The 72089-nt window shown below is 35.3% G+C and overlaps 1 protein-coding gene and 1 non-coding gene across 2 annotated transcripts; one reads left to right on the top strand and one right to left on the bottom strand.

The window, feature by feature from the left end:
• The first annotated feature begins 48366 nt into the window (after positions 1–48366).
• Positions 48367–48473, top strand: LOC141699474 (small nucleolar RNA R71). The gene has a single exon (XR_012565937.1). It is a non-coding gene; the product is annotated as a small nucleolar RNA R71 (small nucleolar RNA).
• Positions 48474–69644: 21171 nt separating this feature from the next.
• On the bottom strand, positions 69645–70169 carry LOC141696127 (dirigent protein 22-like). Its single transcript, XM_074500313.1, has one exon. It carries the CDS (start codon positions 70167–70169, stop codon positions 69645–69647), a length of 525 nt encoding a protein of 174 aa, XP_074356414.1.
• Positions 70170–72089: the final 1920 nt, after the last annotated feature.

The following is a 72089-nucleotide window of genomic DNA, read 5'->3' as shown; positions in this document are numbered from 1 at the left end:
ACTGTTCATAGCATCTTGGTATGTGAGAGGCTCATCTTCATCTATGAGCATCAAATCACCACACTTAGTCATGAGAAATCCATATCTCTCTGGCTCATGGAGAATTCTACCAGATCTGCGAACAACTTGTGTTTGTTGAACATTATTATTATTCTGCTCTTGTTCCACTTCAGGTTCAATGTTATTTTGTGGTTCTCGATCTTTATCGAGATCTATAGTTCTCCCACTGTTTCTTTTGGAAAGAAAATCTCTTCCCATGAAGACAGCATCTCGAGCAATAAACACTTTCTGTTCAGAAGGACTATAAAAATAATACGCCTTTATTTCATTAGGGTATCCCACAAAAATGCACTCTTCGGATTTAGGTCCAAGCTTGTCAGATTCTTGAAGTTTCATAAACGCCTTACATCCCCAAACTTTCATAAAGTTCATGCCTGACCGTTTCTCCTTCCATATCTCATATGGAGTCTTTTGAACCTTCTTAGTAGGAACACGGTTAAGTGTAAAAGCCGCTGTTTCTAGAGCGTAACCCCAAAAACTAATTAGAAGATCTGCATGACTCATCATCGATCGCACCATGTCCAACAAGGTGCGATTTCTCCTCTCTGAAACTCCATTCCATTGAGGTGTTCCTGGAGGAGTGAGTTGTGATACAATACCACACTCTTTCAAATACTCTCTAAATTCGGTGCTTAAGTATTCACCCCCACGATCGGATCGTAAGATCTTAATACTTGCATCTCCGTTAATTTGCTTCTCTACTTCAACCTTATATTCTTTAAATTTTTCAAAAGAATCGGATTTGTTCTTCATAAGATATACATATCCATATCTACTCAAATCATCAGTAAATGTTATGAAGTAGTAGTAGCCTCCTCTAGCCATTACACGCATTGGGCCACATACATGACTATTAGCTCCAGACGTTTAGTGGCCCTTTGACCCTTACCAGAGAAAGGGGCTTTAGTCATCTTACCAAGAAAACAAGATTCGCATTCTTGGTATGATTCAAAATCAAACTTATCCAAGTATCCATCCTTATGTAATTTGGATATGCGTTTCTCATTTATATGGCCTAGACGACAATGCCAGAGGTATGTTTGATTTGAGTCATTCATTTTAAGTCGTTTGTTTTCTATATTACAGACATGATTATCTAAATCAAGAACATATAAACCATTAAATAAACGCGCAATACCATAGGTTAAATCATTCAAAGCAAAAGAGCAATTGTTATTCTTTATTGTAAACGAAAAACCTTTCTTGTCCAAACAAGAAACAGAAATAATGTTTCTGCGAATCGCAGGCACGTAAAAACAGTCTTCTAGTTCTAAAACAAGCCCAGAGGGCATAGATAAATAATAAGTCCCTACAGCTAAAGCATCAACTTTTGCTCCATTGCCTACTCTTAGGTCCACTTCTCCCTTAGCCAAAGTTCTACTTCTCTGCAGGCCCTGCACATTTATACAAATGTGAGAAGCACATCCAGTATCAAATACCCAAGATGTAGAAATAGACAAATTGACTTCTATAACATAAATACCTGATCCAGAAATCTGAACTGCTTTCTTTTTCTTCAGATCCTCCAAGTAAATTGGACAGTTTCTCTTCCAGTGACCATCTTTCTTACAGTAGTGACATTCACCCTTGACCACACCACCTTTTGGCTTTAAAGCCTGTTTGGGACCTGACTTTGGCTTGGGTGTAGAATCAGATCCAATCTTCTTCTTACCCTTCCACTTGCCCTTCCCTTTGGCCTTACCTTTATTTACCATCAGTATGGAAGCAGGTTCAGCTGTCTTCATGTTGGTCTCATATGTTCTCAACATATGCAACAATTCAGTAGGTGTTTTGTCAAATTCATTCATATTATAGTTCACAACAAACTGAGTGAATTTGTTGTTCAAAGAATTCATGATTAGGTCAATACCAGTTTTCGGACCAGTCGGGAAACCCAAAATTTCAAGGTACTCAATGTAACCAATCATCTTCAGAACATGTGGGCCAACTGGTTCACTTGCCCCTTGTTTGCAATTAAAAAGTGACTTACTCGTGTTGAACCTTTCTTGATGAGTTTGGCTTACAAACATGCTTTGCAAGTGCTCATTGATAGTATATGCATCCATATGCACATGCTGTCTTTGAAGCTCAGCACTCATAGTTGCCAACATAAGACATGCAACATCATTTGCATCATTCTCATCCCTTGTGCGTGCTGCTCGTTCATCAGCAGTAGCACCCTCAGGAAGGGGGCCTGGAGGAGGAATATCAATGACATGAAGCTTGCGCTCCTGCCTGAGGAAAATCCTCAAATTCCTCTACCATTCTAGGAAGTTGTTTCCTCCTGTCAGCTTGTCCTTCTCAAGGACTGAACGTACAGATAGTATGTTAATTTGGGTTGTTTTCCATTACTCAGTATCTACAATAATAAAAGCGCAAAATAAACATTAGATTGTCTGAGTTAAAATGTTATGTTCATATGATTATGATATATTCATAATATATCTCCCACTATTTTTATCAAATTAATAGCCCTAACTATTAATTCAGAAAGTATATCCCATAAATCTTTCTAGTGATCCAAGATCCATATTTTGTCATGTCCTAAGTTAACCACTGGTATCCTTAAAACATGATTATTTAGGTAGACAACAGTTGTCAATTATATCATATATAATTCTTGGATAATTTGGTGAACAACAATTGATCTTATCTATCTAATAGATTTTTAACCAAACACTATGCTTCTAAGTTCATAATAGTTGAATATAACCGTTTATATTCACCTTATTATGATGACTCAGTTAAGTTAGACCCAATGATACAACGTCCGAATATAACCGTTTATATTCGTCGCATTTCACCACGATAGATAGGAGTCCCCTGCCACTGACAGCCCTTCCCCTTATCGATCTAGGATTCAATGAGTGTTCATTCATTGGAAAGCATCTGATTAAAACTTAATATTTTTACAGATTTTTAATTTAGAACGATCATGATCCCATCATGAAGAGATTCCTAATTTTTCCTTGAATAAAATACTTTAAATCAATACTCGTCAATGATTTGATTTCCAGGTAGTGGAGGAGTCACATCGGTCTCGCTTAAAACCCACAGCCTTACAAGTTCTATGAACCCGTTGTTGACAAAATCGCCCCATGTCAGAAATAAAGAAAATTCGTATTTTATTCCGTGTTTCATAAACACGAGAATCTCATGATCGTTTGTTAATTTTAAATCTTTAGTCGTTACAGATTTTATCTTGTTTAAAGGCATGGCATGAGTGATGTATCTAATAAATACATGCATCATTAATCTAATTAAAACATGCATTTTCTACTCTACACCTACTATTTATACATCATATGAAAAGTGCATAAAGTAAACGTGCAATAGTTATGGCCCAATCCTATGTGATCTTTTCAGGCTAATGAAAAGATCAAGGTCAACATATGGTGTAAAAAAAATAACTATTACATATGTCTTCTCTATTGCTTCCATTGTCTTATTGGCCTCTATAGGATACCTCCTTGTTCCCTTATCCTTCTTGGATGTTACATTAAGAATTATACTAATGAACTTACAAAAGAACTCGAGTTATATTCGAGATAAAACAACTACAAATAGAAAATGACATGCAAGTCGTATTTATTACAAACCAAAAGAATAAATGTTGTGCATATGTTGTGTACTTGATGATTTCACAAACAAAACACCTAAGTAGATTTTACTTAGTGAAATAATGTAGCACTCGACGGATAAGAATTTTAGTCCCGTCGGAAAAATCTTTATAGTCCCGACGGATAATGATTTATTATCCATCGAGTGAGTAGCTTATGTAATAATGAGTCTGTAGCACATTTTTGCATACACCTTTGTATAGATTATGTAGTAACATATAAGTCATGTTGACTTTAACTAGATATGCAGAATAGGTTGATTAATTGTACATAGATCATGTCTTGTAATTCTGCATAAGTGAAATGAAGTCAAGTGCCTGATTTCTACCCGACGGATAATCTACAAAGCACCCAACGGATGATCAACAATCCAACGGATGATCATTAACTCGACGGATGATCATGAACCTAACGGATAAAGAATTCAAACATCAGTTGACAGTGACAACTGGTCACATGCGTCGAGATGTATGCAAACGGAATGAGGAAGCATATTAACTGGGTAATAGAGAACAAAGTAGCAAAGCATAAAAACTGATAGTTTTTATAATGATTCTATCTTTTGACTTTGTAATCTTGGTAATATATATAAACCAAGAAGTAGCAAATAGAAACCAAGATCTGAGATACAAAAAGTGAGAAACTTTTGTAAGCAGAATTATTAGCATTTCTCTGTATTCTCAGTAGTTCAAATTTGTAAGCAGCTATGAGCATTCTTGCACACAGAGTTCTCTCGATATAATATATATCTCTGGTGGAATTGTTTAAATCCACCAGAAAGTTTTTAAAGACTCTTGTTTTTAATTACTTATGTTTTGATTCACTTAAGTTTTTATTCCGCATAGTGCTAATCAAAACACTTATATTTGTATTCGAGTTTGAACATTTTTATTTTAAGAAAAAGGTTCAAGAATTCCATTCAATCCCCCTTCTTTAATTCTTTCTATATTGTTAAGGGACTAACAATTGGTATCAGAGCAATCTCTTAACTTATAAAGAGTTTAAAGATCAAAACAATTCAGCAAGATGAACAAGAAGGATGTTGGAGTCAAGATTCCTTTTCTGGATAAAGATAATTACCATCATTGGAAGGTAAAGATGCATCTTCATATGCTTTCTCAAGATGAGGCCTATGTGGACTGCATAGAAAGAGGCCCTCATGTTCCAATGAGAGCTGCAACAGGAAACGAGCCATCAGTCCCCAAGCCAAGGCATGAATGGTCTGATCCTGACATTGAACAAGTCAGGAAGGATAAAAAGGCCATGAATATTCTGTTTAATGGAGTTGATGCAGACATGTTTGACAACTTTATCAACTGCAAAACTACCAAGGAAGTCTGGGATACTATACAGATAATCTGTGATGGCACTGAGCAAGTTAGAGAAAATAAGATGCAGCTCTTGATTCAGCAATATGAGCATTTTCACAATGAGGAAAGTGAGTCTCTCACTGACATTTTTAGTAGGTTTCAAAAACTACTAAATGCTCTTAAGTTGTATGGAAGAGTTTATCAGACTAAAGACTCTAATCTGAAATTCCTTAGATCTCTTCCAAAGGAATGGAAACCAATGACAGTCTCATTAAGAAACTCACAAGATTATAAGGAGTTTACTTTGGAGAGACTGTATGGCATCCTGAAAATCTGAGCTTGAAATAGAGCAGGATGAAAGGATGGAGAGAAGAAAGAAGAATCCATTGCACTAGTTGCTGAGTTGGAAAAGGAAAAGGAAGTGAAGATGGAAACTGTTGAGTCAACTTCAAAGGTCTGTGAGAACAAGGGCAAGGGGCTTGCAGTAGAAAGTGAAGATTCATTGAGCCAAGATGACATGGAGGACATTGATGAGCACCTAGCATTTCTTTCCAGGAGATTTTCCAAGCTCAAGTTCAAGAAGAACTTTGGAGCAGCCAATCCAAATAGAAACATGGTGGATAAGTCAAAATTCAAATGTTTCAAATGTGGCTTGGCAGGGCATTTTGCCAATGAGTGTAGAAAGTCAGATTCCAGTAAGAAAAAGTTTGAGTTTGTGGATTATAAGCAAAAATACTTTGATCTACTTAAACAAAAGGAAACGACTTTTATTACACAAGAAAATGACTGGGCAGCAGATGGTCTGGATGAAGATGAAGATGTCAGCTATGTCAATCTAGCCCTAATGGCCAAGTCTGATGAGACAGAAACAAGTTCCTCAAGCAATCAGGTAATTACTACAAACCTTGCACATTTATCTAAAGCTGAGTGTAATGATGCAATAAATGACATGTCTACAGAATTATATCATTCGCGTGTTACACTTAAGTCTCTTACTAAAGAAAATGCTAAAATCAAAGAAAATAATTTGTTTTTAAGTGAGAGGAATAATGTGCTTGAGTCTCAGTTTATTGATTTTAAGAAATTAAGAATTGAGTGTAAGATTGCCAAGGAGGAATTAACTGAGTCCTTGAAAAAGGAAGAGATTTTAAATAAGCAGCTCGAGCGTGAACAAGAGGTGATTAAAACATGGAAAACATCCAGGGATGTCCATGCTCAAATCACCAAAGTTCAAGGAATTGAGTCTTTCTATGATGAAGCCTGGAAAAAGAACAAAGAGAAACTAGAACCTAATTTGGTTGATGGACTTCTAACAGATGTAGTCTCGACGGATGATGAGGACTATCCGTCAGATAACAAAAAGTGTTATCCGTCGAATGATGAAAATCCTCATCCGTCGGCTGTGAGCAAGCCCATTAGCAAAGCCAAACTAATTAAGCTGAATGAGAAGTATGGGTATGTTTCCAAGAACTTTGTTTCAGGAGAGTCAAGTCAAGTTAAGAAAGGGAAAAAGGCTAATATTGGTCACATGACTGTCAAACAGTTAAGTGAGAGACTTGAGAAAATTGAGATAAAAACAGAGACTAAAAGGAAAAACAATAGGAATGGTAAAGTAGGGATTTACAAACACAATAACTACATACCTGATAAATATGCTCCTAGAAAAATCTGTGTCAAGTGTGGTAGTGTAAATCATTTATCTGTTAATTGCAAATCTGCCATGCCTACTCCCATGTCTGTTCAGTCTCAATTTCCTAACATGAATGCCATGCCTCCCATGCCTGTTAATGCTATGTCTACACAGAACATGAATGCTCAGTTTGCTAATATGTCATTTGCATCTAATCCTTATTATGCTGCATACAGTATGCCACAAATGCCATTTAGCATGCCTTACTGGAATAACATGTTTACACCAAGCATGCCATTTCTTGTTAGTCATAATATGCATGATAGTTCTGTTGCAATGAATGGTTTCAAAGGTCCAACTCAAATGACTAAGGATGAATCTGAAATTCCTAAGTCAAATGAGATAAGACCTAAGAAACAGAAAAAGAGAGCTAACAAGGCAGGACCCAAGGAAAATTGGGTACCAAAATCAACTTGATTTGATTTTGATGTGTGCAGGGAAACAGAAAGAATCTTTGGTACTTGGATAGTGGTTGTTCATGACACATGACTGGTGATTCTACCCTGCTCACAGAGTTTAAGGAGAGAGTTGGCCCAAGTATTACTTTTGGAGATGACAGCAAGGGTTATACTGTGGGATATGGCTTGATTTCAAAGGACAATGTCATCATTGAGGAGGTTGCCTTAGTGGATGGTCTCAAACACAATTTGTTGAGTATCAGCCATCTTTATGACAAAGGTAATTCAGTAACCTTCAACTCAGAAGCTTGTGTTGTGACTAATAAAAGAAGCAATAAAGTGGTTCTCACTGGTGTGAGAAGAGGAAATGTGTATCTAGCTAATTTCAACTCATCTAATGCAGAATCTGTAACTTGCCTTCTCAGTAAAGCAAGTGATGATGAAAGTTGGCTATGGCACAAGAAGCTATCTCATTTAAACTTCAAGACCATGAATGAGCTGGTAAAGAAAGAACTGGTAAGAGGCATTCCTCTAGTGGAGTTTTCAAAGGATGGACTATGTGATGCCTGCCAAAAAGGGAAGCAGATTAAAGCATCATTCAGGAAGAAACTTGATTCAACAATTGAAGAGCCTTTGCAACTGCTTCACATGGATTTGTTTGGACCAGTCAATGTATTGTCCATCTCAAGGAAAAGATTTTGCCTAGTAATTGTAGATGATTTCTCAAAGTTCTCTTGGACATATTTCCTAAAGTCTAAAGATGAGGCTAGTGAAATCATCATCAATCACATAAGGCAAGTCAACAATCATCCTGATTTCAAAGTTAGAAGAATCAGGAGTGACAATGGAACTGAGTTCAAGAATTCTGTCATGAGAGCATTTTGTGAGGAAAATGGGATTCTGCATGAGTTTTCAGCAGCAAGGACTCCACAATAGAATGGAGTAGTGGAAAGGAAGAACAGATCACTTATTGAAGCTGCAAGGACAATGCTTGAAGAATCTAAACTACCAACATATTTTTGGGTTGAAGCTGTAAATACTGCATACTACACTCAGAACATTTCTCTGGTTAATCAAGCAAGATGCATGACTCCCTATCAATTGTTCAAGAACAAGAAGCCAACTCTAAACTTTCTTCATGTCTTTGGCTGCAAATGCTATATTCTGAGAAATCAAACTGATCAAAATGGGAAGTTTGATGCTAAAGCAGATGAAGGAATTTTTGTTGGATATGTTGTTGGTAAAGCATATAGAGTCTACAATCTAAGAACCAACATTTTCGTGGAATCTATACATGTTGTGGTTGATGATGAAAAGATTGAAGGACTGAAAGATGGAGATTACCATGAGAGCCTCAAATTCGACAATGTGGAGATGGTTAGTGATGACAGTGATGACGAAAGTGATCAAGATACAGTGTCTAAGGATAAAGCAGATAAATCTACTACCAATGAAGCACAAAACTCAACATCTGTTGAGTTGCATAATGCTTCATCTTTCGGGAGGCAATATGCGTTATCCGTCGGAGACAACCTGCCCCATCTGTCGGTACTCAAAATTCACCATCCGTCGGGTTATCAAAAGGAGCAGAAGGTCAAGACAGATCACCTATAGAAAGTTCCCCTTTCTCAAATCAAAGATCCACAAACTCAGGAGGAGTTTCTGACAATCAAAACTCAATCACACATCAAGACAACAATGAGGTTTCTTCATCTAGAGCTAATCTACCTCAACAAAGGAAATGGACAAAAGATCACCCCTTTGAGCTTATCATTGGTGATGTTTCTTCTAGAGTTCAAACAAGAAGAGCAACTCAGGAAGAATGTCTATACAGCATGTAACACCCCCAAATTCGGGGTCGGGGATTCGGGTTGTCATGAGTTCCATTTCCCTTATCAATACTTAATCTTAACAGTCAACCAACTACTGAGTACTGTGACCCCACAATATACACACACACACACCACAAGTTATAGTCTCAGAGATGAATACCAAAAATAACACAAGTCATTTTATTCCACAATTATAAACCGTTACACCTTAAAAGGGTTTCTGAATAATTTACATATTTTCCTTGCCATTATTACAATTCATATTATACATAAGTCTGGTTCATCAATAGTTGAAAACCTTGCCTATTGGTAGCTCCTACCTCACCTACGGCGGCATCAACGCTTCCAGAAAACTGCGGAACGTTTTCTAACCGCTTGCGAATAGGAAGCTTGCTCTTGTTCATCTTTTATATCTGTTGTTGTGTGATGAAAGAAGAAAGCAAGGGTGAGCAACAAGCCCACCAAAATAATATGTATAATGATTGTAACACCCCCAGATCCGGGGTCGGGGATCCGGGTCGTCACGGTCTTTCTTTCCACAATATCACTTCACTTAATTAATAATAATAACCTTATGCTGTGACCCCACACTAACACACACCACAACCCGTTATAGTCTCAGAGATGAAATTGAAATAAGTACAAGTCTTTGAATCCACCATTTAAAAGTTATTACAACCCAAAATGATTACTTGATAAATTTACAGTTAATTGCCATTATCTGCCACAAGTTATAATTATACATAATTTGATTCTCAAAAGTAGAATGCCCGATCTACCAATAGATCTACCTCTGCAGCTATAGCAGCCACAACATCATCGGGAAGACGCGGGACGCTTCCCACGCGCTTGTGCTGGGTTTGCTGGAGTCTGGCCATCTTTCCTAACTGTTGTTGTGTGATGAAGAAATAAAGCAAGGGTGAGCAGCAAGCCCACCAAAATAATATGTATAATGATTTACAATATATGAGCCTTCTCATAGTACTCATGAAAGTCTTGGTCAAAAGAAATGAACCAAGTTTGATATCTTAATGCGATGAAGTCGCAAAATATTCAGTATATATACATATATACTTTTCAAAATCTTGGAAGTCCTCTTCCATGCATAATATACACAGAGTTCCAGTGTATAACTGTATAAAAATATCGTTGCAAGGTGATCTCATATATCTAACCTTGTCTCAACGTTTTTCTGAAAATCTTTGTCATGCATAAGATAATCATTAACTAGATATAAGTTTAAAAGATGAAGTTACAAGATATCCCAAAATACTTATATCTTTCCCAAATACTACTTGAACTACCCCCGTTCAAGTTATAATCAGTTTCAAAGGTTCATCACATAGATGAGACTACAAGACAAGATTTGAATAGATTCAATCTTTGAATATCATTATAAATAATGAAGTTACGAGATACTTCATTAAGACCCGATATATAAATATATTCATATATATCTCCCATACATTTCCTGAAAATCTCTGTCATGTAAAGTATGAACAGAGTTGCAATATCCAATGAATTTGGAAGGAAAAGAATTTTGGCATAAACCAGATATCTTGCTGATCAGGCAAAGATACCAATAAGTAACCTTTTCTACTAGTAGATGGATGAATCCCCCACCGGTCATCACCCTGGCCACATAAGGACCTTGTGCTGGACCGCCACCCGGCCTCTTACGCGTTGATGGACTGCCACCCAGCCACTTACATTTTGATAGACCGTACCCCGGCCTGTCGCTTATGCCGACTCAATTAGATGGGCTTACTTCCCGAACATTGGGCAAGTAATCAATTCATTTATCAAAACAGCAACCTTGTTGCGAATATAAAATACACCATAGAGCCGGATCCCTCAGGTTTTGAGCGAGTATTTAAATCTCCTTAAAAGGAAGATCTTAAATATAAAAATGAGTTTTGGGATCCGCTCTAACTTTAAAAATCATTTTTGAAGACTCGAAAACACTTTAAAGAGTGTTTGGAGTACTGCTGATTTATTAAAATAAATCAGTCCCGATATATTAGAAAATATCTGAATATTATTATTTAAATAATATTCCCATAAAGAATAATCTTTATAAAAATAATTGAAGTAGAAGTTTTAAAACTTATACTTGAAACGAGTATTAAATAACCAAAGATACACTTATATGAAAGTATTATCTTTATTTGAATAATCAAAAATAAGTTTGATTATTAACACCTTATTCTTTAATAAAATAAAGAATATATTTCAGTAATAAGCGGAGTCATAATACCTCGAATCAATATTATAAATAATATTCATTAAATAAAATAAAGGAGTCATACATCCTCAAATGAATATTCAAATAATATTCAATTAATAAAATAAAAGGAGTCATAAGCCCTCGAATGAATATTCAAGATAATATTCATTAATAAAATAAAGTTATCGAATAAACCTTATTCGATTAATAGTTTTGAAAACTATAACCATATATATATAAATATATATATATATATATATATATATAAAATCTACTCGGGATCCTCGACTCCCGGTTTTAGAAAATGTTTTCACCTTTGGGTCCCTATACTAAGGGTATATGCGAATTACTGCTATTCTCTAGCATAGGTATTATCAACTGAACCAACAGATATATATGGCAAGAATACGAAACAGGCATGCATATATATACCATATCAGCATGCTTCAATATATCGCAACATTTGCTAATTAACCAACATGCATCTATCGCAAGATAATGCATATACATATATTCATCACAACAACAGTTATAACGGGTAGAAAACTTGCCTGAGCGACTTGGGGTGATAAAAGGCTCGGGACGAGTCTGGTAACCTATAAACAACAAGTAAGTTGGAATTAAACCAAAATCACTTGTAAATCTATACTTTAACTAACTTAGACTCTAACGCTTGTTTTGCGCTCACTGATTCGCTTAAGTCACTCGGGTACCCTCGGCTCCACCATTTTTAATAATTTAACCTTTACGAGTTTTAAAGCGATTCCTTCGCGAGTGTCTTACCAACTTCCTAACACACTTACCATAAATGTTTCATACATTAATTAACCCTTTTTGGTCTTTAACCTATGTTTCAAAGTAAGGCGAGGGGAAAAGTTTCGTTCACGAAACGCCGTTACTTGAAACGGTCGTTTCTCCTAAACCGTGCATCGGAATCGAACGAACTACATATCAAAACGAAGCTCGTAACATGAGCTATCTAGACATGGCAATGGTCATAATCTAGCAGGGGGTTCTCGGGTCCTAATGTTATGCACAAAAACAGTCTAAAGAAAATCGGACGTTACGACGACTATGTTTACGCGATTTCCAATATTTTAAACCATTCAAAACCATTCCAAATCAACCTCAAATCCAACATACAACCAACATCCATCCTTATCACATCATAACAACCCCAACCAATTCAATTTAATCATTCATACTTATGCCTAAGCTTAACTTTAACCATACTTCAGTTCTTTTAATCAAAACCACAACATTTACCATTCCATTTCACTACCATTTCAAATCCCAAACTCTAATCACAACAACAAGCTACAATATCATCCTACTAATCAAAATCATCTTATAATACATAGGAATATAGGGTTTGGAGATGGTATACCTTCCTTGAAGTGGTGGGAGGAGCTAGGAAGCCTTAAGAAGCTTTGAGAAGTCTTAGGAAAGCTTGGATCTTCAAGGAAAACAAGAAAAACTTCAAGTTAAAAACTTGAAAACACTATTCATAGTCTTCTTCTTTGATTAAATGAAGAAGATGGAGAAGGAATTGATGGCTTAAACTCATGATATAGCCCTAACTAAGCATGAAGATGATTAGGGAATTAACTCACCAATTTAGGAAGCTTGGATCTTTGATTTTGAATTTCTTGCTCTTTTGAATAGTAAAAAGCCGAGAGCAAAGATGAACCATGCCTTGGTTGCTTTTTGATTTTGATGAAAAATGATTTTGCTTGGCTTGGTTGGCTTGTTTTTGTGTTTGATTTAGTTAATTACCTTGTTGCCCTTGAATTTGTGTGGTTCTCATTCAACCACACCTCCTTCCTTCCCATGTCATGCTTGTGTCACCTTGCACATGTCATAATGCTCCCACTTGTCCACACCTTGTGGTTTGATGATGTCACAATCCCTGGCTTCTTGTACAAGCTTGTCTCTTGGTCACTTATTTGTTTTACGGTTCGCTTATCTTTCGTTCTCGTTTATCGTTTGAGGGATCATACCCGGGATCTTATTACTTAGGTTCCCTTAACCTTTCTCAATATATTATATTCCTTTTATGATCCTCTCTTATAATCCTTTAATTTAAATCCTTTTTTATCCTGTTACCTTATACTCAATTCTCTCCGTATCTAGTGGATTTCCGGGAAAAATCAAAGTGTTCGGAATTGGATTCTGACGATCTTTACATACACTTATATACCATATAGAGTACTAATAAAAAATCTCAGAATATCCATAACAGAACCCCTACATAGTGTGGCATGAAAAGTTTTCTCGTTCAGCAAAAACACTATTCATAAGGGTTTCAAAATTTCTCAAAAATTGGGGTTATTATAGTCTCCCCTCCTTAAAAGGATTCCGTCCCGGAATCAGATAGAAATGAATAGGGATACCTTCTTAATATTGCACTTTCTAACTCTCAAGTCAATTTTCCCCCATTGTGGTCCTGCCACCAAACTCTGCCTAGTTTGATAATCCTTCCCCTAAGCACTTGTTCCTTTTCACTCTATAACCCTTCCTGGTTGCTCCATATAGGTTACGTCGGGTTGCATGTCTATGCGCTCATATGCCCCTATTTATCTGGCATCTGAATTACACTTCCTTAACATTGATACGTGAAACACGTTACGAACTTGTTACATATTCGGGGTTAGGGCTAGCTCATATGATAACTTCCCTAATATGTCTTAATATATCCAAGGGTCCAACAATTCATGGACTTAGCTTTCATTTCTTTCCGAACCTCATCCTTCCTTTCCAAGGGAATACCTATAACAACACTAGGTCCCCTACTTCCTATTCTTTATCCTTTCGTGTCAAATCGACATACTTCTTATGTCCTTCCTGGCTACTACCAGTCGTCCTCTGATTAGATCTATTATATCCTTGGTCCTTTGGACTACTGCGGGTCCGAGCATCTTGCGCTCTACAACTTCATCCTAACATAAGGGAGATCGACATTATCTTCCCTCAAGGATCTCATAAGGCGATACCTCAATACTGACATATGATCTACTATCGTAAGATAACTTAATCCGTGTTAAGTGATCATTCCAAATTCTTTCAAGTCTATTGCACAGACTCTCATTATAGCTTTTATCATTAGAACTTTTGCTTCTCAATACCCATTCTTTTCCAGTTCGTAATCGCTACTACCTTCCGTTCCTAATATTATACGGGTTATACTTTTGCTCGCTAGCGTTCTATAACCTTTTAATAACCACGTCAACCTTAGTATCACGAATGTGTTTCCATTCCGCATACTACCACCACTTTATTACTCCTTTTTCAGTTGTTTCTATTTTCCAAAATTTGATCAATCAAATAGAAGTAAAGGAATTTGTTGAGAGATCACTATGATCATGAACACTTGTTATATCGCATAGTTAGTACAGAAGGTGGCCAGCCTTTAGTACTTGACAAGCAATTAAACAATAGCTGGTATCCTACTCGGCTTCTATCACACAGATAGATAGTCATTCGGTAATACCTCCCCTTCTAGAAGGGTTGTTCTTCTCAGCTTACATGAAATGAAAAGAAGAGAAAAGAACGAACTGAAGAGAATTGTATATTCATAAAAAAATTTTATTGCCATAAAATATCTGGCTTGGAATCTACCTCTGAACTATAGAGGTTTGTCATAGAAGAACAAAACATATATGTATTTATATCAACATCAAGTATTAAAGCATCGCATTTCACGTGCCTAAATATTTTCGCTATCCCGTCCATCATTCTATGGACCCATGCTCTTCCTCGAGCTTATACACAATCACCTTTGAAACTCCCTCAACATCGAAAATCGAATCTGGGATCTCATTCTATATATCACCGTTACTAGGATTCTATGCTCGCACCGCAACCTTCCTCGTATAATAATACGACTCTCTATTGATAAGAAAGAATAATTATTCACCAGGTAGATACTCTACTTAATTAGTCTATCAATGATAACTTATACACTACCACGACCCGATTAGTGGTACTCAATCTCAACACCCATTCCAATACAACTCTCATGGTTGTAATCAGCTCACTACTCGCAGAATCATTGCTGCCTTACTATGGTCCACCACTGACCCACTGTAGTCATTCATTTTCCCTGAAGTCTTAATAGCTAACCATACAGAGTCCATACATCTCGTATCAAATCCTTCTAAGGAGGTAACATAATCACCATTCCTGATTCATGAAGAACACTCCTGATCCTGACATACATACATGACATGAAGCAGATAAAAGTGCAGAAGAGTTTCAATCAAAGCAACGATAGCAGGTTAATACCATTCTTAATCATACGCCCTAAATAGAAGAATTAACTCAAGGGTTCATCTAGTCCTTTTTGAAACATGGTCCTGGCTTATCTCAAGATAGGACCTTCTAAGATAGATAGCCCGTTCATGGCGATTACACGAATTAAACCTTTACCAACTACTATTACGGTTGGGTATTGCACAGTCATCAGAAGGAATGTCAATCTTCCAAACCATAATTCAACCTTCACATTTTTAACCATCATCACTGTATTCTTTTGGCACACGCGCCTATAATTATCCACTTACCTTTAAAGTGTCGGCCACCTCTTTGGCCTTTCCTGATAGTAAAATTTCCTTACAGTCAATGTCATTTTAACCACCTCCAAATAAATTTTCTACCTTATTTCCGATCACTGCTTGAGTGAAGATGTTTTCCTTAAAATCAGATGGGAAAAAAAATATCACCATTTTTCCATAAGTTATTGCCTCATTCTTTAGAGGCTAATCACTGTCAATACTGACTCTCAATCATACTTAGAACACATTTTTTTTATCTTAAGTCCTAATTGCCCTGAACAATTTCGACCATTACTGGTTCGATCCATACTTTCTCGTGGTCTAACACGTGCCCCACTTGGCATCATTATAATTACGTCATATTTCCTTTATCCACATTTCTATTCTTGAGAATTTTGAATATTACCTTTTTCCTTATAAAACCTCTAAGGTTATCCTTCAATCGTTCCTCATGTATTCCCTAGATACAGGGCATATCACAATACCATTTACTAATAGTAGAACCATTATCTATATACTTCTGCAAAATTTCTCCACTGATTCTTAAAGGTTGTTGTTACCTTAACCCTTTCCCAATCATACTGTCAAAACTCATACTGTCCCTATCAAGGGTGACATGCCAACCTTTATGCAGTCCCCTAGGATTCATTTTAAGTTACCAATGTTCTATCCTTAATTCCACCTTTAAAAGGTACCTGCATCCTTCCACGAATAAATCAAGTCATATATCCTTGATAGATTATCATATTCATCATTCCCACCTCGATAGTCTATACCTAACTTCATAATAGCATCCTTATTCATATTGAGGTCAATCCATATGGCCTCCAAAAGATAACAATGGTTATCCACTTGTCTTGCCTAATTTGGTAACGATAACAAGGATGTTCTGGAAGATATTGGTCGTGTTCAACGTGAACTTCTTCTTAATAATTCCTTATTTACTTTTGTTGTTTATCTCAACAGTCACCTCAATGTTGGGATATCTTTCATACCTGGCGTCTCCCTTTCTGGGTATCAAGCCACCGGTCTTACATTTCACCTTCTTGAAGGTCACTTCCTTCATCCAATTTTTCCTAATTTCTTACTTCCTTATCCCCTTAGTCTATCCGCGTCTCATTATTTATCCTTCGAATTATCTCAAGGTTTCCTCGAATCCTCCCAACTTACAGGGGATAAACTATATGTATCTCTTATGCCCTCAACCATCAATTTTAACTTATGGTGAATCACCCTCATCCTGACGAATGCATACTTTTCTATTTCTATTGCTACGAGTCGTTAGGGTTTCCTCATACCCAACTCCCTTATCATACCTCAAACTCTATTGCCGTTATATTCCTTTCCACTTCAATTTTTTTTTTCCTTTCTCTTATCATTATTTCATGAACCAACACAACATAAGCATTGATTTCAAACATCCCGTCATTTTGGATTCGTGTCCTTAGAACGAATCTTGACAACTTTTACAACTTAAATTCATAATTCATCATACTCGTCTGCCTTTGTTCTGGCTCTAAAGCTTTTACACTCTCTCCATAACCTTGGGAATTACTTTCCCGAAAACAATTGGCTGAACTTTAATCAGTTTATCATAACCTCTGGCTCCGTGCCTTTCTTGGTCTTTCACCAGCGGGTGGCCTCTCTCTTAGGAGGGTAAGTGACAAAACAGTCCTTTATGGTTCGTCAATCATTTAGAATCTCAAATGATTCCTCTATTTCCTTTAGCCAGGCTCTTGCCTCGGCTGGGTCAGCTTGTTCCATGGAACTCTGAGAGCTTAGCGACTTAAAGGTCCTGAAAGAATTTCTCACCGCACTGTCTCCTCAGGGTGGTGGTTGGGGATAATAGTCTAAGTTCTTTTTAGACAGGTCCATGAATTGTCGTATAGGAGTACCGTCTCGGGTCTCCTTTCCTTACTCGACTTTCTGTTTCCTTAGTATGAAATGTTTCATCCTACTCCCCATAATTGGGGTCATCTTTTAATTTAAAATCCTCATTTTCCACTCCATTATGTCATGGGTTCCTTCTATCTTGATGGCGACCTCCCTGACTATCACGTTCAGGGTTTGCTCTAAATCTTATTCCTCAAACTATGGCTCTCATCTAAGTTCTCATCCTTACGCTCTTGAACTTTCGGAACCCAAATTCTATAGGAATACCTCATTATTCCCTTATCATCTTTCTCGATATTAATCTTTTATCTAATTGTTGGCTCTCTGCCTTCATTCATAACTTTTTCTGGCACAATATGATCTTTTCCAATAATTCGGGCTGTATTGCAATCTCAAACAGCTTTTCGGTACCGGCTCCGGTTACCTTCACTTCTATTTCCATTTTCTCAAAATCTCTTATAAACTCTCCAAAAGACATTATCATCTTGAGTCTCTCCTTTTTACTAAGGGCATCAGCCACCATATTGGCTTTCCCCGAATGATAAAGAATCTCCCAATCATTATTCTTGATTAGCTCTAACTGCCTCCTCTGGCATATATTGAGCTCTTTCTACGTGAAAATGTACTAGAGCACTTATGGCTTAGGTAATTCTCGCACTTCTCTCCATACAAGTAGTGCCCCCAATCCTTAGGGTAAAACTATTGCCACGAGCCTAAGCTCATGAGCGGGGATATCGAATTTCATATTACCTTAATTGTCTTGACATGTACGCGATTACCTTACCGTGCTGCATAAGCACGCACCCTAAGCCCTTGTGCGAAGCGTCACTATACTTCACAAAATCTCTTTTTCCATCCGGCAACGCCAGAATAAGGGCCATCACCAACCTCTGCTTCAGTTCTTGAAAGCTGTTCTCGCATTTCTCTGTCCATTCGAACTTCTCAGTCTTACGAGTAAGCCACGTTAAAGGGGCTACTATCTTTACAACTTGAACGAACCTCCGGTAGTGACCGGCCAATCCTACCTCTGGTAGTCGACCAAGCCATGGTCATCAATTCATCAGTGGTCCTTTATCCAATCCTGTCAGGATCCTCCATGGGATCCTCCTCAACAACTATCCCTTCTAGGACAACATCCTCAACCGCTAAATCCTCAATATCAACATTATCCGGTCCTGCATTAGGACACTCTATCGGATCCACAATCCGATCTCCAATTAGTAATAAAATATCATCGCGATGTTGCTCCTCAACCTCAGGGTTCGGAGTCCCGCTACCATATACGATAACGAACTACGCTCCTATCACGATATTTATAAGGGTTCCCATAAGGGTTTTAACTGTCAGTACTACGTTAGGTAGCCCGACTATGAACTTGGCAAGAGTTCTTATTATCTTAGTGAACTTATTATCTTAACGTCCCATCATCTCTGAGGTTTATAACGCTTAGCTCTGATACCATTTCTGTAACACCCCCAGATCCGGGGTCGGGGATCCGGGTCGTCACGGTCTTTCTTTCCACAATATCACTTCACTTAATTAATAATAATAACCTTATGCTGTGACCCCACTCTAACACACACCACAACCCGTTATAGTCTCAGAGATGAAATTAAAATAAGTACAAGTCTTTGAATCCACCATTTAAAAGTTATTACAACCCAAAATGATTACTTGATAAATTTACAGTTAATTGCCATTATCTGCCACAAGTTATAATTATACATAATTTGATTCTCAAAAGTAGAATGCCCGATCTACCAATGGATATACCTCTGCAGCTATAGCAGCCACAACATCATCGGAAAGACGCGGGACGCTTCCCACGCGCTTGCGCTGGGTCTGCTGGAGTCTGGCCATCTTTCCTAACTGTTGTTGTGTGATGAAAAAATAAAGCAAGGGTGAGCAGCAAGCCCACCAAAATAATATGTATAATGATTTACAATATATGAGCCTTCTCATAGTACTCATGAAAGTCTTGGTCAAAAGAAATGAACCAAGTTTGATATCTTAATGCGATGAAGTCGCAAAATATTCAGTATATATACATATATACTTTTCAAAATCTTGGAAGTCCTCTTCCATGCATAATATACACAGAGTTCCAGTGTATAACTGTATAAAAATATCGTTGCAAGGTGATCTCATATATCTAACCTTGTCTCAACATTTTTCTGAAAATCTTTGTCATGCATAAGATAATCATTAACTAGATATAAGTTTAAAAGATGAAGTTACAAGATACCCCAAAATACTTATATCTTTCCCAAATACTACTTGAACTACCCTCGTTCAAGTTATAATCAGTTTCAAAGGTTCATCACATAGATGAGACTACAAGACAAGATTTGAATAGATTCAATCTTTGAATATCATTATAAATAATGAAGTTACGAGATACTTCATTAAGACCCGATATATAAATATATTCATATATATCTCCCATACATTTCCTGAAAACCTCTGTCATGTAAAGTATGAACAGAGTTGCAATATCCAATGAATTTGGAAGGAAAAGAATTTTGGCATAAAACAGATATCTTGCTGATCAGGCAAAGATACCAATAAGTAACCTTTTCTACTAGTAGATGGATGAATCCCCCACCGGTCATCACCCTGGCCACATAAGGACCTTGTGCTGGACCGCCACCCGGCCTCTTACGCGTTGATGGACTGCCACCCAGCCACTTACACTTTGATAGACCGTACCCCGGCCTGTCGCTTATGCCGACTCAATTAGATGGGCTTACTTCCCGAACATTGGGCAAATAATCAATTCATTTATCAAAACAGCAACCTTGTTGCGAATATAAAATACACCATAGAGCCGGATCCCTCAGGTTTTGAGCGAGTATTTAAATCCCCTTAAAAGGAAGATCTTAAATATAAAAATGAGTTTTGGGATCCGCTCTAACTTTAAAAATCATTTTTGAAGACTCGAAAACACTTTAAAGAGTGTTTGGAGTACTGCTGATTTATTAAAATAAATCAGTCCCGATATATTAGAAAATATCTGAATATTATTATTTAAATAATATTCCCATAAAGAATAATCTTTATAAAAATAATTGAAGTAGAAGTTTTAAAACTTATACTTGAAACGAGTATTAAATAACCAAAGATACACTTATATGAAAGTATTATCTTTATTTGAATAATCGAAAATAAGTTTGATTATTAACACCTTATTCTTTAATAAAATAAAGAATATATTTCAGTAATAAGCGGAGTCATAATACCTCGAATGAATATTATAAATAATATTCATTAAATAAAATAAAGGAGTCATACATCCTCAAATGAATATTCAAATAATATTCAATTAATAAAATAAAAGGAGTCATAAGCCCTCGAATGAATATTCAAGATAATATTCATTAATAAAATAAAGTTATCGAATAAACCTTATTCGATTAATAGTTTTGAAAACTATAACCATATATATATAAATATATATATATATATATATATAAAATCTACTCGGGATCCTCGACTCCCGGTTTTAGAAAATGTTTTCACCTTTGGGTCCCTATACTAAGGGTATATGCGAATTACTGCTATTCTCTAGCATAGGTATTATCAACTGAACCAACAGATATATATGGCAAGAATACGAAACAGGCATGCATATATATACCATATCAGCATGCTTCAATATATCGCAACATTTGCTAATTAACCAACATGCATCTATCGCAAGATAATGCATATACATATATTCATCACAACAACAGTTATAACGGGTAGAAAACTTGCCTGAGCGACTTGGGGTGATAAAAGGCTCGGGACGAGTCTGGTAACCTATAAACAACAAGTAAGTTGGAATTAAACCAAAATCACTTGTAAATCTATACTTTAACTAACTTAGACTCTAACGCTTGTTTTGCGCTCACTGATTCGCTTAAGTCACTCGGGTACCCTCGGCTCCACCATTTTTAATAATTTAACCTTTACGAGTTTTAAAGCGATTCCTTCGCGAGTGTCTTACCAACTGCCTAACACACTTACCATAAATGTTTCATACATTAATTAACCCTTTTTGGTCTTTAACCTATGTTTCAAAGTAAGGCGAGGGGAAAAGTTTCGTTCGCGAAACGCCGTTACTTGAAACGGTCGTTTCTCCTAAACCGTGCATCAGAATCGAACGAACTACATATCAAAACGAAGCTCGTAACATGAGCTATCTAGAAATGGCAATGGTCATAATCTAGCAGGGGGTTCTCGGGTCCTAATGTTATGCACAAAAACAGTCTAAAGAAAATCGGACGTTACGACGACTATGTTTACGCGATTTCCAATATTTTAAACCATTCAAAACCATTCCAAATCAACCTCAAATCCAACATACAACCAACATCCATCCTTATCACATCATAACAACCCCAACCAATTCAATTTAATCATTCATACTTATGCCTAAGCTTAACTTTAACCATACTTCAGTTCTTTTAATCAAAACCACAACATTTACCATTCCATTTCACTACCATTTCAAATCCCAAACTCTAATCACAACAACAAGCTACAATATCATCCTACTAATCAAAATCATCTTATAATACATAGGAATCTAGGGTTTGGAGATGGTATACCTTCCTTGAAGTGGTGGGAGGAGCTAGGAAGCCTTAAGAAGCTTTGAGAAGTCTTAGGAAAGCTTGGATCTTCAAGGAAAACAAGAAAAACTTCAAGTTAAAAACTTGAAAACACTATTCATAATCTTCTTCTTTGATTAAATGAAGAAGATGGAGAAGGAATTGATGGCTTAAATTCATGATATAGCCCTAACTAAGCATGAAGATGATTAGGGAATTAACTCACCAATTTAGGAAGCTTGGATCTTTGATTTTGAATTTCTTGCTCTTTTGAATAGTAAAAGCCGAGAGCAAAGATGAACCATGCCTTGGTTGCTTTTTGATTTTGATGAAAAATGATTTTGCTTGGCTTGGTTGGCTTGTTTTTGTGTTTGATTTAGTTAATTACCTTGTTGCCCTTGAATTTGTGTGGTTCTCATTCAACCACACCTCCTTCCTTCCCATGTCATGCTTGTGTCACCTTGCACATGTCATAATGCTCCCACTTGTCCACACCTTGTGGTTTGATGATATCACAATCCCTGGCTTCTGGTACAAGCTTGTCTCTTGGTCACTTATTTGTTTTACGGTTCGCTTATCTTTCGTTCTCGTTTATCGTTTGAGGGATCATACCCGGGATCTTATTACTTAGGTTCCCTTAACCTTTCTCAATATATTATATTCCTTTTATGATCCTCTCTTATAATCCTTTAATTTAAATCCTTTTTTATCCTGTTACCTTATACTCAATTCTCTCCGTATCTAGTGGATTTCCGGGAAAAATCAAAGTGTTCGGAATTGGATTCTGACGATCTTTACATACACTTATATATCATATAGAGTACTAATAAAATCTCAGAATATCCATAACAGAACCCCTACATAGTGTGGCATGAAAAGTTTTCTCGTTCAGCAAAAACACTATTCATAAGGGTTTCAAAATTTCTCAAAAATTGGGGTTATTACAATGATTAACAATATATGAGCATTCTCATAGTACTCATGAAAGTCTTGGTCAAAAGAAATGAACCAAGCTGATATCTTAACGCGACCAAGTCGCAAAATATTCAGTATATATATATACATATATATATATACTTTTCACAATATTTGAAATCCTCTGACATGCATAACATCCACAGAGTTCTAGTTTATAACTGTATAAAAATATCGTTGCAAGGTGATCTCATATATCTAACCTTGTCTCAACATTTTTCTGAAAATCTTTGACATGCACAAGGTAATCATTTACTAGATATAAGTTTAAAAGATGAAGTTACAAGATACTCCAATATACTTATATCTTTTCTGAATACTACTTGAACTACCACCGTTCAAGTTATAATTAGTTTCAAAAGTTCATCACATAGATGAGACTACAAGGCATAACTTGTATAGAATCAATCTTTGAAATATCATTCAAAAGAAACGAAGTTACGAGATACTTCATTTGATGGAAACATCATTTTGAAAACTCGACCATGCCAACACTCAACAATCGCCCAGCCGTAGCCTTTCTATCAAACTGCTCTGGGTAGTGTTGCAGAAATATCCAACTGGATGATGAACTCATTAGGGGAGTTTTCCGTGCCAGGAAGACCACTCACGATGATCAGTCGCAGTAGTGCAACCCCACCATTTTCTACATGTAGAGGAGAACCTGTCGGATTTACTTGTCAACTGAACACTGGACTCCTAAGGAATGGACCGTCTTAGCAGAACTTCTAGGCCAATTGGGCCCAATATAATAAGGCTGGGCCGACGCCACCCGACCACTTACGCCACTCCTAGTTCAGATGAAATCCATGACTCTGAAACGTAAAGCTCGTCCCCACTTTCCCCAAGTAGAAACTTGTTGATACGGCTCCACCAAGAAGTCGTATCTAGTTGGAAAGGAAAACTCACCGATATTTCCTAGGCGATGCCTGTTAATGGATTAACTTATTCCAAGAATTTTACTCCCCGAGTGTTGGGTAAGTAATCAAAAACTCTTTTATCAAAATAACAACCTTGTTGCGAATATAAAATACACCACAGAGCCGGATCTCTCAGGTTTTGAGCGAGTATTTAAATCCCCTTCGAAAGGAGGATCTTAAATATAAAAATGAGTTTTGGGATCCGCCCTAACCTTTAAAATCATTTTGAAGACTCGAAAACATTTTTAAGAATGTTTGGAGTGATGCTGATTTAATAAAATAAATCAGTCCCAATATATTAGAAAATATCTGAATATTATTATTTAAATAATATTTCCATAAAGAATAATCTTTATAAAAATAATTGAAGTAGAAGTTTTAAAACTTATACTTGAAATGAATATTAAATAACCAAAGATATACTTAAACGAAAGTACTATCTTTATTTGAATAATCAAAAGTGAGTTTGATTATCGACACATTATTCTTTAATAAAATAAAGAATAATAATTAGTAAATAATCGGAGTCATAAGTTCTCGAATAAATATTCAAATAATTATATTCATTAATAAAATAAACGGAGTCATATGTCCTCGAATTAATATTCAAAATAATATTCATTAATAAAATAAACGGAGTCATATGTCCTCGAATGAATATTCAAAATAATATTCATTAATAAAATAAAGTTATCGAATAAACCTTATTAGATTCATAGTTTTGAAAACTATATCTCTATATATCTATAAATATATATAATATACTCGGGAACATCGACTCCCGGTTTTAGAAAATGTTCACATTTGGATCTCCTATACTAAGGGTATATGCAAATTACTGTGTATCTCTAGCATAGGTATTATGCAACTAATAAGCATTTGAATCAATAGATATATATCAAGATTACGAAAAAGACATGCATATATACCATATCACATGCTCCAATATATCGCAAGATTTGCTAATTAACCATCATGCATCTATCACAAGATAATGCATATACATATGTATACATCACAACAACAGTATAACAGGTAGAAAACTTGCCTGAGCGACTGGGGGTGGTAAAAGTCCTGGGATGAGTCTGGTAACCTATAAACCACATATAAGTTGGAATTAAACCAAAGTCGCTAATGAATCTATACTTTAACCAATTAGACTCTAACGCTCGCTTTGCGCTCAACAATTCTCTTAAGTCGCTCGAGTACCCTCGGCTCCACCATTTTTAATAAATTAACCATTAAGAGTTTTAAGGCGATTCTTTCGTGAGTGCCTTACCAACTGCCTAATACACTTTACATAAATGTTTCATACTCCAATTAGTCATTTAAGGTCTTTAACCAATGTTTCAAAGTAAGGCGAGGGGTAATGGTTCGTTCACGAAACGCCATTACTTAAAACGGTAGTTTCTCTTAAACCGTACATCGGATTCACACGAACCACATATCAAAACGAAGATCGTAATATGAACCATCTAATCATGTGGTCAAAGCCTAATAGTGAGTTTTCGAGTCCTAATGTTAAGAACAAAAACAGTCTAAAGTAAATTGGACATTACGACGGCTATGATTACGCGATTACCAATTTTTATTCTACTCCAAATCAACCATAAACCAACCATAATTCAACCATAAAACCAAACTCCATCCATACATCACTACAACAGCCCCAACACCTTAAGTTTTCCAATTTATATTAATCTCAAACATGAACTAAAACTATTCTTAAGTTCATTAACTAATAACCAAGATTTACAACTCCAAAAACATCACAAAACCAACTAATCTCTACATATTCAATCACCATGCTTCTCATGAACTATCCTACTCATAATAAGCTCTTAATATTCAATAACAATGCTAGGTTAAGAGATTATACCTTCCTTGGTGAGTGAGAGTAACTAAGGAGCTTGGAATCACCCTTGAAAGTCCTTACCAAAGCTTAATCTAACCAAAAACACAAGATCAAACAATTTAAATTTCTTGAAAACACTATTCACTCTCTTCTTAAATGATTTATTGAAAGAGATTGTGAAGGAATTTGGAGCTTAAACTCCTAGGATAGCCATAACTAATCATAAGGAACCTTGGATAATTACCTTGCAATTTAACAATGGTTGGATCTTGGATTTTGAAATTTTCCTCTTTGAAAAAGAAGAAAAGCCGAGAGCTTTGTTGCTTGAAATGAAGTCAAGATGTGTTTTTGTGTTTGTGATTTGTTTTGCTTGGTTGCTAGGTTTTTGTTTTGTTTAATTACCCTTTTAACCATGTAAAATTGTGTGGTTAATAATCAACCACACTTCCTTCCTTTTTGGTCATGCTTAGGTTATCAATCTTATGTCATCTTCCCATGCTTGTCCTTTTCTTATTGGTTTGATGACATCATCCTCACTAACCTCTTTGATTAGCTTCTAATTACTTGGCTAATGACCGCTGATCTGTTATACGGTTCGCTTAACTTTCGTTCTCGTTTATCGTTTGAGGGATCATACCCGGGATATCATTACTTGGGTTCCCTTAACCTTTCTCAATACATTATATTCCTTTTATGATCCTCTCTTATAATCCTTGAATTTAAATCCTTTTTATCCTGTTCCCTTATACTCAATTCTTTCGGTATCTGGTGGATTTTCGGGAAAAATCAAAGTGTTCAAATTTGGATTCTGACGATCTTTACATACACTTATATCCCATATAAAGTACTAATAAGATCTCAGAATAACAATAGAAGAACCCCTACATAGTGTGGCATGGAAATTTTTCTTATTCAGCATAATCAGCAAAACACTATTCATAAGGGTTATTAAAAGTTCAAAATTTTTGGGGTTATTACAGTCTCCCCTCCTTAAAAGGATTCTGTCCCGGAATCAGGAAAAAATATGAATAGGGATACTTTCTTAGCATTGCACTATCTAACTCTCAAGTCAATCTTCCCACATTGTGGTTCTACCATCAAACTCTGACTAGTTTGATAGCCCTTCTCCCAAGCACTTGTTCCTTTTTAATCTATAACCTTTCCCGGTTGCTCCATATAGGTTACGTCTGGTTGCATGTCTATGTGGTCATATGCCCTTATTTGTCTGGCATCCGAATTATACTTCCTTAACATTGATACATGGAACACGTTATGAATTTGCTACAGGTTCGGGGGTAGAGCTAGCTCATATGTTAATTTCCCAATATGTCTTAATACCTCAAAGGGTCCAACAATTCGTGGGCTTAGCTTTCCTTTCTTTCCGAACCTCATCCATCCTTTCCAAGGGATACCTTTAACATTACTAGGTTCCCTATTTCCTATTCCTTGTCCTTTCGTGTCAAATCAACATACTTTTTATGTCCACCTTGGGCTACTACCAGCCGTCCTTTGATTAGATCTATTATATCCTTGGTCCTTTGAACTACTGCGGGTCCGAGCATCTTATGCTTTACAACTTCATCCTATCATAAGGGAGATCGACATTGTCTTCCCTCAAGGATTTCATAAGGTGATACCTCGATACTGACATACGATCGATTATCGTGAGATAACTTAATCCGCGTTAAGTGATCATTCCAAATTCTTTCAAGTCTATTGCACCGGCTCTCATCATAGCTTCTAGCATTATAGCTTTTGCTTCTCACTACCCATTCTTTTCCAGTTCGTAGTCGTTACTATCTTCCGTACATAATACTATACTGGTTACACTTTTGCTCGTTAGTGTTCTATAACCTTTTAATAACCACGTCAACCTTAGTATCACGAACGTGTTAGAATCAGAATACCACCGCACTGATACTACTCCTTTCTAGCTGCTTCTATTTCGAAAGCTTGATCCATCATATAGAAGTAAAGTAATTTGTTGAGAGATCACTATGATCATGAACACTTGTTCTATTGAACAGTTAGTATAGAAGGTGGCCAGCCTTTAGTACTTGACAAGCAATTAAACAACATGTGGTATCCTACTAGGCTTCTATCATACAGATAGATAGTCATTCGGCAATACCTCCCCTTCTGGAAGGGTTGTTCTTCTCAGCTTATATGAAATGAAAAGGAGAGAAAAGAACGAATTGAAGAGAATTGTATATATATAAAATATACTGCCACAAAATATCTGGCTTGGAACCTACCCCTGAACTATAGAGGTTTATCATAGGAGAACAAAACATATACGTATATATATATATATATATCAACATCAAGTATTATAGCATCGTATTTCACATGCCTAAATATTTTTGCTATTCCGTCCATCATTCTATGGACCCATGCTCTTCCTCGAGCTTATACACAATCACCTTTGAAACTCCCTCGACATCGAAAATCGAATTTGGGATCTCATTCTAGACATCATCGTTACTAGAATACTATGTTTGCATTGCAACCTTCCTCGTATAGTAATACGACTCTCTATTGATAAGAAGGAATAAGTATTCAATCGGTAGATAATCGACTTAATTAGTCTATCAATGATAACTTATACATCACCACAACCCGATTAGTGGTACTCAATCTCAACATTCATTACCATACAACTCTCGCGGTTGTAATTGGCTCATTATTCAAAGAATCGTTGATGCATTACTATAGTCCACCACGGACCTACGGTAGTCATTCATTTTCCTTGGAATCTTAATAGCTAACCATACGGAGTCCATACCTGTCGTATCGAATTCTTCTAAGGAGTTAACATAATCCCCATTCATAATTCATGAAGAACACTCCAGATCCTGATGTACTTTCATGACATCAAGCAGATAAAATTGCAGAAGAGTTTCAATCAAAGCAACGATAGCAGGTTAATACCATTCTTAATCATATGCCTTCAATAGAAGACTTAATTCAAAGGTTCGTTTAGTCCTTTTTGAAACATGATCCTGGATTATTCTCAAGATAGGACCTTCTAAGATAGATAGCCCGCTCATGGCGATTACACGAATTAAACCTTTACCAACTACTATTACGGTTGGGTATTGCACAGTCATCAGAAGGAATGTCAATCTTCCAAACCATAATACAACCTTTACGGCTTCAACCATCATCACCGTATTCCTCTGGCACGAGCGCCTATAATTGCTCTCTTACACTTAAAGTGTCGGCCACCTCTTTGGCCTTTCTTGATTGTAAAATTTCCTTACAATCAATGTCCTTTGAACGATCTCCAACTAAATTTTCTACCTCATTTCCAATCACTGCTTGTGTGAAGATGTTTTCCTTAAAATCTGATGAGTAAAAAAAAAAATACCACCATTTTTCCATAAGTTATTGCCTCAGTCTTTAGAGGTTAATCATTGTCACGACTGACTCTCGATCATACTTAGGACGTCTCTTATCCTGGGTCCTTCTTGTTTTCACCATTCTTGACCTTTGTTGGGTTCAATCTATACTTTCTCATGGTTTAACATGTGCCCCACTTGGCATTATTATAATTACGTCACAATTCCTTAATCAAAATTTCTATTCTTGAGAACTTTGAATATTACCATTCTCCTTGTAAAACTTCTAAGGTTATCCTTGAATCATTCCTCCTGTATTCCCTAGATACTGGGCATATCAAAATACCATTTACTAATACTAGAACCATTGCCTATGTACTTCAGAAAAATTTCTCTACTGATCTTTAAAGGTTGTTGTTACCTTAATCCTTCATTCCATACTACCCAACTCATAATGTCCCTATTAAGGGTGAAATGCCAACCTTTATGCATTCCCCTAGGATTCATATTAAATTACCGATGTTTTATCCTTAATTCCACCTTTAAAAAGGTACATGCATCCTTCCATGGATAAATCAAGTCATATATCCCTGATACGGGTGTCTTATTCAATCATTCCCACCTCGATAGTATATGCCTAATTTGGTAACGATAACAAGGATGTTCTGGAAGATATTGGTCGTGTTCAACGTGAACTTCTTCTTAATAATTCCTTAGTTACTTTTGTTGTTTATCTCAACAATCATCTCAATATTGGGATATCTCTCATACCTGGCGTCTCCCTTTCTGGGTATCGTGCCACTGGTCTTACACTTCACATTCTTGAAGGTCACTTCCTTCATCCAATTTTCCTAATTTCTTACTTTCTTGTCTCCCCAGTCTATCCGCGTCTCATTATTTATCCTTCGAACTATCTCAAGATTTCCCCGAATCCTTCCAACTTGAAGGGGGTACAACATATATATCTCTTATGCCTTCAACCATCAACTTTAACTCATGGTGAATCATCCTCATCCTGACGATCATATACTTTTCTATTTCTATTACTACGAGTCTTTCGGGATTCCTCATACCCGACTCCCTTATCATTCCCCAAGCTCTATTGCCTTTATGCTCCTTTCCACTTCAGTTTCTTTTTATTTTCCTTTCTCTTACAATCATTTCACGTACCCACTAATCATTGACTTCAAACATCACGTCGTTCTGGGATTCTTGTCCTCCAGACGAATCTTGACAACTTTTACAATCTTACATTCATAATTCATCATATTCGTCCTCCTTTGTTCTGGCTCTTAAAGCTTTTACACTATCTCCCTAACCTTCGAATTTACTTTCTCAAAAAAATTTTGACTGAACTTTAATCAGTTTATCATAACCTCTTGCTCCGTGCCTTTCTTGGTCTTTCACCAGTGGGTGGTCTCTCTCTTAGGAGGGTAAGTGACAAAATAGTTTTTTGTGATTCGTCAATCATTTAGAATCTCAAATGATTCATGTATTTCCTTTATCCAGGCTTTTGCCTCGGCTGGGTCAGCTATTCCCTTGGAACTCTGAGACCTTAGCGACTTAAAGGTCCTGAAAGAATTTCACACCACATTGTTTCCTCAAGGTGGTGGTTAGGGGTAAAAGTATAAGTTTTGTTTTAGGCAGGTCCATGGATTGCCCAATAGGAGTACCATCATGGTTCTTCCTATCTTGCTCGACTTCTGTTTTCTCAGTCTAAATATTTCTTCCTACTCCCTATAATTGGGGTCATCTTTTAATTTAAAATCCTCATTTTCCACTTCATTATATTCTGGGTTCCTTATATCTTAATTGCGACCTCCCTGATTTTCACATTCAAGGTTTGCCCCTAATCTTATTCCTTGTGGGGGCATAATACTTGGAAAATTTTTGAGAATCTCTGGATATTTGTCTTACTTACTTTGCTTAAGTATTTCCCTCGTTCAGTCCTTGCATGATTGCAAATTATGAATTCTCAAGTTCTATAAACTTCATGACACTCTCTTAAGTGTTAATAGTGCAATTAATAATATGAACTTATCATAAACAAACTGATCTGAACTGAAATTAACGAATATATACTTAACCATTTGTTCGAGGGTACAACAACTAAACACATTAAAGAGAATTACATCATTTGATCTTATCGCTTCTATCCCAAAAGTACTACTATAGATAATCATCTAGTAATTAAAAACTAATCATTCATAACTTAGGCTAATCCTCCAAAAGCGGTGCTGCATAAAATTCTTGTCAGAATGCTCAGACTCTGCACACTATTATGGATCAAGAAATGCGGGCACGCACGATATTCCTAACCTGCTCCATTAAAGCGGTGATGAGGTCTAAGATAGTTGCAAGTAGAGCTGGATCAATCTGACCCTCAAGATGGCCTCTAGTTGTAACACGGGTGGTAGCCTCAATCCTTTCCATGCTATAAGCTAATCCTGCCGGAAGTAACCCGCCCTCAATCCTCGGTGCAGTAAGTCGATCCAACAGATCACTCCTAACATTACGGGCCTCAGACAGGCCACCCAAAGTCATATAATAATCGGCGATAAGAGAAGCCTGAGTGGTAGCATCTAGCAGTCTATGGGGTGCAGGTGGTGCAGGCCCAGGGGATCCAAATGGATAACCAAGCACGGTATCAGGTGACAATGGTGCTGGAGATAAATGTGGCATTTCCTCAGTAGGTGCTGGGCTCTGTACAGGGGAGGGAACAGGAATTGGTGGAACCTCATGGGTGTCTACAGGAACCTCTAGAAGAAGGTCTGATACTGGTGTAATTGGTGTCGTGGAAGGCCCCACTCCTCCTGCCCTCATTAACCTTTGTGCCCTTGGTAACTCTTCATCCTCTAGTGCCACCCTCGCAGCCATTCTTGCTCTGATAGTCGCCCTGACTATGGTCATTAATTCCTCAGTGGTCCTCTCTTCATTCTCGTCAGGATCCTCCACGAGATCCTCCTCAGCAACAATCCCTTCTGGGATAACATCCTCAACCGCAACATTCTCAATATGAATCTCATCCTGTCCCTCGTTAGGGTACTCTATTGGATTCACAATTTGATCTCCAATATGTAATAAAACTTCCTCATGCTGATGCTCCTGAACCTCAGGGTTCGGTGCCCCGCTTCCCTATACGAGAACGAACTATGTTACTATCATAATATTTATAAGGGTTCCCGTAAGGGTTTTAACTGTCAGTAGTACGTTAGGTAGCCCGACTATGAACTTGGCAAGAGTTCTTATTATCTTAGTGAACTTATTATCTTAACGTCACATCATCTCTGAGGTTCATAACGCTTAGCTCTGATACCATTTCTGTAACACCCCCAAATTCGGGGTCGGGGATTTGGGTTGTCACGAGTTCCATTTCCCTTATCAATACATAATCTTAACAGTCAACCAACTACTGAGTACTGTGACCCCATAATATACACACACACACACACCACAACTTATAGTCTCAGAGATGAATACCAAAAATAACACAAGTCATTTTATTCCACAATTATAAACCGTTACACCTTAAAAGGATTTCTGAATAAGTTACATATTCCTTGCCATTATTACAATTCATATTATACATAAGTCTGGTTCATCAATAGTTGAAAACCTAGCCTATTGGTAGCTCCTACCTCAGCTACGGCGGCATCAACGCTTCCAGAAAACTGCGGAACGTTTTCTAACCGCTTGCGAATTGGAAGCTTGGTCTTGTTCATCTTTTCTATCTGTTGTTGTGTGATGAAAGAAGAAAGCAAGGGTGAGCAACAAGCCCACCAAAATAATATGTATAATGATTAACAATATATGAGCATTCTCATAGTACTCATGAAAGTCTTGGTCAAAAGAAATGAACCAAGCTGATATCTTAACGCGACCAAGTCGCAAAATATTCAGTATATATATATATATATATATATATACTTTTCACAATATTTGAAATCCTCTGACATGCATAACATCCACAGAGTTCTAGTTTATAACTGTATAAAAATATCGTTGCAAGGTGATCTCATATATCTAACCTTGTCTCAACGTTTTTCTGAAAATCTTTGACATGCACAAGGTAATCATTTACTAGATATAAGTTTAAAAGATGAAGTTACAAGATACTCCAATATACTTATATCTTTTCTGAATACTACTTGAACTACCACCGTTCAAGTTATAATTAGTTTCAAAAGTTCATCACATAGATGAGACTACAAGGCATAACTTGTATAGAATCAATCTTTGAAATATCATTCAAAAGAAACGAAGTTACGAGATACTTCATTTGATGGAAACATCATTTTGAAAACTCGACCCTACCAACACTCAACAATCGCCCAGCCGTAGCCTTTCTATCGAAGTGCTCTGGGTAGTGTTGTAAAAATATCCAACTGGATGATGAACTCATTACGGGAGTTTGCCGCGCCAGGAAGACCACTCACGATGATCAGTCGCAGTAGTGCAACCCCACCATTCTCTACATGTAGAGGAGAACCTGTCGGTTTTAAATGTCAACCGAACACTGGACTCCTAAGGAATGGACCGTCTTAGCGGAACTTCCAGGCCAATTCGGCCAATATAATAAGGCTGGGCCGACGCCACTCGACCACTTACGCCAATCCTAGTTTATATGAAATCCATGACTCTGAAACATAAAGCTCGTCCCCACTTTCCCCAAGTAGAAACTTGTTGATACGGCTCCACCAAGAAGTCGTATCTAGTTGGAAAGGAAAACTCACCGATATTTCCCAGGCGATGCCTGTTAATGGATTAACTTATTCCAAGAATTTTACTTCCCGAGTGTTGGGTAAGTAATCAAAAACTCTTTTATCAAAATAGCAACCTTGTTGCGAATATAAAATACACCACAGAGCCGAATCTCTCAGGTTTTGAGCGAGTATTTAAATCCCCTTCGAAAGGAGGATCTTAAATATAAAAATGAGTTTTAGGATCCACCCTAACCTTTAAAATCATTTTGAAGACTCGAAAACATTTTTAAGAATATTTGGAGTGATGCTGATTTAATAAAATAAATCAGTCCCAATATATTAGAAAATATCTGAATATTATTATTTAAATAATATTCCCATAAAGAATAATCTTTATAAAAATAATTGAAGTAGAAGTTTTAAAACTTATACTTGAAATGAATATTAAATAACCAAAGATATACTTATACGAAAGTACTATCTTTATTTGAATAATCAAAAGTGAGTTTGATTATCGACACATTATTCTTTAATAAAATAAAGAATAATAATTAGTAAATAATCGGAGTCATAAGTTCTCGAATGAATATTCAAATAATAATATTCATTAATAAAATAAACGGAGTCATATGTCCTCGAATTAATATTCAAAATAATATTCATTAATAAAATAAACGGAGTCATATGTCCTCGAATGAATATTCAAAATAATATTCATTAATAAAATAAAGTTATCGAATAAACCTTATTCGATTCATAGTTTTGAAAACTATATTTATATATATATAAATATATATAATATAATCGGGAACATTGACTCCCGGTTTTAGAAAATGTTCACCTTTGGGTCCCCTATACTAAGGGTATATGCAAATTACTGCTTATCTCTAGCATAGGTATTATGCACCTAATAAGCATTTGAATCAACAGATATATATCAAGATTACGAAACAGACATGCATATATACCATATCACATGCTCCAATATATCGCAAGATTTGCTAATTAACCATCATGCATCTATCACAAGATAATGCATATACATATGTATACATCACAACAACAGTATAACGGGTAGAAAACTTGCCTGAGCGATTGGGGGTGGTAAAAGTCCTGGGATGAGTCTGGTAACCTATAAACCACATATAAATTGGAATTAAACCAACGTCGCTTATGAATCTATACTTTAACCAATTAGACTCTAACGCTCGCTTTGCGCTCAACAATTCTCTTAAGTCGCTCGAGTACCCTCGGCTCCACCATTTTTAATAAATTAACCATTAAGAGTTTTAAGGCGATTCTTTCGCGAGTGCCTTACCAACTGCCTAATACACTTTACATAAATGTTTCATACTACAATTAGTCATTTAAGGTCTTTAACCAATGTTTTAAAGTAAGGCAAGGGGTAATGGTTCGTTCGCAAAACGCCGTTACTTAAAACGGTCGTTTCTCCTAAACCGTACATCGGATTCAAACGAACCACATATAAAAACGAAGCTCGTAACGTGAACTATCTAATCATGGCAGTGGTCAAAAACTAACAGTGAGTTCTCGGGTCCTGATGTTAAGAACAAAAACAGTCTAAAGTAAATCGGACATTACGACGGCAATGTTTACGCGATTACCAATTTTTATTCTACTCCAAATCAACCACAAACCAACCACAATTCAACCATACAACCAAACTCCATCCATACATCACTACAACAGCCCCAAAACCTCAAATTTTCCAATTTATATTAATCTCAAACATGAACTAAAACTATTCTTAAGTTCATTAACTAATAACCAAGATTTACAACTCCAAAAACATCACAAAACCAACTAATCTCTACATATTCAATCACCATGCTTCTCATGAACTATCCTACTCATAATAAGCTCTTAATATTCAATAACAATGCTAGGTTAAGAGATTATACCTTCCTTGGTGAGTGAGAGTAACTAAGGAGCTTGGAATCACCCTTGAAAGTCCTTACCAAAGCTTAATCTAACCAAAAACACAAGATCAAACAATTTAAATTTCTTGAAAACACTATTCACTCTCTTCTTAAATGATTTATTGAAAGAGATTGTGAAGGAATTTGGAGCTTAAACTCCTAGGATAGCCATAACTAATCATAAGGAACCTTGGATAATTACCTTGCAATTTAACAATGATTGGATCTTGGATTTTGAAATTTTCCTCTTTGAAAAAGAAGAAAAGCCGAGAGCTTTGTTGCTTGAAATGAAGTCAAGATGTGTTTTTGTGTTTGTGATTTGTTTTGCTTGGTTGCTAGGTTTTTGTTTTGTTTAATTACCCTTTTAACCATGTAAAATTGTGTGGTTAATAATCAACCACACTTTCTTCCTTTTTGGTCATGCTTAGGTCATCAATCTTATGTCATCTTCCCATGCTTGTCCTCTTCTTATTGGTTTGATGACATCATCCTCACTAACCTCTTTGATTAGCTTCTAATTACTTGGCTAATAACCGCTGATCTGTTATACGGTTCGCTTAACTTTCGTTCTCGTTTATCGTTTGAGGGATCATACCCGGGATCTCATTACTTGGGTTCCCTTAACCTTTCTCAATACATTATATTCCTTTTATGATCCTCTCTTATAATCCTTGAATTTAAATCCTTTTTATCCTGTTCCCTTATACCCAATTCTTTCGGTATCTGGTGGATTTTCGGGAAAAATCAAAGTGTTCGAATTTGGATTCTGACGATCTTTATATACACTTATATCCCATATAAAGTGCTAATAAGATCTCAGAATAACAATAGAAGAACCCCTACATAGTGTGGCATGGAAAGTTTTCTTATTCAGCATAATCAGCAAAACACTATTCATAAGGGTTATTAAAAGTTCAAAAATTTTGGGGTTATTACACAGCAGCTTTCTTTCCAGGGAAGAACCAAAGAAGGTAGAAGAAGCTTTGTTGGATCCTGATTGGATTTTAGCTATGCAGGAGGAGCTAAACCAATTTGAAAGGAATAATGTATGGAAGCTGGTACCCAAGCCTAAAGGAAAGAATCCAATAGACACCAAGTGGGTATTCAGAAACAAGATAGATGAAAATGGCATAGTAGTCAGGAACAAAGCTAGATTGGTTGCTAAGGGCTATTGTCAGCAAGAAGGAATAGATTTTGATGAAACATTTTCTCCTGTTGCAAGACTTGAAATCATCAGAATCTTCTTAGCCTATGCAGCCCATGCCAATTTCAAGGTCTATCAAATGGATGTCAAAAGTGCCTTTCTGAATGGAGATTTGGAGGAAGAAGTATATGTCAGTCAACCTCCTGGTTTTGAAGATCCAAATTTTCCAGAATATGTCTATTATCTTTTGAAAGCACTTTATGGACTGAAGCAAGCACCTAGAGCCTGGTATGATACTTTATCAAAGTTTCTTTTGGAAAATCACTTCACAAGAGGTACTGTAGATAAAACTTTATTTTTCAGAAATGTTAATGGCTCTAGTATACATGTTCAAATTTATGTAGATGATATTATTTTTGGCTCTACAAATGAGAAACTTTGCAAAAAGTTTGTTAAATTGATACAAAGTAAGTATGAAATGAGTATGATGGGAGAACTAACTTACTTTCTTGGTTTACAAGTTAAGCAAGTTAGTGATAGAATATTCATTAGTCAAACTAAATATATTTTTGATCTTTTAAAGAAGTTTGATCTAATGGATTGCACATCTGCAAAAACTCCCATGGCCACTGCAACTAAGCTTGAATTAAACACTACTGAAAAGTCTGTGGATGTTTCAAGTTATAGAGGCATGGTTGGCTCACTTCTGTACTTAAAAGCTAGTAGGCCAGATATAATGTTTGCTACATGTTTATGTGCTAGATTTCAGGCTGATCCTAGAGAATCTCACTTAATAGCTATTAAGAGAATTTTCAGATATCTCAAAGGAACACCAAACCTTGGCATTTGGTACCCTAGAGATTCTGGTTTTGATCTAACTGGTTATTCAGATGCAGATTATATAGGTTGTAGAATTGATAGAAAGAGTACAACAGGAACCTGTCAATTCCTAGAAAACAAGCTTGTGTCCTGGTTCAGTAAAAAGCAAAATTCAGTTTCTACTTCTACAGCTGAAGCTGAATATATTGCTGCTGGAAGTTGCTGTGCACAGATTTTATGGATGAAAAATCAATTGCTGGACTATGGTTTGCAAGTTGAGAGGATTCCAATTTTCTGTGATAACACAAGTGCAATTGCCATCACTGAAAATCCAGTGCAACATTCAAGGACAAATCACATAGATATCAAGTACCATTTCATAAGGGAACATGTAATGAATGGTACTGTGGAACTACATTTTGTTCTAAGTGAGAAGCAACTTGCAGATATCTTTACCAAGCCACTGGATGAATCCACCTTTTCATGGTTGGTAAGTGAGTTAGGTATGCTAATTACTCTTAAATCTATCTGAGTTATTTTGCAAGTTGATATGCAGCCGGAAATTTAATTGATTTTTCAGTCTTGGATGAAATTTTGGCTAAGTCAAAATTTACATCTCGACGGATGACCCTTATCCATCGAGTTTGGTCATCCTTCGATATACAATTTGTTAATAAAAATCAATTTCTTTTCTGGAATATTTTATGTCTCGAAGGATAACAGGTTATCCTCATCCGTCGAATTGTCTTAATCTCAACCGTTAATTTCCTATACATTATCCATCGAGTATACTTACAGTTTGTAAGCATTACACGACGGATAATGGGTGGAATTTTTACAGTTTATTTTTAAAACGGCTATCTTAGGCAATTTCTATTGGTTACTTTATTTTACTTTATTATTTTTATCAGTCATTTTTTAGATAGTATAAAAGCCTATTTCATTGCAATTGTTTTTCTTTTATCATTCTCAAATTCAACTGCTCTTATTTCATTCTCTCTCAACCACTTACTCTCCTTCTCTTCAAGCTTTCATTCTCTAACAATGACACCTGTAGTAAAGATTATGTCTCAAACTGGGTTCATTTATGAGAAGAACAATTTCACTGCATTAGTCAATAAGGGTATTCAGCAATCAGAGGACTACCACAAGATGATGGACTTTGTGAAGAATTGCAAGCTCAATTACGCCATGTTGGAATCATCCACAATCTTCTGTGAAGTTGTTGAAGAGATGTGGACCACTGCTATCTACAACTCTACTGACATGACCATCACTCTAACCATCAAAGGTAAAGAATTCTGTATCAATAGTGATGTAATAAAAGCATGTTTCAAAATTCCTGATAACAATGTGACTTCACCACACAATGACACTGATATTATCAATATGCTTAATTCCATGCATTATGCACTTCCTACTTCTAAACTGAGTGATATTAGGAGAATGGGTCTTAGGAAGGAGTGGAGTTTCATGTGTGATGTAGTTACTAAGGTTTTCTCTGGAAAAATCAGTAATTTTGATTTAGTGAATATTTCCATGCTTAACATGCTATACATGCTAGTTACAGATAAATTTTACAATTTCAGTGACCTTGTCCTGTTTGATTTAGGTTTTAAATTGGGTGAGTTAGCTAAAAGAGGCAAAAATGTGTATTATGCTAGATTTTTCATGTTATTGGCTAACCACCTCTGTGAAGAGATTGTGCTTGAGAACCCTAACAACAAATTGGATTGTTGGGTTCAAGAGAGAAGACTCATTGCAGATTTGAACAGGGCCAATCATCATAAGGATGTGCCAATGTTCTACTTTCCTGTAATGCAGGCACCTCAGGTAAGTGAGGTAAGTTCATCCATCCCTACAACTATTCCAACCTCCATAATTTCTTTGAATTCAGGAGTAGCTATGGCAACTGTACCAATGACCAAAAAGTTGCCTACCAAAGCTGCCAAACCTACTACAATTTCCAAATCTAAATCAAAGACAACTCCCTCTGGTATCTCTCAAAAGATGCCAGTTGAAAAATCCACAAAAGCAAAATAGGGGAGTGTGAAGGAGAGAAAGTCAGGTGAGGGAAGGGGTGAACATCAAAGAAACTCCAAGAATAAGGTTGGAGAGTTGAGTGAATCCCAGCCTAGCCACACTGCAGTTTCCCAACAAACTGCAGTGCTTAAAAAGGATAAAAGCTCACTTCTAGCTGCATCCTCCCAAAAGGATGTAGTTATTGAATAAAGCTCTCAACCAAGAGCACAGGCCAAGAGGGTTAGGGACACAAGCTCACCCTAAACTTATACAAGAAAGAAGAAATCTAAAACCTCTAGGGATGCACAGGGTACACACACTGTGCAAACTGGTGCTAAAGACACAGTCACTGCACCTTCTCAAGTTCAGTTTGATGTGGCTCCAATGAATGTGGAGTCACAGCCAAAATCTCTAGTTATAGAAGCACCTCATACACCATACTCACCAACAAACTCTCTGGATGTGGATATGATAAACACATCAATTCCTGATTCCCTTTCTTTAACTCTGTTGGGGAAGCCAAAATCTAGTGCAAGTGAGCATCATCTTTTAGATGATTTGTTGGCTCACTTGCCAATTCTTTCAGAAACTAATGTGACATATGTGCCCAAAATATCTACAATCAGCACAGAATCAACAATAGTTTCTCTTCCTAACTCATTCATTTCTACTCTCTCGACGGATATTGCTCATCCGTCGAGTAGTGATTGTATCCCGACGGATAAGCCTAACAGCAGTTATCCATCAGATAACATTACCACTCACTCGATGGATATCACTCATCCGTCGAGTATCTCTGCATAGCTTCAAACTTCAATTATTTCAAGTGCAGAAGATTTAGTGGTTGTACAGTCACTCTTAGGATTGAGAGAGGAGAGTGTCTTGAGTGAGAGGCTGGGTTGCTCCCAGGCAAAAGGAGAGGAAATGAGTGAAAATCTGCAATCCATTTCTTCAGGATTGGCAAAAGGGAGTGAGAGGAGTCCCACCTTAGTAGGTGAAGGTGAGGGTGTGAGGGTGGGGAGCCAGGGTGAGACCCTGATACAACAAAAGAGAGAACATGAGAAAAAAGTAGGTACATAGGGTATAAGGGTGGATCCAGCCATTGCTCATAAGTCAATGATTGTGGATGATGTTGAAAAGGAAAGACAATTTCAGCAACATTACAAAGCTGTAATTGATAACATTTCCTTGGATGCTGACACTTTTACTCATCATGTGTCAGCCTATCAACTGTTGGCTGCTTAGGGCAATGAGGAGGCAGAAAAGACTTTGAATATAGTCCATACTTCAGAATCTCTACAAAGGGATAAAGCTGCTGTCAATTTGATGCCTCCTACAGCTGGTGAGCCATCTGAGGAATTTGGAGTAAATTCTAATGATGATGACTCTATTTTATTTGATGGAAGCATGAACTTAGGGGGAGATGAAGGCCCAAGTTCTATTCCAGATTTACCTGAATGGGCATTGACAAAGGAGTCTACACCAGGGCAATTCAATGTATCCTTAGTTAAACAAATCATGTCTATCCAAAAGGCCATTCAGAACACCTCAAATGCTGGTACCAAGGCTATTCTTCAAGCCCACTTAGATTCTCTACATCTCATGAAGCTGCAACAATTAAAACAAAATCTAAGTGTGGATGAGCTCAAAAAGGATTTAGCTGACTTGAAGACCTACAATTCTGAGAAGCTGGATTCAATCATGCCCTATGGTACCATGCAGGATCTGCTCCTGAGACTGAGAAGAGAATCTGATACTAAAAAGAAGCTGGCCAAATTAGAGAACAGATTTCAAGTTATTAAAGACTCTATGGTCACCATTCTTCAAAATCAACAGTCTCAGACCAATCTTCTAATACAACTGGCTAAAGCACAAGGCTTGACTCCTCAACTTGATGATAACAAAAAGGGGGAGAAAGGACCAAGTGAGGGGGAGAAGTTTCAGATACAAATCACTAAAGTAATTGTGCCTTCAATTACTGTCTTAAAGCCACCAGTTGCAGATGGTATAGATCTGATTCAAGCAACAGTAGCCAACTTGAAAGCTGTTGAAAAAGAAAAGTTGAGTTTAGTCAACTGGGAGAAGATTGATGAGGAGATACAGAAGAAATTCCAACTTGTCAAGGAGCCAGTTAAGTCAGCCATCCATCACTCTCAAGTCAAGCAAATCAGTGTGAATGAGATGAGCATGAACTATCTGGAAAGAGGACAATCTTCCTGCATCAAGTCTCCAAAGGCTGAAATGATTCTTAAACCAAGGGAAAATTATTCAAAATCATCCTTGAAGAACCCCTTGGATACTGTGTATGAGACACCCAAGCCTGATGAGAAGAAGCTTTTGTCAAGATCAATTGCCTTCTATAAAGATCCAGCTGATTCAGCTTTAAAAAGAAGAATTGCTAAGATATTCAGAAATGGGAAGGAAATTTGTGTGGTAGCTGGACATCCAAAATTTGCTCAAGCAAAGAGAGAAGAAAAAGCCAGATTGAAGCAGGAAAAGAAGCAAGATGCTCTAGATGCAAAGAAGCCACTACATGCTATGAATTCATCTCAACAAATTCCCTCTCAACCTTCTGAAGCCACTGAATCAAGGAAGCAAATTGAAGAACATAAGAAATCCCCAAGGAAGAAAGAATTGGCTAGAAGAACAAAAAGGAAACTTGATATTGTTGACAAGGAATTGGAAGATCAATTTCCTAAGGTACCCACACCAGCTACAACTCAAGCATCAAAGCCCTCTGTGGTATTTGAAGATATAAAGGTGGTGGATCCCTACAGGAATATTCATGGTGAACCTATTGTGCCCAAGGATGAGCCAATAGGATGGGATAACATACCAATTCCTGACTTCAGTCTACCAATCCTTAGCAAGCCAAAAAAGACAAAGTCAAGGGCAGTCAAGAAAGTGAAGCTGTCACCTCTCAAATCCAAATCTGTAGTTAAAGCTCAACCCAAAGTCAACAAGGGTGACTACTTGTACTTGTGTGACATCAAAGAATTTTCTGATCTAAACCTCTATCTGGATGAACTGGATGAAGTGAGGGGAATTGATGCATACAGAAACCTACCTGAAAGGTTAGTGTTCAAGTACAAAGGAGGAAGGGAGATTCAGTGGCCACTTCACAGGATTCTTCAAGAGAGCCAAGCTGTACTGATTAAATTTTATTCATCCTTCAAGAAGAACTTTGGATTCAATGTCACTGCAAGAAGACTAGTATTGAAGAAGATTGAAGAACTAAGGAGTGTTAGAGCTAAAGATGCACTCCCAAGACTCTAATCATCCCATACACAGGGGGAAGAGTGCATCTAAGGCCCTACTGGCTGATGGAGTTCATGCATGACAAAGGTGTGAGAAGATTCTCCAGATTAGAAGACCAATTGAGCATCTCTAGCAATGAGACTCTCTTGGAAATGCAAGGAAAGCTAAATCTCTCAGAATCTGATGAACTGGAATTCCACATGCAGCTCCAAAATTAGATTGATGAAAACAACAGAAAGCTTGGAAGAAGATCCAGACCTTCAAGGAACTAGAAAAATCTGCTCAGGCTAGAGGAGCATCTTGAAAATGACTGTGAGCCAAACTTTGTACATTTTGATTAATTAAAGCACTTTCAGTATTATCTACTTTTCCTTAAATCTGTATGTTTAGGATGTTTTGTTATCATCACGTATCTCTTAATTTATGGCTACAATTCCGGTAGACATAAATTGGGGGAGATTGTGTGCATATGTTGTGTACTTGATGATTTCACAAACAAAACACCTAAGTAGATTTTACTTAGTGAAATAATGTAGCACTCGACGGATAAGAATTTTAGTCCCGACGGATAAATCTTTATAGTCCCGACGGATAATGATTTATTATCCATCGAGTGAGTAGCTTATGTAATAATGAGTCTGTAGCACATTTCTGCATACACCTTTGTATAGATTCTGTAGTAGCATATAAGTCATGTCGACTTTAACTAGATATGCAGAATAGGTTGATTAATTGTACATAGATGATGTCTTATAATTCTGTATAAGTGAAATGAAGTCAAGTGCCTGATTGCTACCCGACGGATAATCTACAAAGCACCCGGCGGATGATCAACAATCCAACGGATGATCATTAACTCGAAGGATGATCATGAACCTAACGGATAAAGAATTCAAACATCAGTTGACAGTGACAACTGGTCACATGCGTCGAGATGTATGCAAACGGAATGAGGAAGCCTATTAACTGGGTAATAGAGAACAAAGTAGCAAAGCATAAAAACTGATAGTTTTTATAATGATTCTATCTTTTGACTTTGTAATCTTGGTAATATATATAAACCAAGAAGTAGCAAATAGAAACCAAGATCTAAGATACAAAAAGTGAGAAACATTTGTAAGTAGAATTATTAGCATTTCTCTGTATTCTCAGTAGTTCAAATTTGTAAGCAGCTGTGAGCATTCTTGCACACAGAGTTCTCTCGATATAATATATATCTCTGGTGGAATTGTTTAAATCCACCAGAAAGTTTTTAAAGACTCTTGTTTTTAATTACTTATATTTTGATTCACTTAAGTTTTTATTCCGCATTGTGCTAATCAAAACACTTATATTTGTATTCGAGTTTGAATATTTTTATTTTAAGAAAAAGGTTCAAGAATACCATTCAACCCCCCTTCTGTAATTCTTGCTATATTGTTAAGGGACTAACAATTAACCATTACAACTAAGGTCTTAAGGCCATAACTATGCACCATGCTCAAGTAACCATTAAAGAACATGATAGATCATATAAAGATGACATACTATTTATCACTTATCATGATCCAATCAAGAATAATAAATAAGTAAAGCATATGTCATAAGCACAAATTAAAACGAAACCCTAAACACGCGGATCGACCTGTATCAGAATACTAGAAAAATATGTATCAGAACACTATTCCAGAAGCATGTATCAGTATACACACGATCCATATCCCAGTTACCAAAAACATGTATCAGTATACATATTTTAAGAGATCACATACATATGAGTTATGGCAGATCTTAAACATACTAGTATCATCATATAGATCATTAACAGATTCATCATATCATTCATATAACATAACTGTTATCATGGCAGACTCATATAACATAACTGTTATCATGGCAGACTCATATAACATAACTGTTATCATGGCAGACTCATATAACTTAATTGTTATCATGGCAGACTCATCATACATGCATACTTGTAAAAATACAGTAAACACGTAACCAAATCAGCCCCTTATACACGTAGCTCTGATACAATTGTTGGGTTCCGAGGCATAAAACGCAGCGGATAAACGTAAATAAAACAAAAAAAAAATTCAAAACCCAAAAACAGGATCCATGTATAATTGTGGGCAAATTATAGAGATAACGAATCATACCTTTCAAGAGCCTGACTTTCACGAACTCAACGGAGATCCTAGCTATCACGCTTTGTGTCTACCTCTCGGAGAAACACATCTATGGTATCCACACGAGCACTTCCAAGAACGTCTCACGAACTTAACTACGGAATGGATGTACTAGCCTCCTTCTTAACGATCCGAAATTGCCTCTGCCTCTCTTTGCTGCTAGGGTTTTTCTTCAAAACGTACAAGCCTCTTTAACCTATCATTATGTATTTATAATGGCTGATTAAAAAAGCCCATAACAGCAAAACCCAACCCTAGTAGGTATTGGATTAAATAATAAAAATGAATTTCTATTATTTAATTAATAACTAAGTCATACTTAATTATTATGGGCAAAAAAAACATTCATTTTAATTCGAATTTATATTATCTCAATTAAGTCTTACTTAATTATAATAAAATTCGAATAATCATCAATTAATTTAAATCCATAATTTAAATTAACTATTCCATTAAGTGCTCTATTTGTTGCGACCCTATAGGCTATTATTTAATTGGCAATAATTTTATTCTCTAATAAAATAATAAACAATGAGCGGTATCTAGCAATACATCATTGTTACCCAATTAAACAATAATTAAATCATGATTAGATAAAACCTTTCATGATTAATGTTTTTCGTGTAATATAATCCCTTTAACCATACATATTATAGATTAAACTCGAGGCATGTATTTAGTCATCCTCTTCAACATTTAATCCGGGTTTACTTGATCTATGAGTAGATTATCAAGACAAATCATTATTTGAGCATGACCATGCTTTTATAATCTTACTCAATCAAGAGGCTAATAATATCTCTCCTAATTATAGGAGGGTTAAATCCATTATCTATCATTCATATTTCTCATACGACTCATGATATACCCGATGTCCACTTTTATCATCACCCGATCAAAAGTAACTTTTAATGTAGTCAAAGTATATTAATCCTCGTATAGAAATATAATGATTTCAAGTCAAAGGATCGTTACACCATTATCACTGTGAGTCTTTCTTATGACTTTATTAAACATGAAGAATCTCACTGTGGGTCTGTCCAGTACCATGTACTCTCACATGTACCTATGTATTGACTTTAGTATCCCCATACTTATAACCAATGAGATGTGGTTATCTTGTCAAACAACATACTAGTCTATCTATGTATTATTATTGTCCTATATAATAATACTCGACTAGGGACCTTTAAGAATATGATATATTATATAATCTCAAGTTCAAGTCATGTACTTAAACTATAGAATGTGTATCATGATTCTAAGGACATTTATTATGCTAACAAAATATCGCAGTAATTAAGGTCATAATAAATACATTTATTGAATGATCAACTGACATAAAGATTTAAAAGAATAATGTATTGCCTCTAGGGCACCTACACTAACACACTTAACATCTATCACATAGGGTTGCACAAATATTCGATAATAAAGATCACACAATATATTTTACATGACAAGAATCAAAATGAATCACACAACATATTCTATAATTCATATCATCAAAATTCTTCTTAAATCAATAAATATTAAAAAATAATTTCTTATCTTTAGTCCCACAGTCCTAAATCACACTTTATGCCGCATTTTTTCAGGGACTGACATCTAATACTTTAAGACACACTTCCCAAGTGACCGGGTTCTTATTCTTATTCGATGGGGGCTAGTTCACGTCCATTGTCAAGTGAAACCGAAGCTTGACAAGGTATCAATATGTTCCGGAACGTGCGCAAACTAGTTATAAGTTCTATGTATTACACTACCCAGTGATCGAGTTCTAATTCTTAAAATGTACATGACTAAGACCAGGTTTTTCTCTGAATTTGTTTCTTATCAATCACATATCGATTTCATACTTACGATAATCTAAACAAATATTCGAGCACGTGAATCAAACAATATAAAATACGTTATACAATGATACATAGCAACAAAAAGTTACTACTTACAAAATACGAACATGTAAACAAACAATATATACGGAGTAACAAAAAGTTATTTACAGAACACGTATGCAAATATATAATACAGAGCAACGGAAAGTTACTTGCAAAACACGTTGGTAAACAATAATAATACGGAGCAACAAAAAGTTACTTTCCTCAATCACGCAAACATATAATTCATAGTAGAGCACATATTCAATCGTTAGCGATCCATCAAAAATGCAACATCTAAAATCTCGAATATCTACACGATTCCAATTCTGATCATATCTTAAATTAAGATTTTTAACTCTTTAAATGAAATTTTCTTAAAAAACACGAGAACACAAAAGTTGTAGAGCATGAAAAGACCTTTCCGAAAAGTCCAGAATCAACGAATTTCGACTTACGATGAATTTTCTACAAATTTTACAAGATTGCTGATTTTTATGCAAAAGAGCCTTGCGAATTTTGATATTAAAAATGAGTAACACGAATAAGATGTATTTATAATGATACAAAACCCTATTCCTCAACCTACAACTTACCGGTATTTAAGTCTGATCCAAATTTTAGTCCCATTAGTCTAATTTAATTTTAAAATCCTAATCTTAATCAAATTTAAAGCAACAGCCGTTCCAGCAGTTTGGAAACAAGCAATTCTGATTGTTGCTCCAGCTAAAGTTAGGATGATTCCAGTTGTCAGGATGATAAGTGTCTGGAACTGGTTGCTGTGATCTCTGAAAGTTGCTCACAAACTGAGCTGATTCACTAGATATAGCGCATTGCTCCGTTGTATACGAACCTGCACATAGCTCACAAACACTGGTTATCTGATTAACACAATAGTTAGCCAGAGAATCGATCTTTATAGACAACACCTTTAGCTGAGCAGTGATAGCCGTAGCTGTATCCACTTCAAGCATTCCTACTACCTTGCTCTGTCATAATCTCTGAGTTGGATACTGATATTTATTAGAAGCCATCAGTTCAATTAGATCATAAGCTTCATCGTAGCTCTTAGCCCATAAGGCTCCACCTGATGCTGCATCGAGCATGGGTCTGGACTGTGCTCCCAAACCATTATAAAATAATTGATGATCATCTAATCAGGCATTCCATGATGAGGACTCTTCCTAAGCATCTCCTTGTAGCGCTCCCAAGCTTCATATAAAGATTCTACTGATTGTTGCGCAAATTGAGTAAGAGCATTCCTGATTGCAGTTGTCTTTTCCATAGGGAAGAATTTAGTGGGAAACTTTTGAGCAAGATCTTCCCAAGTAGTAATCGAACCCGCTGGTAGAAAGTGTAACCAGCTCTTAGCCTTGTCCCTTAGAGAGAATGGGAAAAGCCTCAACTTTATAGCATCTTCAGAAATAACATTGAACTTGAAAGTGTCACAGATCTAAATGAAATCCCTAATGTGTATATTGGGATCTTCCATTGGAGAACCCCCAAACTAGATTGAATTCTGCACACATTGAATTATGACAAGCTTGATCTCAAAGGTATTAACTGTGATAGCTGGCCTGACAATGCTAGATTGAATATCATTGATCTTGGGTTGAGAAAAATCCATCAAGGCTTTCATTCGTGCTGCTAGATCTCCCATTGTAACGAGTACCTAAAAATAAACAAATAAACCGTGAAAGTAAAAGAATCCGAGTCAGTGAACTTTAACGACCACTGATGACAAGCACATAAACTAAAAATTAACAACACCGAGTCCCTGATAGCAGTGCCAAAAACTTGTTAGGACGTTAATACGCACTAATATTCACGCAAGTATACGCGTTTGCAAGTAGTATAAGATATAAATCAAATTCGTTCCCACAGAGACTGGTTTAGGTTAAGTTAAATTTATGCACCTATGCAACAATGTATGGTTATCATCCAATGCTAAGACAAATAACAAGTTGAGATTGTTTTTAAGTAAGAATTAAACTAGCAATTATAACTAAGAGAATAAGAACGGTTGAATTAATATATATGACAAACATGGGATTCTAACTTCATTAAATACTTCATTCAATAGCCTTTTCATTCTTAACCTTAGCATATGATGGTGATGACACTAATCAGACAACACGAAACTGATAAACGCCAACTTTTGTTGTACGAATACCCTACTACCAAGCATCCACAAAAGAGATAGAAGTTGAATAGACACCAATTATACTTAGTCCTTATATGTCTATAAGAATTGAAAACATAACGGTTTAATGCGCAAGTTATCTATCGTGATTACATAGGGCAAGTAAGATGGTTAAAATTACCTACGAATCATGCATAACAATAACACAAGAACCTATGCTAACATGGCAAGTTCTAAACCTCTATATTCACTGTCGCTTTAATAGATATTAACACGATATCTTATATGTTAGCTACGCACATAAGACGAATAAGCACAACCAGTACTAGGATATCAATCAATTACCACACACCAAGATATTGAAACAAATTAACTATAGAAATTCATAATTAAATCCGTTAGAACCCCACGATAACGATTAGTTCATAATCGAACTCGTCGTCATCATGGGTTCCAACGAAAGCATGATAATAAACAATATAAGAGTACTAGGGTTTAAGAACAAATTGAAAACAAGCATCCAAGTATCGCCTAAATCAAAGAAAATAAAAGTCTTCTTCTCCGTAGCCGTCTCGTGCTCTCTAGGTCTTCTTATTGCTCTCCCAGGTCTCCTTCTTGTTAAAAACATCTTTTTATGGGTATATATAGGCTTCAGGATGACCAGGACTCTCAAAATCTTCAATTTCGACTAAAATCAGGATTCGAGGGCAAAAATCGGGCGCGGACGCGCTATTTTTGGGCGCGGCCGCGCTGAAATAGTGTTTTCAGCAGCGCGGGCGCGCTGGTTCTGGCACGGCCGCGCTGACATTCTGGAAAAATTCTGACATTTCTTCTTTTGACCATATCTTGAGTTCTGCTCGCAAGAATTAGGTGATTCAACTGCCCACGCGAAGCTAACGAGATTCTATACAACTTGATAATGTCCTAGGCTTCCAATTGTGATCTCTTTTCAGCATAATTCTTTAAAAATCTTCTTTCTTCCTTTAACTGATGCCTGAAATGCAATAACACAAAACACATAAAAAATACCAACAACTTGAGTCCAAAACACCAACTTAAGCTTGTAATGAAGCGTTCCAAGTAGATATTAAATCCACTTATCAGATGCGGAGACCAGGTACCCAAGTTTAGAGAAATTTGCCTTTGCTTTGGTCACGACATCAAGAAAGCTCAGACAATACTTCCAAGGGAGAGAAATCAGAGTGGTCACAAATCAGCCTTTAAGGAAGATAATTCACAAGCCAGATGTCTCGGGAAGGCTAGTCAATTGGGCTGTGGAGTTAAGCCAGTTCAATTTAAACTTCATTACCAGGACCGCCATTAAAGCTCAAGCACTTTCTAATTTCATAATCGAATGTAACTTCCCGGAAGAAGAACAAGAACCAATGAACATAAATTCGAAGACAGACCAAGCTGCAAACCCAGGAGCCTGGACCTTGAAAGTTGATGGTTCATTAATAAGCGAATGGTCGGGAGACGGACAAATCCTAACAAGTCTTGAGGGATTCATGATATAGACAGCTATATCCTCGCCTTCCCCATAACAAATAACCAGGCGGAGTATGAAGCATTGATTGCAGGACTCTTAAAGTCCAGGACTTGAAAATCTACAGCGACTCCCAGATAGTGGTCAAACAAACAAACAACGAATACATAGCGAACGACCCTATTCTGGAAAAATATCAAGCACTGGTTCAAACTACCTAGCATCAATCTCGAGGCATCAAGTCCTGCAGATATATCGAGAAGAAAATGAAGAAGCGGATATTCTATCCAAGTTAGTCCGGAACTCATCAGATCTGGACTGCTCAGTTTACTTTGAAGAGCTCCAAAAACCATCTATTGATTCCGAAAAAGTCTTGGAGATCGAAAGCAACCGGACCTGGATGACTCCTTTCATCAACTACTTAAAAAAAGGAGAACTCCCAGAAGATAAAGGAAAGGCTCAAAGACTAAAATCCAAAGCAGCCAAGTTTTTCCTTAAAGAGGGACTACTATACCGCATGACCTTCTCATCTCCTATTCTAAAGTGTGTCGGGCCCAAAGAAGCTAAGTGCTGCTTAATGGATGTCCATGAAGGGATATGCGGAGATCACATGTCCCTAAAGGCCCTAGCTCAAAAGATCACAAGGCAAGGCTACTACTGGCCAACTATTCACCAAGATGCAATAGAGTTTATGAAAAAATGCAAGGAATGCCAACTCTTCAGCAATGTATCCCGGATCAACCCAGTCTTACCTTCATCAGTCCTATCTCCAATCCCCTTTGTTGTTTGGGGTATTGATATCATGGGACCCTTTCCTCGAGCTAAAGGTGATCTCAGGTACTTGTTAGTTTCAATTGATTACATGACCAAATGGGTTGAAGCAAAAGTAATGAGGACCATAAACCAGCAGGACTACATAAAGTTTATGGATAATATTTTGATGAGATTCACAATTCTAAGAGTCCTAGTATCTAATACTGGGCCACAGCTCATCGGATCAGAATTCGAGTCCTACCTCCGAGAGCGCTCGATCAAGCACAAAAAGTCATCAGTAGCATATCCCCAAGGAAACGGTCAAGTAGAAGTCACAAACATAATCCTGCTCCGAGGTATTGAGAAGAGACTTAAAGAAAGTAACAGCAAATGGCCAGAAGAACTGCCAAGTGTATTATCGTCCTACAGGACAAGTACGGGAGAAACTCCATTCAAATTATCTTATGGCACAGAAGCAATGTTACCTATTGGGGTAGGATCTCCTTCTCATAGATCAATAAACTTTGATGAAGCAGCTAACGAAGAAAGACTTAGAACAAAAATGGAGATAATTGATGAAGTCCGGGACCAAGCTGTAGCAATGATAGAGAGCTATAAAGAGAAAACAAATAACATTTCAGTCAGAAGTCCAGAGTCAAAAACTTCCAATTTGGAGACCTGGTTCTTCGAGATATGGAAGCGTCGGATAGTACAAACACTGGAAAGCTAATGCCAAAATGAGAAGGACCATATAAGGTCAAAGAAGTCATGAGACCAGGAACCTACAAACTAATAAACATGGATGGATGAGAAGTCCCCAACACCTGGCATGGATTCAGACTAAGGAAGTTCTACCAATATAAAAAAACAAACAAAGCAACCAAAACCTTGTAGCCTATGACAAGCAACCGGTTTGTTTTCTATATCTTGTATGAAGGAAATTTAAGCTCAATGAGAAATATTTCTCTATATTACATTTTCTTAGGAATTATTCAAAAATCACCCACTAGTCCGGACCAATGATGGGCCTGAACTAGAGCAAAAATATTTACTTAGAAATACTTTTTGAAGGAAAAAAGCATCCACTAGTCCGGACCAATAAGGATCCTTGGTTCACGTGGTTTGCAGGCTATTGCGTGAGCCCGTAGGGTTTACCGAGTGCGCACCCGAAGGGTAGCAGCTGTGGGTTACCTATGATAAAAAAAAAAGATTTATATATTTTAGTGATATGATATTTTTTTAGAAAAAAAATAAATGTATTTGGTTTGTTATTTTAATAGTCAACTAGTAGTTTGTCCAATACTTCTTAATAGTGTTTACTCTGATTGATGTTTTGATTATTTTTAAAATATTTATGAATGATCCTACCGAAAGAAAGTCAATATCTATAAATTTATTTCTTTTTAAATTTTTTGTCACATCACTAAAATATGTGTTGACATCTGTACGGTGGAATCATTCATAAATATTTTTAAAAAAATCGACACATCAATATGGGACTAAATACTAGTTAGAAGTATTATTCAAACAATTGGTTGATATATATCACTTGTATATATATATATATATCTTAACATCCGTATGGTTGGATCATTCATTAATTTTTTTAAAAATTCGTAATATCAATTTCGGACCAAACACTAGTTAGAAGTACTGGTCAAACTACCGGTATACTATTAAAAAAGCAAACCATATAAATTTAATATTTCTAAAAAAAATTCATATCCCTAAAATATATAATCTTGACATTCATATGGTTGGATCACTCATAAATATTTTTAAAAAAATCACAATATCAATAAGGGACCAATCACTAGTTAGAAGTACTAGTTAAACTACTGGTTGACTGTTAAAAAATTAAACTAAATATACTTATTCTTTTCTAAAAAATTTATCATATCACTAAAATATATAGATCTTGACATCTGTATGGTTGGATCATTCATTAATATTTTTTTAAAAATCGCAAGATCAATATGGAACCAAACACTAGTTAGAATACTAGTCAAACTACTAGTTGACTGTTAAATGCAAACCAAATATATTTATTTTTTCTAAAATTTTTGTCATATCACAAAAAATATATAGATCTTGACATCCGTACGGTTGGATCATTCATTAATATATTTAGAAAATCGCAACATCAATTTGGGACCAAACACTAGTAGTTTGACCGGTACTTCTCATTAGTGTTTAGTATCATACTAATGTTTCCATTTTTTAAAAAATATTTATGAATAATCCAACTTTACATATGTCAAGATCTATATATTTTTGTGATATGATAATTTTTTTAAAAAATAAATGTATTTGGTTTGTTATTTTAATAGTCAACTAGTAGTTTAACCAATACTTTGTAATAATGTTTACTCCCATTTTGATGTTTTGACTTTATTTAAAATATTTATAAATGATATAATCGTAACGATGTCCATATCTATAAATTTATTTTTTCTAATTTTTTTTTCATATCACTAAAATATATAGATGTTGACATCTATACGGTGGGATCATTTATAAATATTTTTAAAAAAATTGACACATGAATATGAGACTAAACACTAGTTAGAAGTATTATTCAAAACATTGGTTGATTGTTAAATTAACAAACAAAAATAATGATATGATAATGTTTTTTTTAAAAAATAAATATATTTGGTTTTCTATTTTAACAGCCAACCAATATTTTGATCCTAACCCAAGAATGTTCTTCAAATTGAGAACAAATATCGAATGATCCAACCGTACAAATGGTAAAGCGGTTAAAAGAAAATGATATATGCAAAATTTCAATAATTTTCAATTATTATACCTTGATTATTTTAACAAAAAAAATAATTTAACATAATAGAAAATTTCACCGCATGCCCATTTGTGGTATTTATGATAAAATAGATCAAAATCTTGATTTCAAATTTTCTTAAAATAGCGAGTTCTCAAAAATAAATTTTACAATTTAGAATATTATAATCTTTGTAAGAAAAATATTAATTTATATTATATGTCCTATATAAGGTAACAAGTTTGAAAATAATAATAATAATCATAATAATCATAATATTTAAATTGACACTCCTAAATTCGACCGAATGCGGTTGTATTTAGAGCCACGTCAGCTCCGCGTGATCTAACGGATCAAATTCAACTGCCATCACAACAATCCAACGGTTAAAATTCTATTTTATAAAAAATATTTACACACCAATACAAAACAAAATTATATATATATATATAAAACTAACCTTAACCCCCTAAAGCGTCCCAACCCCCTTTTATCCCTCACGCCGCATGGAGAGTTGTGGTGGCGTGCTGTACGGAGAGAGAGAAAGAGGGCGACTGGTCTCACTGAAAAAGTTGTTTTATTTTGATTTCGGAAAAACGTATTAGATAAAGTGAGGGAGAAGAGGGCGATTGGACTCGCTCGAAATTTGGTCGGCTGGTCTCTTTCGGCTACTGGAAAAGACGATGGAAAATTTCTCAGATTCAAGATTCCGGCGACAGATTTTTCAATTATTTTTTTCAAATATGTTGTTCATTAATACGACTGAATGCGGTCGAATTCAGATGCATATTTTCTCCTATATATGGTAGAGTTTATATTTTTTGCAGGCGTTTTGAATTTTTACAAAAATTTAAAATTTTAGGGGGATTTTCAAATTAAAATTGAAAAATCAAATTTAATTGAATACAGTTATATTTAAGCGATTGTATTTAAGTGATTGTATTTGCGCGGTTGTATTTAAACGGTCATATTTAGTATAAATACAATCGGTCTCCTAAATTTAGTATAACAAAAGTTGTCACCTTTGGCGCGCCCTCAATTACATGTAGCTTCATTTTGCTAGCTTTCTGTTAAAAAGTCATAAAATTGTTATCCACATGTCCTAATTAACACAGGTTCATTTGCAAATGCTTTCTTGACATATCCACGTCTATGTTACTTCTCCTGTTATTTCTCCTTTCTATAGTCCCCATGGCTGTAATCTCTAAAATTCACAAATTTACAAGCTGTAGAAAGTCTGGACTAATTATATATACACCCCTTTCCTAAACCAGCTATAACTCTATGTAGAATTTTTTTTTTGCAACCCCTTTTTTGCGTAGAGAACTAAACTCCAATATCTTTCCAAGTTCTAACCGTATATAATTGGCTTCAAAGAACTTTTCAATGAAAGCAATTTATTCCTCCAAGTTAAGCATGTTTTGTCCAGTTTTTCCATTTTTTTGTGTCACCTTGCTTAATTCACTTTACTTTGCTGCTACAAGACGCTTGCGCACTTTTAAGGGCTTAAGCTTTACATTTGGTACAACAATTTCATTCTTTTATTTTGCGATTGAGCTCAAGCACAAATCGTGATTGTCACACTTTGTAAATTTTGCAAGTAACATGCTGTGTCTGGTTTATTCTTATTCATTATCCAGGTGACCCCTCCTTTGTTGTTCATTAACAGTCCTTACATGCATCTTTAGTTACCTTCTATGAATATTGTAAAAACCTAATGATACTTCTGGATAATACAACTACTTACCATTTTGCCAGTGTTGTCATTTTGGCGCACCAACAATTCGACCCTTATCACTACAAGAAATATGGCCATTTGTGACGGAAAATTTACGACGAAAAAAAATGTGCTCCCAACTTACGACGGAACAAAGTAAAACGTCGTAATTATTTATGACGAAACTCAAAACCGTCGCAAGTTTAGTATTTTATTAATAAAATTCAGCACGACACGATTAAACAAAAATGAAAATCATTTAAAGTTGCGACGATTTGATTATTTCGTCGTAAGTTAAATATTTTTATTAAAATTTTAACTTAAAATTAAATAAAAAAATATTTTATCTAAATTTACGACGAAATATTTGTGACAGAAAAGATCGGATCGTTCAATTTACGACGGAAATTAAAATGCGTCGTAAGTTATCAAAGAAGGAAATTCAAAATTTTCCCCAAAATTTTAGCGGAAAAATGAAAATCATTTAAAATTGCGACAATTTGATTATTTCGTCGTAAGTTAAATAATTTTAATTAAAATTTTAACTTAAAATTAAATAAAAAATATTTTATCTAAATTTACGACGAAATATTTGTGACGAAAAAGATCGGATCCACCAATTTACGAAAAAAATTAAAATTCGTCGTAAGTTAACAAAAAGGGAAATTCAACTTTTTTTCCAAAATTTTGGCGGTAAATTTGACTTTTCTCAAATTTCTGGTAGCCAATAATATATGACGGATTCCATCGTAAATTAGCACATGATTTTTGATAATTTCAATTTTTAAAAAATATTATTTCATGGTCCAATCATATTAATGTCAGCATTTATTTGTTTGCGTGACATTTTAGAGATTTCAGAAAAAAATTAAATATTTTGATAAAATCATTTAATATAAAATTATTTTGATATGATATTTTGGTTTATCACTAATATATATGTGACATCCATACGGTTGTATCATTGAAAATATTTTTAAAATAATCGAAAACCCAGTTTAGGATTCAACACTAGTTAGCTGTATTAGTCAAACCTATGATGCATTGTTAAAATATCAAACCAAATAAAATTATTTTGATATGAATTTTTGGTTATATCACTAATATATATATATATATTGACATCCATACGGTTGGATCGTTGAAAAATATTTTTAAAATAATCGAAAAACCAATTCAGGATTAAACATTAGTTAGGTGTACTAGTCAAACTGATGTTTGACTATTAAAATGTCAAACCAAATAAAATTATTTTGATATAAAATTTTGATTATATTACTAATATATATATATATATATATATTGACATCCATACGGTTAGATCGTTGAAAAATATTTTTAAAATAATCGAAACACTAATTCAAGAATCAACACTAGTTAGTTGTACTAGTCAAAGTCACTACACCAAATATGGCCTATTGCAAGACCAAAAAAGCGTTGTGGTAGACCTAATATATGTTACAATAGAATCTATGGTAACATATTTGCCAAAAACCAGCGTTGCATTTGCGGCCGTTGCCATAGACCCTTTTTGTAACGAATTTTAGTCTGTTGTAACACTTTCTTGGTTATTACAATAGAGCTTTTTTGTAACACTTTTTCCTGTTGTTGTAACATTTTTAAATTGTTACAATAGATCTTGTAACACTTTTGTGTAACATTTTAATATGTAAATATGTTACAAAATGGAGTTTTAGTAACACTTATTTCTGTTTTTGTAACATTTAAGGGTGTTACAATAGAACTTTGCAACACTTTAGTGTAATATTTTTATATTTAAAATGTTACAAAATCAAGTTATTGTAACATTTTTTACAATATTTTATACTATTTGTAACAAATTTTGGGTTTTTAGTAACATGTGCTTGCAACATTTTTATCTCCTAGTGTAATACTTTAAATGTATATGGCAAAATTTTTGTGCAACACTTTCATATGGTAAAACTGTAATATGTTGTTTGTGATTACAATAACTTGACAAATTATACTTGTCAAAATCCTAAAAATACATTCCAGTTTGCAATTTAGCAAATCCAACAATAACAAGTGGCAACAAACCACATACTGCATCATAGTCTAAACATCAAACCAAGTACTGATAATAGTCTAAATATCAAACCAAGTACTGATAATAGTCTAAACATCAGCAACAATATTGTTGGACCAAAATATCAAAAGACCAAGTACCAAAAGTATGCACATAGAAATAAAACTACTGAGCATCATTCATCAGAAATTGCAGTTTCAGTATTATCATGTTCGCCATCCACCTGATTGTCATCCTCCAAATTCTCATCACCATGATCACTATCCTCGCTTTCATCCGTAGCAGCAGCACAAAGCTCTTGAACATCAATGTCGCTGAAATCTGGATTGATTTCTCCAAGTCTTGCCACCACTTTGGTCATTTTATCAAACACCTTTCTTTCTATCATCTCTTGCATTTCAGCCATGAGTTCCTCCCTTATTGTGTTTTTCAAGTCAGTGACATCAGTAGGCACAGTACTGCCTAGATCTTTTAGCTGCTGAGCCTTCTTTGTTTTTCTGCATTTCCCCGATCTACGAAGAAGCTAATTCGGTCCATGACTTGGTTTTTTACCAGCTTGGTCCCCACTGCCATCTTCAGCAACCAATGTAGTCTACCAAATTAACAGGTATAAAACATTAGTATCATGTTCCGTAGCTTAAAAATGAAAATTAAAATGACTTGCCCCCTGTAACTGAAAATGACTAATTTAAATTACCATGTATTCGCGTCCTTCTTTTCATTTACGGGTTTTCACATAAATTTCATCCATGGGAGCTAGTTGCTTAGGTGACATTTTTTTCTTTGCTTTCTACAAAGATAAACCAAGAACTCAACAAAAATTCACAAGAAAAAGTGAACCTATGAAATCGTAAATAGATAATAAAAAAACATCGATTTTATAAATTATGGACATACAATTTTCTCCCCAATTTGTGCAAAGCTTTTACGACCAGCAGTGTGCGTTTCGACAATTAACTTGCGATTTTTAGCATTTTTCTGAGCTCGATCCTGATCATTCAATAATGTGCAAACAAATAATTAATATCCAACATGATTTAGAGTACTGGCTAGCTGTTCAATATTTAAAATGCATTCCTTCACGTCTTTATCCCCCCAGTATTTAAGTAAAATCTTAAATTCTTCGACTGAAACAACATTTGGCCTATTTTTGAGTCTGTCCTCGTCATTATCATACTTAAGATAATGGTTCTTCTTAAATCGGCTTTTGTGCAGTCTCCACAAAGCATAAATTGTTCGCAATGTGTACGTCCTTCCTTCCTCAGGAATATCATATTTTGACTAGCAAAATTTGTTAAAATTAGTGCAACTCGATCTAAACCTAAAGACAGTACAAAATACCATAGTAAATTATCGTGTTTATGTTTCCGGTTTACCTTAACAAAACTCCAGAGCTCTTCCTTCTGTTGTTCAGGAAATATATGCCAAGAGAGGCAATCAAGTGGGACAGACTACCTAGCCAACGTACCTAAAAAGTTGGTAAATTCAGAGAGGACCTTGTCATCATCAACGATGGCCTGAAGCTCGCAATTCAGTTTAATGACCTTTCTTTCATCAGGCCTTCTTCTGTAAACATCATTCATGAGTGTAGGTCCTCGACGCTTTCTATTCTTGGGTGCACCTAAATATATTACAAAACACTTAATTAATAGTTGAATGCCAATTAAATCAAGAAAAAAATTAACAATAGAATTAAGCCAAAATCAAGAAATAGAAATTGACCTCCTAAATTATCATCACTCAGTTCCTCATCAGGTTATGGCTCAGATGTTTGACCACCAGCATCCCTTAGCCCTTTATCTTTTTCAAGGTTCTTTTGACATTCTTTCATTAAAACATAAGCTTCCATCGTACCAATTCCTAAATTATTGAATTTTTTGGCAGGAGCCACTTTCAATGGGAAGAATGGTGATGTAACTTCAGGTAAGGGAGGGGGGTGGCAGTGGAGGGGTTAATTCTCGAGTTGGTTGTTGGGGTGATTTTTCAGTGGGTTCAGTAGGAGCTGTGGCCCTTGAACGTGTGTTCGGTCTTTTCACCGGAATGGTCACCTTTTTATTTTTTGCTTTCTTGTTACCAACTTGCTCAACTTTCTTTGTAACAACTCGCACATCTTCTTCTTCAGCATCGGACAAGCTCTCATGTTCGGGAATGTACTCCCTATCAACTTCCTCATCATCATCAGGTGGAGTGATTTTTGTGCCTTTCTTATCTTTCTCCGCATTTATTCCCAACTCCTTCAACTTCTTTTTATTTTCTTCAATCTGCAATATTCTTTTCCTCTCATAATCTGTTATCTGAAAAAAAAAGGATCAAATAATAATTAGATCCAAGGCATAACTGATAAGAGTAATTACATAAAAACATAAAGAAAAATTACCTGCAAATTTTCAAGAGCCAATCGGCGACTTGTCCTCTGTTTCTGCAGGGCATCCACTGTCACAAAATTTCGTTTTGCTTGTAGACCTGTTGGTGCAATAACAGTTTAACAATATGTAACATTTTAACATGCACAAATTGAATGCATCATCAACATGAAAATCTATTACCTTCAAAAAATTGTGTTCTTGGTCGCACAACTACATGGGGCTGAACCTGTTGCTTAGCCTCTACAGATTGGTCAACCACATCATCGACATAAAAATCTAACCTTTCACCTTCAACTTTGATTAGGAATGCAGTTAAGTCAGCATCGGACTGAATCAAGTGCCAACCTGAAGGAACCTTCTTCACATAAACACCACCAATTTCCTTGTATTTCAGCACATCTAGCACATACTCCATCAGAACTGTGTACGAGAATCGGTCTGCATCAACATACTCCAAAATCACTTTACAAGTCCCACCGACATATTTGGATTTTGTAAAAGTTCCCTTGTGAAAGAACCTGAGAACATAATCTGTACTTGCCATCCTGAAAATTAAAAAGTACAAACAAATTGTCAGTGATATAAATACATGTCCTAGATGTTATAAATTAAAAAAAACAAGAAACTAATTGAGGCTCATGTGGAAAATAGACAAATAGATTACAAACCAACTCAAGTTCCAAATAAATTACTACTCAAGTTACAAACCAACTCAAGTTCAACTCAAGTTCAAAATAGATTACAGACCAACTCATTCAACTAACAAATTACAAAGCAAACTCTAAGTACCAATTACATAAACAAATTATAAATCAGTGCCATGTCATATATCAATATCATCCAGGTCTTCATTAGGTGTAACAGGGAATTGATTTTTCGGGACATCATCTCTGGACCAAGTGAATGTATCAGGTATGTCAACTCGCGGGATATAACCTATGTCAGACACTTCTTCTACTGTAGTCAACCCATCTTCTACTTCAGAGTATTGATCCTTTGGATATTTCTGAAGAACAAACTGCAAATTCTTTTCAATAGGATCTTCAATATAGAAGACCTGTTGTACTTGTGTAACGAGGACAAAGGGATCTTCCTTTTGACATAACCTACTAAAGTTTATTCTTGCTAACCCATAGTAATCCCTAGCTTTTTGGTACCAACAACACCTAAAAAGTACTATTGACACCGCACCCCAGTAGTCCACTTCAATAATCTCCTCAATTGCACCGTAGTATCCCACATCCCCAACTATTGGGTTCTTATCTTTTGCACTCGCAAAACTGGTGGTTAAAGCAGTGAGGAACACACCAGAGTTTTGCGTCGTACACCTACTATCTCTGAGCTTGGTGTGAAATCTATATCCATTCACATTGTAACCTGTAAATCTCTTTGCCGAACGAAGAGGGCCCCTTGCCAAAGAGGACAATTTCAGTGAAATTCCATCTCTTTTTTGAACCACATCTTTCAACCACTTTTGAAAGTCAGTTGTATGCATTCTTTCGCGCTTATACCTCTTTAATTTGTCATCTTTTTGAACAAGGGTATGGTGTTTACTACAATTGGATTAGCTGCAAGTTAGCACAATATTATAATGTCTTGAAGTTTTTTTTAATTAATCTTAATTTTTGGTTGTTAATTAGAACTTACTCTTTTAGCTTTTCGATTTCCACGTTTTTACAGTTGAATAATATGTACCGATGAGCATTTGTCCATGTCTTGTTGTCCAGATGAATAGACTTTCCTTCTCTGCTTCTCCGAGACCCGATAGGATATCCACCATCTGTATGACTATCCTTGGTATCGGTCCCACTCTTAGACTACTCATCAAAAAATCTAGAGCAAAATGTAAGGCATTCTTCAACCAAGTAGCCCTCTGCTACGCACCCTTCAGGTTTACTCCGATTCCGAACGTATGACTTCAATTTGCACAAATACCGTTCAATTCCAAACATCCACCTTAAGTGCACCGGTCCACCAAATTCTATTTCCTTGCACAAATGAATTGGTAAGTGAACCATTATATCGAAAAATGCAGGTGGAAAATTCATTTCAAGCTCACAAAGTATCTCGATTATTTCCTTCTGCAATTTTTCAACATCTTTTAATTCAATGACTTTTCCACATATGCCTCTAAAGAATGCTCCCAGCCTCATTAATGGAATTGCTACTTCAGGTTTCAGAGTTTTTACGACAACAAATTGTAATAGAAATTGCAGAATAAAATGCGCGTCATGACTTTTGTAACCCGATATCTTTCGCTCCTTCATTTGAACGCACCGGCTGATATTTGATGCAGATCCGTATGGTAGCTTAGCATTCATTAGAACTGAACAGAAGATCTCTTTCTCTTTTTTGGTCATATCAAAACTAGATGCCCTAATTTCAACATGTTTATCATCACATTTGACAGGGTGAAGGTCTTTTCTAATACCCATTTCTTCCAAATCTTGACGAGCATTAAGATGGTCCTTTGTCTTGCCTCCAATATTAAACAAAGTCCCCAAAATCTTGTCACAAATGTTCTTTTCAATATGCATAACATCTAAGTTATGCCTAACCATATTATTGCTCCAATATGGTAGCTCGAAAAAAATGGACTTCTTCTTCCAAGGGCAATATGATGTTCCTCTATTTCTTTTCAGCGGCTTCCCAAAATCATTTTCGTAACCACGCAATAGTTCTTCAACCTCTGCTCCGCTTAATATATCAGGACATGATAGCATTTCCACATCTCAGTTAAATTTGCGCCTATCGGACCTCCACTTGTGATCTGGAGGGAGAAACTTCCGATGGTTTAAATACACAACCTTCTTACTATGTTTCAAATATGTCGATGAGGTCTCATAGTGACATGAAGGACAAGCCAACTTTCCTTTCCTGCTCCAACCAGATAAAATCCCATATCCAGGGAAATCACTTATCGTCCATAATAGGCTTGCGTGTAGCTTAAATGTGTTGTCTAACCTGGCATCATAAGTTTCTATTCCAACAGCCCATAACTCCTTCAACTCTGCAATTAACGGTTGCATATACACGTCAATTTCATTATCGGGATAAACTGGACCAGGGATTAAGGTTGAAAGAATTAGATTTTCGGGTTTCATGATTAACCAGGGGGAGGTTATAATTTACGAGCACTACTGGCCAGGTGCTATGAGATATGTTCATTGATCCATATGGATTGAAATCGTCTGCCGCTAAACCCAATCGTACATTTCGCATTTCGGTAGCAAATTCAAGATATTTACTGTCCATCGACTTCCAACCCTTTCCATCAGCCGGATGCCTTAACCGTCCATCTTTCTTTCGTGATAAAGCCTGCCATGTCATTGAGCTCGAGAAATCAGAGCTCAAGAATATTCTCTGCAGCCTTGGCTTTAAAGGGAAGTATCTTATCACTTTAGCCGGGATTTTAGGATTCGATGCTAGTTCTATGTTTGCATCAGACCTGGCCTTCGCCTTCTTTTCAACTACTCTCCATCTTGATGTTCCACACTTAGCACAATTCTCCAGCCTCTCGTTTTCTGCCCAAAAGAGCATGCAGTCATTTGGACATGCATGTATCTTTTGTTAATCAAGTCCTAGGTCTTTCATCATACCATTTTCCGCACTAAAAGAAGACGGAAGATTTACATGAGGGAAAACCTCCTTTATCAATTCAAGTAAGTCACTAAATCCTGATTCGCTAAAACTATGAATGCACTTTAGTTGATAAAGCCTAACTAAGAAACTTAATCGACTAAAATTTTTGCACTCGGGATATAACGGTTGTCCACCCTACTTAACAAGGCGATAAAATTTCCTTGCGTCATCGTTTAGTCATGTTCTACCAACGTGGCCAGTAACATCATTAGTACCATATGCATTGTGTATCATAGCATCAAATTCATCTCCAAGACCTACACCTATATTAATATCCATCTCATCAGCAACCCTATCTATCTCATGGGTTGAGACCTCGTAAATCCATTCAACGGAATGGGCACAAGGACCATTACAGACTAGATGTTCGTGTATAGCCTTAGCACCACTCCAAAAACGATTATCACATTTCTTACAAGGGCACTTAAGCTCGTTTCCTACGGCACATCGGGAAAATGCTTGGTTAATAAAAGCTTCAACTCCCTTTCTATATCTATCACCGTACTTGGGAAGTGTTACCCATTTTTCTCCTTCAACATCCATTTTCTACATAAATTTTTTGAAACAAAACCACAAAATTCACTTAAGTTTTCAACACAATCAGACAACAACAAGAACCAAGAACAAAAAAACAGACCAAGAACAGAGCAGTTTGACTTATAATTACAACAAGAACACAAAAAAACAGACCAAGAACAGGGCACTTTTGACTTAAAATAACAGGGTATTTTGACTTTAAAACATCAAAAAATTAAAACAAAATTCTCAGAAATAGTCAGACCAAGAACCTACTAATTTTACAAAAACACAAAACAAAAACAAAATACAAAAGAACACACAAATCACAAAAAATACACAAAATTTTTACATGCATTCACAAATAATCAGAGAGAGGAGTGTTTGAAGAGTGAGAGAGATGAGTTTTACCTTATATCAAGCTTTAATCGAGTTTAATCGCGCTTCAATCGAGCTTCAAGTGAGAGAGATGAGCTTCAAGCCTTCGAGATGTGAGAAAGCCTTCGAGATAAGCTTCGAGTTGCGACGGAGAGATGTGGGAGAGGTGTGAGAGAGGTGTGTGAAGGAGAGATGTGAGAGAGGTGTGCGAGAGAGAGATTTGAGGGAGGTCTGAGAGAGAGAGATGTGAGGGAGGTGAGAGAGAGAGATGAGGTGAATTTCTGTGTAATAGATTTGGGGGTGAATTTTTGTCCAAATAAAAGTGTATTCAATTTTTGGTTCCAAAATAAAAGTGTAAAATAATTTTTGGTATCCCGCCATCCCCAATTTTAGTGTTCCCGCCTGTGTTTTCGGTCAATTTAACCAAAAGCGTTACTATTATTGCAACATTATTTGAAATATGTTGCACGTTTTACAATTTTTTCAAATTGGACCTTAACCATGCAACACTTACGTATTTTATCTAACACTTTTATAAATTATTGCAATAGAGTTGAAAAATTTGTTCTACTGCAACATTTTCTGCAACACAATTATATTTTGTGCTTGCAATAGGTCATATTTGGTGTAGTGAGTGATGCTTGACTGTTAAAATGTCAAACCATTTAAATTTATTTTGATATGAAATTTTGGTTATATAACTAATATATATATATATATCTATTGACATGCATACGGTTGGATTGTTGAAAAATATTTTTAAAATAACCGAAAAACCAATTCAGGATTAAACACTAGTTAGGTGTACTAGTTAAACTGATGTTTGACTGTTAACATGTCAAACCAAATAAAATTCTTTTGATATGAAATTTTGGTTATATCAGTAATATATATATTTATTGACATCCATACGTTTGGATCGTTGAAAAATATTTTTAAAATAATTGAAACACTAATTCAAGAATCAACACTAGTTAGCTGTACTAGTCAAAGTGATGCTTGACTGTTAAAATGTCAAACCATTTAAATTTATTTTGATATGAAATTTTGGTTATATAACTAATATATATATATATTGACATCCATACGTTTGGATCTTTGAAAAATATTTTTAAAATAATCGAAAAACCAATTCAGGATTAAATACTAGTTAGGTGTACTAGTCAAACTGATGTTTGACTGCTATAATGTCAAACCAAATAAAATTCTTTTGATATCAAATTTTGGTTATATCATTAATATATATATCTATTGACATCCATACGGTTGGATCGTTAAAAAATATTTTTTAAAATAATCGAAACACTAATTCAGAAATCAACACTAGTTAGCTGTACTAGTCAAAGTGATGCTTGACTGTTAAAATGTCAAACCATTTAAATTTATTTTGATATGAAATTTTGGTTATATTGCTAATATATATCTATTGACATCCATACGGTTGGATCGTTGAAAAATATTTTTAAAATAATCGACAACCAATTCAGGAATCAACACTAGTTAGGTGAACTAGTCAAACTGATGTTTGACTGTTAAAATGTCAAACCAAATAAAATTCTTTTGATATGAAATTTTGGTTATATCACTAATATATATATCTATTGACATCCATACGGCTGGATCGTTGAAAAATATTTTTAAAATAATCGAAACACTAATTCAGGAATCAACACTAGTTAGCTGTACTCGTCAAGCTGATGCTTGACTGTTAAAATGTCAAACCAAATAGGATTATTTTAATATGAAATTTTGGTTATATCACTAATATATATATATCTTGACATCCATATGGTTGGATCGTTGAAAATGTGTTTAAATAATCGAAAAGCAATACATGATTCAACACTAGTTAGTTGTACTAGTCAAACTGATAATTGACTGTTGAAATGTCAAACCAAATAAAATTATTTTGATATGAAATTTTGGTTACATCACTAATATATATCTATTAACATCTATACGATCCGATCATTGAAAAATATTTTTAAAATAATCGAAACACCAATTCAGATTAAACACTTGTTAGCTATACTAGGCAAACTGAAGTTTGACCGTTAGAATGAAAAACCAAATAAAATCATTTTGATATAAAATTTTGGTTATATTACTAATATATACTAGTTTAAAATCCGTGCGATGCACGGTTGTTTTAAATAATATTTATTTATAATCTTTTTAATATTTTATCAATTATATTTTTGAAAAATAGTAAGTACGTGCATGTGAATAAGTATAATAGAACATATCTTTCATAATTTACAATAGCTATTTATAATATTTACCTGGCCCAATTAAATATGTCATATGCTTAAATTAAAATATTTAATTTAGAATAAAATCTTGGACTAATTTATATAATACCTATTACTCCTACATCTAACCATAATTTCGATTTCGGAAATTTAAGGATTAGAATTTAAGTGATGATTTTTTATTAGTTGTCTGAGAGATATTAATACCTATTACTCTTATATTTAACAATAATTTTGATTTCAAAAATTTAACGATTTGAATTTAAGTAATAATTTTAATTAGTTATTTGACTTGAGAAATATTAACGTGTTAATATTAATGCTAATAGGTATAATATATCATCTTGTAATTTTATAATTATTTTATGAAAATTAATCTAGTAATGAGTCTTTAATATAACTAACTAACTATATTTATTTATTTTTTATTTTAACCATGATTAATAGTATAATTTTGTTTAAAGCTGGATGTAGAGTGTATATCAATTATATTTTTTTATATATATAATAATATTTGAATATTATGTTAATAAAACTATTTTATGTTCAAAACAAATTGTGAATTTATAAAAATAACCAAAAATATATGTGATCAAACAACTATCAACAAAAGTTTCAATGTTTCATCTTTAATATTACACTACACAGAGATAGCTCATATCCCGTGCATAACATAGATTTTTAAATATAGACAACTTTAATTTGGTTTTTTTGTACCCCAACCTCTCTTTATCTTCTTTATTTTTATATATCTTTCTGAAGGTCTTCTCGCCCTCTCTCTCGCCTCTCTCTTCTGCCCTCACTAAGAAAAAAATGATAGATATAGAACAGAAAACCCTAAATATAGAGCATGAGCGTGTACTACAAGTGTAAGAAAGGTAGGAAGACAGAAAGAGGTTCAGGAAGCCGAGCAAGCCCATCTTGAGAACGCTTATGCACAAGTAGACATGTCAATAGATTAATTTATATGTAGGTTTTCTCGCTAGATCATATGAGATCTCTTTCTGGCTTTTATCATTTATTGTTTGTCCAATATTTGTAGTTCTTGCACATTTTTTTGCTATGGTTGCTTAACTACTTGCCGGAAATGAAATTAGACTTTGGCGGTTTAGAGTTTGTGTTAAGTTTGTGATTACATTAGACTTTGCCAAATTTAGAATTTAAATTGGAAGCCGAAAGTGGCTAACTGAAAAATCAGAATTTGGCTACTCTGTAATTACAATCTTACGACGGTTGTTCCTCACATATTTCGTCGTAAGTTGACCCCTAACTCCCAAAATATGACATTCTTTTCTGTCGGAAGTTACTAATTTACGACGTATAATTACGTCGTTAATTTATGTTTTATTTTATCCAAGGTGGGCTCCACTTCCTTAACTTGCGACGTTTTTCTTAAACTTTGTGACGAAATGAATACTTATGACGAAATGGTTACTTATGACGAAATATGTACTTGTGACGAAATTGGAACTTGCGACATAATTGATGTTTATGACGAAATGGTTATTTGTAACGAAAATCTGAATTTAAGACTTGAGCAAAAATGTCGAATATTTTTGGTCGCAATTGGGCCAATTGCGACGAATTGTAGTGTAAAAATTCCGTCGCAAATAGGCAAATTTCTTGTAGTGATGAATCTCAGTTCTTTAACCAAACTAGCAAGAAAGACGTTGACACCTAGTTAATAAGACTCTATATATTAGGTCTGGTAATATGTCCATAAAATATTACTCCCTCAGGTCTCACCCATTTATTTGCATTTTGGAGAGAGACATTTTATGTTTTTAATAAAAATTTAATGTTTAAACTTTTATTTAAAATAGAATAAAAAATTAAAAATAAGTTATAAACTATACTTCATATACATTATTAAATACGTGTCGAACAGACCGAGGGAATACATTATTCCATAATGAATCAAAAGTTCAACAACCAAATTTCAGTTAACAGTATACTCATCCATTTTTACGGAGTATTTTTTTCGATTGCTTTAAGGAATACTAAACGTTAATCCTGTATTCTTGTTTGACGGCTTGATTAGCTTTTTCAGCTTTTTTTATACCAAAAACCGTCAGCTCGGGGTTTTACTACCGTTGGAGCGCAAACAAATACTGACATATAGTTTTATCTATGATTGCAGCAGTATTTTCCAACAAGTGATGCAGCAGCAAGCAGCACAAACTTAAAATGTTTGATAAGATGGCACTGCCACTATGAAGTTTAGGGATACAGATAATGAGAAAACCACAAGACATCTTTATTTATATATATTACATCTGATGAAGACTGCACTTTCAACTTACTCGATGAAAAATAAAAAAGAACAGACTCTGAAATCTGGAACTTAAAATTTTGCCATCTAATAATGGAAAACGAGAAGTTCGTATTCAGCAATAATATAAAGGGAAGTTACGTTAAACATAATGGTTCGCGTGGTAATGACTCCTCTGGCTAGCCTGAAAACCCCCGAGCCACCAACTATGGGCAATTCTCGATACTCATTAGGTAAGGGATTTCTTCCGAGAATGCTTATGCTACTACCATTGTACTTGCCAGTAGTAAACACAAAAGTGAAGGACATGATTAAAGTGGTCTCTTCCAGGGAGCATGAACCCATCAATCCTTGGGCTCGACCCACAATCGGAGAATCGGGTTCAGCTCCTTCTCTCAAAATGTCATCGATCATTGAAACAAATCCGAAACTTGAATTTGATGTGCTGGAAATATTGGATTGGGCCACCACATAAGCTGTTTGGTTAATTCCATTTCCATTGCCTTTTTCATGGAGGAAGACACGAAGCTTAGTTACCTTTTCTTTCTTGTAAGGAAGTTTCTTGAACCATTTTTCAACTGCTTCGGGAGTTTCGTCAGTACCTTTAGCCATTGAAATGGATAAAAGTATTGATGAACATAGAACAAGAATTATCATACAAATATTCCTCATCTCTTTCTTTCTGAGATTAGGTTCAAGTGTGGAACTACCTGTATATACATATTAGGTTTTGCATGGTCTATTTATAATGTGTTTTTGCATGGATCTATCTTCTAATTTATTTGTTTAGTACATACATTTGCACACTTGACTGTATTAAATTAAACATATCTGGCTTAGTCGTCAATGCTTAGGACTTTAGCTATGGAGATAGTTGTTCAAACATGCTATTTTGTATTTAAATGAACTGCTGAGGAAACTATCAAAGAGAGGAAAATTTTAAGGAATAGAATTGTACGAAAGAGAAGAAATTAATGGATTGGCCATTCTGATTGTGATATTAGGGTTTACTTTCCATTATATTATGTCAACTGGCTGTCGAATTAACGATAACTGCAGGTTAAGATAACCTAGTTAAAATGGTTTCTATGTATACGACATAATTCCTGTTTTTTCCGTTCCCGTTTTAAATGTGATGGTAAAAGTTCACTTTCATTATTTAATATTACTAACTTAAAACCACCGATCCTTTTTTAATATTATATAACTTTTTAATAAAATTAACTTGAATTGAAATCTTAAATTTTCTCATTTAATTTTTTTAAATAATATGATTTTATATAATAAATATATTAATACCCGTATATGTTCATAATATTTTTAATAAAAGATATTTGAAAAAGACAATGATATTTATTGAATGATATAATTTTTATTGATATTTTTACGTATTTTTAATGATTATATTTAAATTAAAAGTTAAGTTTTAGTTTGTATCAATAATATATGAGTTATACTTAGTCTAATATTAATTTCATATTATCCAGAATCAATAATTTACATTATTGTGTTTTGACCCGAGAGTAATTACACCGACAAAACTCATCTAATTTTTTTTTAGTTTGATTTTAATTTTTTAAGCCCGGCTTAATAATTTTGTTTCAACCTAGACTAAGAGTATATATATAATTTTATTTTAGCTAGTCGAATTATATTTTAACAAATTAACTTCTGATAGTATATATATATCTACTAGTATATAACTCGTGCGAAGCGCAATTGTATTTATCATTATATATTGTAAATTACAATTTTAACATGTTGATGGGATTCGAACCTTGTACTGTATAAAATATTTTGAGATTATATTATAAATTTAATATATTGTTGGTAAGATTCGAAACTTGCATCCGCTTATACAAAATATTTTAGGATTTATCCGACTATTCTCATGAACTGATTCTTAAATATCTAATGGGCACTGAATTGAGAGCTTGGACAATTTGATGAATTTGGGGAGATTGCAGGTGTTTGGGAACTTGGGTCATTCGTTAATTTCGTAGAATTGATGAAGACAGCTAGTGATTGACACAATTGATGGAGATTAAGTTGTATGAACATAGCAAGAGCAGACATCGTCGGAGACAATTGATATGAGAGAGAATTTCCCGATTATGCAGTTGCGTGTGTTTTGTTTCCGGGAATAATTGTTTTTTGTTCTAAATATAAAGTTATTTTTTATTTTTACGTGTCCTTTTTTAAATATAATATAATTGTTCTATTTTAAATATAATAAAATTACCAAGGACCAACAACAAAACTGTAAGGTCACGTAAGAGGGCTATATTAAGTTAGAAGGGGGGTTGAATAGCTTAATGGCCAATTTAAAAATTATTATGACGTTTTAAATCAATTTATTCCTTTTTAAATCTTTACCGAGTAGTTATGCGGTTTATATGTGCGAAAAATAAAGTGCAAGGAAAGAAAATACCACACAATGATTTTATCCTGGTTCGCGATGGCGCAACCTCTAATAGATTCTCTCACCCCCTACGTTCAGTCCCCGAGCTCCTCTCCAAGACTCGGGATTTT

This window comes from Apium graveolens, chromosome 11, assembly GCF_009905375.1.
Source record: "Apium graveolens cultivar Ventura chromosome 11, ASM990537v1, whole genome shotgun sequence".
In the NCBI taxonomy this organism is placed as follows: Eukaryota; Viridiplantae; Streptophyta; class Magnoliopsida; order Apiales; family Apiaceae; genus Apium; species Apium graveolens.
Note: the sequence above shows the minus strand (reverse complement) of the source record. Positions and strands in the feature narration are given on the sequence as shown.

Coding starts and splice junctions, on each gene's coding strand:
- LOC141696127 (XM_074500313.1), bottom strand. CDS start 70,169: ATGGCTAAAGGTACTGACGAAACTCCCGAAGCAGTTGAAAAATGGTTC.